This window comes from Vigna unguiculata, chromosome 10, assembly GCF_037176805.1.
Source record: "Vigna unguiculata cultivar grain cowpea cultivar isolate G323 ecotype 2 chromosome 10, ASM3717680v1, whole genome shotgun sequence".
Lineage (NCBI taxonomy): Eukaryota > Viridiplantae > Streptophyta > Magnoliopsida > Fabales > Fabaceae > Vigna > Vigna unguiculata.
In genome coordinates this window covers 13,674,086-13,746,174 of record NC_140801.1, presented here as the reverse complement: position 1 = coordinate 13,746,174, position 72,089 = coordinate 13,674,086, and the positions used below count along the sequence as shown (strand labels likewise).

The 72,089-nt window shown below is 33.7% G+C and overlaps 1 protein-coding gene and 1 pseudogene across 2 annotated transcripts; both read right to left on the bottom strand.

Moving 5' to 3' along the window:
* Nucleotides 1-28,154: 28,154 nt before the first annotated feature.
* On the bottom strand, nucleotides 28,155-38,382 carry LOC114166235 (uncharacterized; annotated as a pseudogene). Its single transcript, XR_014985108.1, has 7 exons — nucleotides 38,151-38,382; nucleotides 37,886-38,005; nucleotides 37,733-37,794; nucleotides 30,976-32,558; nucleotides 30,032-30,850; nucleotides 28,999-29,782; nucleotides 28,155-28,355 (listed from the first exon to the last, which is right to left on the bottom strand). The product of XR_014985108.1 is annotated as an uncharacterized LOC114166235 (transcript).
* Nucleotides 38,383-51,781: 13,399 nt separating this feature from the next.
* On the bottom strand, nucleotides 51,782-53,429 carry LOC146882180 (protein CYSTEINE-RICH TRANSMEMBRANE MODULE 9-like). The gene is made up of 3 exons (XM_085667930.1): nucleotides 53,246-53,429; nucleotides 52,841-52,979; nucleotides 51,782-52,057 (listed from the first exon to the last, which is right to left on the bottom strand). The coding sequence occupies exons 1-3, from the start codon at nucleotides 53,268-53,270 to the stop codon at nucleotides 52,012-52,014; spliced, it is 210 nt and encodes a 69-aa protein (XP_085524056.1). The 5' UTR covers nucleotides 53,271-53,429; the 3' UTR covers nucleotides 51,782-52,011.
* Between the last annotated feature and the right edge of the window lie 18,660 nt (nucleotides 53,430-72,089).

Sequence of the window (72,089 nt, the reverse complement as noted above, 5' to 3'; positions counted from 1 at the left end):
TTTCTTTCTTTTTTCGGTTTGTCTTTATTATTATTATTATTATTTTATTTTTATTTTAAAAAACAAAAAAAAAATGATACGTGTAAAAAAAAGAAAGAAGAAAAAAGAAAAAAATGTTAGAAGTATGCGAATAATATCAATATGGCACCCACTACTCTAAACGTAATGTCTACACCATGGTTGTTTTCAATGTGGGGAATAGATGTTATTGGAGCTATAGAGCCAAAAGCCTCAAACGGACATCGCTTCATACTGGTTGCAATTGATTATTTCATTAAAAGGGTGGAAGTTGCTTCTTACGCCAATGTGTCTAGAAAAATTGTGACTAAATTCATAAAAAGAGAGTTGATTTGTAGGTACAGACTGCCCAACAAGATAATCAATTATAATGCCACCAACCTGAACAATCAAATGATGGTTGAATTGTGTGAAGGATCTAAAATTCAACAACATAATCTTCTCCTTATCGTCTAAAGATGAATGGGGCAGTTGAGTCTACTAATAAGAACATCAAGAAAATTGTACATAAAATGGTGGTTACGTATAAAGATTGGCACAAGATGCTTACTTTTGCTTTGGATGGGTATCGTACTTCGATACGTACATCAATTGGGGCAACGCCTTGTTCTCTGGTATACGAAATGGAGGCAGTACTATCTTTCGAAGTATAAATCCCATCCTTACGAGTGTTAATGGAGACTTAATTGGAAGAGGCAAAATGAGTTCAAGCCTGGTTTGACCAGCTTAACCTCATTGAGGAGAAGAGGCTAACAACAGTGTGTCATGGACAATTATACCAAAGAAGGATGAAAAAAGCGTTCGACAAGAAAGTGTGCCCGAGAGTGTTCCATGAAGGCGAGCTAGTCTTGAAAAAGATCTTGCCTATACAAAAGGATCATAGGGGTAAGTGGACTCTAAATTATGAAGGCCCATACATGGTGAAGAAAGCATTTTCTAGTGGGGCACTAATTCTCACAAGGATGGATGGGGAGGAGTTACCCTTATCGGTCAATTATGAGGCGGTCAAAAAGTTTTATGCATGATCGTTCCTTGATAGGAGGTACTACTAAGGGATATTGACATTGCCTCCAAATTTTGTTGTATTATGCTTTTCTTCTTCTTTTTTTATTTAACAAACACCATTTTTTTTTCTCCATAAATTTGAAACAGTTGATGTCAGACCGAGCTCGTAAAGAGAATAATAAACAAACCAATGAAAAAGAAAAAAAAAGGAATAAAGGCATATGCATAGCAGTGAGGCATCATAGGTACATTCACTAAGAGCATACTCACTTCTGAAGGGTATCGTGGAAGTAAAAAAATAATAAATACAAATGAAAAAGATCAAAAAAATCACCTTTGGAATTTGTTCTTAATAAAGTTGTCAAGTGTGTGACATTTTTTTTTAAAAAAAAGGAAGAAAAAAAAAAGAATGAAAGTATAAAAATGTGGGGAAGGGAAAGTTTTTCCATGATTTGTTACTTTAAGGGTAACTTGTGCTCATCTGCTGTTGAAGCATCTGCATTCATATCACATGAACCCCCAATCCATTCATTTTCCTCTAAAAATAAAGGATTACTCAAGGAAATAAGCAAGAATGTTTGTTGGCACATTTTTTTGTCGTGTTGACCTTATCTAACAATAGGCTTAGACCACGAGTTGGGAAGAATAAATAAGGTTGTTCGTTAGATAAAAAAAACCTACAAAGGTGATATGAGAAAAGAAAAGAAAAGGTGAAGAAAAAGGAAATGAAAATAGAATGAGTCAAATGCTGTCGAATTTTGGCTTAGAGCTAAGCACCTGCGAAAATAAGGCGGACAAACTTTGAAATGATGTGTGGCCTTCTTTCCCTACCAAAGAAAAAGATCCTTTATCCATTTGCACCCTCTTTGAGCCATAATAAAAATTTCTTTCAGTATCCCTGGACAAGGATCATCAACATGTCAGAGTTACCTCAAATACGTAGGGGTGTTTAAATCGATTAATGAATAAGGAATTTAAGAATGCATGTCAAAAATTCACAAAGTGATCACAATACAAATGACATGAATAAAACAAAAAAAGGGGAAAGAATAATGAAAATAAATATGATAGGATACCCCAAAATTCCAAGTGAAAGGCGTACATGGTATCTTGTAGATGATTCTTGCTCAAAAATTAATACCCTTAAACTATCATTAAGACTTCATTTATCTATTTCGTTCATAACCATTTTTAACCCTTAGCCACGCTACAAGCCAAGAAAAGTCCATACTGATTGAAGAAAGCAGTCGATGACACAAGTAAAAAAAACAAAAACAAAAACAAAAACAAAAAAAAAAGAGGAAGAAGAAGAGAAGAAAAAAAATGAGAAGGAATGTAAATGGAAAAATAATAATAATGAAGGAAGATTTTCCCATCAGCCTACAAGTTAGACAAAAAGATTCAAACCGGGACAATCCTTTCCATTTCATCAAGTCACGCCTCTACCCTATCCAACGCACAAAACTGGGGCAGTTTTGTGAACACTGCACATTTTCTTTTGAGTATTAACATGACCACTGTTACATAGGATATGCAAATGGCAATGTTGCTCGCAAACAGTCCTCTAACCTCTCACAAAATTTGTTCACATTCCCATCCATTCATGGGTTCAAGCTAATATGATTTGCATGTTGTGACAAAAGGGGAAATTAAACTCATACTTTTGCAATGTGCGCCAAGATCGTTCACCATTCCCATTGTATTTTGAACATATAAGTGATAGTGAAAAGTGCGATTTAAACATGGCTTGGATTTGACGACAACGTTGACAACTAATTCCAAAGCAAAGGCATATTCTATAAAAAAGAAAAACAACAACGACAACAAACAAAAGAGGGCAAAAGCTTCATATGAATCTTGTCAACGCATCCATACGCATCCATGCATTCATGCGTCCTCACCACATTACTTCATGCATCAAGGAATCCAATCTCAGCAATGATAAACGTTCAAGCATTGTTTACTTGCACATCAAAATTGAACTTCGGGTTCTCCTTTCAGACAATGACCATTTTCTTGGGAAGGGTCAAGTCCAGGTTCTCCTTTTTACAATGACCCTCTCCTTGGGAATTGTCAAGTTCAGGTTCTCCTTTTTGCAATAACCCTCTCCTTAGAAATGGTCAAGTCCAAGTTCTCTTTTCACATCACGACCCTCTCCCTGGGAATGGTCAGGTCCAAGTTATGCTTTGTGACAAATCACCCTCTCCATAAGAATGGTTGTCGATTCTTGGGCCTTCTCCTTAGGATTGGCCTAATTGTATGTCAAATTGAAACTCTCGCCTTGTGAATGGTCAAAACCTTTATTTCAAAGAGAAAAGGTTTGTCAGATCGGGACCCTCTACATAGTATTGGTCACTGAATCCTCTCAGATAAAGACCCTCTCCTTAGGAATGGTCAAATTCGGTTTATTGCATCAAGACCCTCTACGTGGGAATGGTCGCCGATTTCATCACATATGGGCCCTCTCCTTAGGATTGGCCAAATCTTTCTTTTCTTATTGTAACCCCTTTCACAGAATTAGCCATAACACCCATTCAAATCGTTTTTCTCTTTCAAATCCGGACAAAATTAGTGTCTCTGTCTTTATCTATATTTTACTACAATGAAAGGTCAAATTTTCATATTATCCAGTAAAACTTAAGTAAAGAGGGGGAGTTGTCATCACCAAATTTTGTCCAGATAACAAAAATTGACTTAAAAATTAATTTTAAAAAAAAGTAATAATACAAGAATAGTGAACATTGAATTGACTACAAATATATACTTTTTTTAGTTTTACTTTTTATCTTATTTCAACTTTTTTTTTCTTTTTTTCTTTTCTCGTTTTATTTTTTTATTTTTTATTTTATTTTCTTATATATTTATTGTTTCTATTTTACTTTATTTTCACTTTATGTTTTCATTTTTTTATTTCGAATTTTCATCTTATCTTGGCTTCTTTTATTTTTCTTATTTTATTATTATTATTATTATTATTTTAATTTATATTTATTTTATTTTATTTTTATTCTATTATTATTCGTATTATTATTACTTTTTTTTCTTTCTTTTGTTGGTTTGTCTTTATTATTATTATTATTATTATTATTTATTTTATTTTTATTTAAAAAAAAAGAAAATGATACATGTAAAAAAAAGAAAAAGAAGAAAGAAGAAAAAAATTAATTAAATTTTTAAAAAATTATGATGAAAAAAAAGAGAGAAAGAAGTTCATTTGTTGTTCGGTCATCCCCATTAGTGAAAGTTAGCTCTTTCCTTTTTGCATACTTTTGGGTCTCTGAATGAAATGGGAAATCTTAAATATTTGTGTATCATTACGGCAACCAGCAACCTTGGCAGGCAATCATGGCAGTACAACTATTGTAGAGTGTCGGGAAGATGACCAACTGCATGCTTTCGGGGAAAAGGAAAGAGGAAAGAGGATTGACTGATTAAAAATACGGGAAATCAAGAGGTCTTGGGGGAGATTTGAAAATTCAATCGCAGGGGGCAGCCATAACAACAAAGGAAAGGGGGGCCAATGATAGAAAAAAGAGAAAAGAACAGAGTGGAGAGGGGAAGCCACCAACAGAATTGGTATGGGCTGCAAGAGGTAAGAACTCCATCTTGAATAATTGAATGTTTGAATGAATATGGTGTGTTCGTGTGCTGGGCTTGTTGTGTTGGTGTATTTCATCCTTAATGTAGGAGTACTTGTGTGAAATGATGTGCGTATGTTGTTGGGTTTGTCGAGTTTCATCTTGTGGATCATAATTAAAGTATATTGTGCTCACGTTGTTGTTTGAGTGCCATAAAGCGAAACATGCTTTGAGTATCAAACTTCATCTATCACAACACAACTTTAATCAAAAACCGACATCATCGTGCACTCATCACCGTTCTCAAACAATCATCATGGACATCACAATCTTCATTTTTCTTTCCTAGCTAACTTGCATAAAACAAAAATTGAATAGAAACACTTCAAGGACAAAGGTCGTGACACATCCTCACCATTCTCTATAACCAACGAAATACCCAAAGCTGTGAGCATTCCCAAAACCAATTTTCACCATTATCTCATCTTCATTCTTCTTTAACATCAAGACTCCATTTCAACATGCATTTAGAGATCCAGATACACACACATTACCATTATCCTCTCTGCTTCACCATCGTTCACAATCTACCAATACTTTCACCGTGAACCAATAGTGCATACTCGCACACAGAACCAACTTCATACTTATCATCACCTTCCACTTGTAAGAAACTGCCAAACACACATAACACCTTAAACAATTATGTTTTACAGAACACATCTTCACTGGTACCTTCATCTTCGCTTACTCGCTCACCATCATCTTAGTCTCACACCTGCGTAGAAACCAAAATCACAACCATTCTTCATCATCAATATAAACCACCCATTATTTCTATTACAACCCCATCTTTGCAACTCAACACCACACCGGACCATAATCCATAATAGCATAGCATCAAAGACTCTCGTTTTATCTTCCCCAATCACACACATTCAATCAAAACAAAGAAGAAAGAGAATCGCCGACGAGTCAAACTTCGAATGTGCTGAGTGATGGCAGCTCCGATCACGGTTGGGGGCACTGTAGTGGGGCTTGGTGATGCCGATTACAAACCTTGGTGACTCACACGAGAAGAAGAATGAGAGGCTTGGAGCGTAGCGGAGGTCGGTTGCGCTTTTGGCAGCGATTGACGCCATCGTCGGTGGCTCTAGCGGATCAGAAAGCTTGCGAGGTCGTGACCTTGGGGTTGCAGAAAGTGACTCATGTTTGGAGGACAAGATGCGATTGAAGAACCATTCACATGCACAAAAGATTAAAGGAAAAATGACAATGATGTCGACACCCATTTTTGTCCGGTGAATAGATTTATTTTCAAAAAATAAAAATAAAAGTAAAAAATAAGGTGAAACAAATTTTTCTTTAAATATTTTCAAACTTTAATTTTAGGAAAAAAAAAGAAAAAAAGAAAAAAAAAGAGAAAAAAAAAGAAAAAAAAGGAGGAAGAACCCAATTTGTTATTAATTTTCATAAGCCCAATAACTCAAATATTTTCTACCTTTGTTCCTGATAGAGAAATTAATTATATAATAATAATTAGAAGCAATATCTCTTCAAATGGTAAGAATCAATTTTAATTAAGATTAATTTTGTGCTCTAATTTGTTATTGATGATGATTGATTTTGTGCTCTGATTTGCTGCGATTTGATACTCATAATTTGCTATTATCATGACCAATTCCTTCCTTATGTTGTTCGTTACAATTAAGGCTGAGATTGCATTGACATTGCAAGTTGTGAATATAAATACGCACTCTGTCATACCAAAAAAAGGAGGATTTTCTACACTACTCTAATTCTTTCCCATCACCACTTCCACATACACACCTCTTTTTTATCTCTCTTTCAAACAAAAAAAAAACATATTGAAGGAGGTAGAAACAAAAAAGAAGAAAACATTCTCTACACTCTCTTTCTCTTATTACCACCCACATAGACACCTTTCATCTTTATCTCTATTAGGAAAACAAACACAAAAATATTAGAAAAGGAAGCAAAAAAAAAAGGAAAAGAGAGAAGGTGATGAGATATTGAATATTTTTTAAGGTACGTCACTCCCAATTCTTTCATCTTTAGATTTAATTTTTTTCAATTTTCATTCTTTTATTTTAATCATAAAAAACATTTTTTCCCCTTTCTTCATTGTTTGCCCGACCATTCGCGTCGCATGACATCCAATTTAGACTTTTGTTTTTTCTAAAAATATATGCAGATGATCTAAAAATAAAAAATAACTTTCTTTGTTTACTCTTTTATATCTATTTGATTGCTCACGTCGCAATGACATCCATAACTACTTTAAGATAACTTTAAAAAAATATTAAAAATTTCTAAATGATTAAAAAAATAAAAATAAAAAGATTAGAAAAAAAGAATTTATTTCAAGTGTCTATCCGGCCCCTCGCGTCGCGTGACACCAATTTTAAAATAATACTAAAATTTAAATTAAAAGGTTTTCAAAATTATAAAACAAATTAAATCATTTTCCAAATAGTTTTTTCATAAAGAACTACGTAACCCTGATTCTCCATTCACATGGAGATACATAGGAGGGAGGATTAATCCTCGTCGGGCCCAAAAAATAAAAAAAAAATAGTTTTGTTGTTTTTTGTACTTTCTTTTATTAATATTTTTTGGGAAAAATAAATATTTTGAAAAACGACACAACACTTGCACATTTAATTAAATGTACCGTCTTAGAACGGGCGTTATGGGATGCTAATACCTTCCCCAGCAACTCCAAAACCTCTTTTTACAAATTTTATTTTTTGGTTCGTCGTCCCGTCGTGATTTCGGTTGCGACAGATGGCGACTCCACTGGGGAAGCTAGAGAGTCAGACCATTTATTTGGATGTGCAAAATTGATGTTGTTTTTCTTCATATTTTTTCTTTCTCATTTTTTTTTGGTATGTGTTTTTTTATTTTTCTTTTATATTTAGAATAGTTGTATGTGTATATTCTTCTTTATTTTTGTATTTGGAATAATTGTCAGGTGTGGGTTTAGGTATACATTGTGTTCTCCCTTTACACACACATTTTATTCATTACATGAGTGAGGCCCTATACCCGGGTCTGGGTTGCTTAGAATTAGAGGGGATTGTGTAGTAGTGTCACAATGGATGTACTTCCCAAGTGGTTATTGTGAGAACTTCAGCTAGAGTTTGTTTGCTTCATTAGTACTCGCACTTCTTGTTGTTTACCAACTGTCGTGGGAAATGCCATGAAGTGGGCCATAACTCTAGTGACCTTGATATTTAGGTATTAGGAAACTATCCTTGTGAGCACATATACTTTCCTTAGAACTTTAAACATCAAAACCATGTTAAATAAAGGCACTAAAGGGAGACTATTGGCGTCCTTTACCCTCACCTTTCCTTGTATATAATAATAAATGCATCACAATCACACCATTATTAGCCATAAACATACATACATTTCATTAGCATATCATGTGAATAAGTGCTCTGTGAGGCACAACAAACATGCATTGCATGCAATATTATGGTCATTCATGATATGTTATCCAACAATTCAAACACATAGCATGCATCAGCATAAATTTTGAAAAATAAAGAAAAAAAATTGTACTAGAATAAATTCATATTGTTTCCCATTTTGCTTGTCAATTTCTTGGAATATTTCTTATAAAAAATTAGTAAATAATAAAACATTCTTTGGTCAAATCAGTGGATTTAATAAAGAAATAAAATTTTTGTTTGTTATCATTTCTTTTGAAATACCCATCTAATCTTGCATGCATGAAATTGCTCAAATCTATTTTCCTTTCCATCTCTCTTCCACCATAAACCTTGTTTTCATTTCCATGGAGGATCATCATAAAGGGGACACATACCTTAAAATGATTTCAAGAAACTCTCTGAACAAAAAAAAAAGAAGAAAAGAAGAAAAGTTCGCTAGACTAACAACTTTAAAGGATAGTCTACGCAAAAAATAAGGCAAAAAAAAAGTGATAAAAAAGAACAAAATAATGGACATCCTGTTACATGAACTAAATTATTTTCCTCTGAATTAAAGTTTTTGTTGAGAAAAACAACCATGATTTGAAATGATGTGTGGCCATGTTTCTTTATCCAAAAAAAAAAATAAAAGTAATTATCCTTTGCTACCCAATTTGAGCCTTCCAAAATAATTTCTTTAAAATTACCTTAAACAAGGATCACCCTTCCACTGAGGGTTGACATAATGTTTGCATTTGTTTCATTCGACTAGTAGTTCACCAATACAAAAATATTAAAAGAAAAAGAAAAAAGAAAAAGAAAGAAATGATATGGTTATATAGAAAAAAAAAACAAAAAGTTTGAAGAATGAGAATAAAAGGTCAAAATATAGAGAGAAAAAAAGGTGAACAAGAAGAAGTCAAACAAATTCTGAATGAAACATTATTCAAAGATCCTTGTTGAAACAATCCTCACATCACTTGTTTGGGCCTTTACTATCATTTACTTCCATACCACTAGCCTTGGCCATAATACAAGCCTAATAAAGTCCACACAGATCAAAGATTGGTTGTTATCTTTCGAAGGTTTTAATTTAGAGAAAAATTTTGATTTCCTAATAGGTTTGTTTTAAAAAAAAGATAAAAAAAAAGATTGAAAAAGTGTGTTCAGAGATTTGCTTTTAAACACTGGGGCAGATTATTTTTGGGTTACATATTTTCAAAGCTTCAGTAAGACAATTAAGCTAAATTTGGATTGTCCTCTTTCAATTCATTCTTCATGAAACTCCATCTTTGCTCCTATAGTATCCTCCGCTCTAAACCTAAACCTTGACCAACCTTAACATAATCTATCTTTATCAATCCCAAACCCAGACTGCGGCAGTCACTTTGTTAGTATTTCATATATTCCCATCATTCATTTTAAATTGGGGCATTTATTTACATTGAAGAGTGTGATCACATCAGGGGCAACTTGTGAAGACCCCGTCTTTTTTTAATCTCCTCATTAGGGAAAATTCAAACACGCTTTTGCACCCAAAGACCATCCTTGGCTCTCACACCAGGGGAAATTTTTTTTAAATCCCCATCATTTTCTTCATATCATCAATAACTGGGGAAAGCCCAAACATATTTTATGCCCTGAGACCAATTCAAATTGGGGCAACTCTCTAGTTAATCTTCATCACCTCATCCAAACTTTTTCAAGCCCTTGGCAATTTCATGTATGTCATTCAAGTAGTGTTTCAAAGAAATGATTAAAAAAGTGTTTGTTAGTAAATTGATTAGACCAAAGAAATAATTTTAAAAAAAAGTAAAAAAAAATCAAAGTAGAATGATTCCATGAATTCAAAATAACAATGAAATGAGAATCAATTCAAATTTGTTTTCAAAAAACTGCAAAAGAAAAATTCATACATCATACCAAGTCATGCATACATGAGTAATTCATCTTTTTGAATAAAGCAAATTTCACCCATGCATCCACGCATCCATGCATGCATCATCGTCTAAGTTTAAAAAGAAAATCATAGCATGTCATACATCATCAATGATTCATAACGTGTGCATATGCATAACTCCTCGAACATTTCTTAGATTTATGAAAAAATGAAAAAATGAAAAAAAGAGCAAATTCCACTCATGCATTCATGCATCCATGCAAGCATATCATATAGTTCAAAAAGAAAATCATAACATTTCATGCATCATCAAATCATTCATTAAACTCCACAAAATCATTGAAAATCATTTTAAAAAAAGAAAAAAGTGAGAAACGATATTTTTTGTTTAAGTCTCAAAAACGTTAGGCATTCACTTGGTGTTTGTCGACACTTCAAAAGAAAAATTCAGGTTTTTCTTTTTTACATCAAGACCCTCTGCGAAGCAATGGTCATTGATTCCTTATGTCACATCGAGGCCCTCTGCGAGGCAATGGTCATCGATCTCTTTACATCAAGACCCTCTACAAAGCAATGGTAATTGATTTCTTATGTTACATCGAGGCCCTCTGCGAGGCAATGGTCATCGATCTTTTTACATCAAGACCCTCTGCAAAGCAATGGTCATTGATTTTTTATGTCACATCGAGGCCCTCTGCGAGGCAATGGTCGTCAATCTTTTTACATCAAGACCCTCTGCAAAGTAATGGTCATTGATTTCTTATGTCACATCGAGGCCCTTTGCGAGGCAATGGTCATCGATCCCTTTACATCAAGACCCTCTGCGAGGCAATGGTCATTGATTTCTTTGTTAGATCGTGACCCTCTACGCGGTAATGGTCACTAAATTTTTTGGATATAGACCCTCTCCTCGAGATTGGTCTAATCTTTTCTCAAAAAGTCAAAAACAAAGAAAAATTTTTGATCGGAACCCTCTACATGGTAATGGTCGTCGAATCCTTTGGATCTAGACCCTCTTCTCGGGATTGGTCTAATTTGGTTTTTTCAATAAATAAAAGAAACAACAAAAAGAATTACTGTGTCAAATCGAGACCCTCTACTTGGTATGGTCGAGTTTGTCTTCAAATTTATCTTCTTTTGAAACCCAAACGAAATTAGTGTTTTAATCTTTACTTATCTTTTATTACGATAAAATGAAAAAGTCAAATTTTCATATTATCAATAAAATCTAAGTAAAGAGGGGCAGCTGTCAACACCCAATTTCGTCTAGGTGAATAGATTTATTTTCAAAAAATAAAAATAAAAGTAAAAAATAAGGTGAAACAAAATTTTCTTTAAATATTTTCAAACTTTATTTTTAGAAAAAAAAGAAAAAAAGAGAGAAAAAAAAGAAAAAAAAAGGAGGAAGAGCCGAATTTGTTATTAATTTTCATGATCCCAATAACTCAAATATTTTCTACCTTTGTTCCTGATAGAGAAATTAATTATATACTAATAATTAGAAGCAATATCTCTTCAAATGGTAAGAATCAATTTTAATTAAGATTAATTTTGTGCTCTAATTTGTTATTGATGATGATTGATTTTGTGCTCTGATTTATTGCGATTTGATACTCATAATTTGCTATTATCATGACCAATTCCTTCCTTATATTGTTCGTTACAATTAAGGCTGAGATTGCATTGACATTGCAAGTTGTGAATATAAATATGCACTATGTCATACCGAAAAAAAAGGAGGATTTTCTACACTACTCTAATTCTTTCCCATCACCACTCCAACATACACACCTCTTTTTTATCTCTCTTTCAAACAAAAAAAAAAAACATATTGAAGGAGGTAGAAACAAAAAAGAAGAAAACATTCTCTACACTCTCTTTCGCTCATTACCACCCACATAGACCACCTTTCATCTTTATCTCTATTAGAAAAACAAACACAAAAATATTAGAAAAGGAAGCAAAAAAAAAAGGAAAAGAGAGAAGGTGAGGAGATATTGAATATTTTTTAAGGTACGTCACTCCCAATTCTTTCATCTTTAGATTTAATTTTTTTCAATTTTCATTCTTTTATTTTAATCATAAAAAAACATATTTCCCCTTTCTTCATTGTTTGCCCGACCATTCGCGTCGCATGACATCCAATTTAGACTTTTGTTTTTTCTAAAAATAAATGCAGATGATCTAAAAATAAAAAATAACTTTCTTTGTTTACTCTTTTATATCTATTTGATTGCTCACGTCGCAATAACATCCACAACTACTTTAAGATAACTTTAAAAAAATATTTAAAATTTATAAATGATTAAAAAAATAAAAATAAAAAGATTAGAAAAAAAGAATTTATTTCAAGTGTCTATCCGGCCGCTTGCGTCGCGTGACACCAATTTTAAAATAATACTAAAATTTAAATTAAAAGGTTTTCAAAATTATAAAACAAATTAAATCATTTTCCAAATAGTTTTTTTCATAAAGAACTACGTAACCCTGATTCTCCATTCACATGGAGATACGTAGGAGCGAGGATTAATCATCGTCGGGCCCGAAAAATCAAAAAATAATTTTGTTGTTTTTTGTACATTCTTTTATTAATATTTTTGGGAAAAATTAAATATTTTGAAAAAACCACATAACTTTTGCACATTTAATTAAAGGTACCGTCTTAGCATGGACGTTGTGGGGTGCTAATACCTTCCCCACGCGTAACCGACTCCCGGACCCAAAATCTGGTTTTTCGCAGACCTTGCTATTTTTTATGGTTTTCCATAGTTTCCTATAATAACTATGGTGGCGACTCCAAAACCTCTGTTTTACAAATTTTATTTTTTTGGTTCGTCGTCCCGTCGCGATTTCGGTTGCGACAAATGAGAACGGCAACGACCTTCAACGGTGGTCGGCGTCATCGACCCAAGTAATGGCCTACCATGTCATGGAGGTGGTGTTCGGGTGGGCAGCAACGAGTGAGAGGGTTTGAGTGGTTGGGGGAGCTGTTTTGCTAATCAAGAGTGATTAGGGTTAGGTTAATTAGATTCTCATTTACTTGGGCCGACATCAAGTCTCGGATCCACTTTTTCCCCGTGCACCCCCCATTTTCAGTCTTTGCACCTCTATTATTTGTGTTGGACTATCTTTGTTTTTTTTCTATGCACCCTTGATATTTGATAATCCCGCACTTCTGCACACACCTCACATTACTTAGTTTTGTTTGTTTGATTTGGGCTTCCTTTTTGTTTTTCTTGTTGATGCACCCCTTACATTCCCATGTACACCACATATCTTATTTGTGGGTTGGGCCATGTATGTATTTCCTGCACCACGTTTTTACATGTTGCACCCTATATTTTGATTTTCCATTTTTACCCCTACTTCTAATTGCATTCATTTTTCACACATTCAGTCCCTTTTATAAAAAATAGAAAAAATCTAAAAACAAAAAATGTTCTCTTTCACTTTATTGCTTCTGTTTGTTCGCCCGCACTGTGTGACACTCATTTTCAAAAATACCAAAAATAGTTTTCTTTCTCTTTTAGTGCTTATCTGACCGCTCACGTCGTGTGACATATATTTTCAAGTAATTCAAAAACACCAAAAAAAATACAAAATTTTCAAAATATAAAAATATCAATATTTTCAAGAAAAAAGTCTTTTAAAGAACTACGTAACCATGATTTCTCATTTTGAATGAGAATACATAGAACAAATGTCAATCCTTATCGGGCCCAAAAAATTTAAAAAAATATTTTTGTTTCTTTTTAGCATTTTTGTCTTGTTATTTTTGGGGAAAATTAACATTTTGAAAATCACATTGACTTTGTATTTTTAATTAAAGGTACCGCCCTCGGGCGGTCGCTATAGGTGTTAACACCTTCCGTACGCATAACCGACTCCCGAATCCAAAATCTAGTTTTTCGTAGATTTGTTTTATTTTAATGGTTTTCCATAGATTTCCATAATAAATATGGTGGCGAGTCCAAATCTCTTTTAAAAACCCGTTTTCTTGTCAGTTCGTCATCCCGTCACGATTCCGATCCATTTTTGCATGTTCCTCATCATCTTCCATGGATCCATTTGTTCATCTGAAGCCTCCTTCACAATAACATTAATCATCATGTTCCTTGTGGTCAACATGTTAATCTAGAAGTTCTCGTTCTGCCCCACAATGGGCACCAAATGTTTTGATATGTAGGGTTGATCTATCATTTTCGAATGTATGGTCGTCCAAAACGCTGATTCCAAGTTGTTTCCTATTCGTCTACACCGATTGAAGGGTACCTGCCAAAGATCTTGTGATGCTAAAGTTATTTTGGGTTTGAATGTAGTGGTAATAAATGTGTAGCTAATGTTTAACCTACCACCTTACCTGGACCCTTATTTATATACTTTTTCCTAATGGGCTTTTGATTAGATTCGGCCTACTTGCGGCTGAAATCCCTCTAAACCTAATTACTAGCTTAATCAGGATTACTTGTTTGCCTTAAGCAATACGTATAGCCATTCTATTTCTTTGATTAAGAAAACAAGTTGGGTTTGGCTGACTAATTGTCTGGTCAACCAGCCTACTCTTTGATCAGACGGTGCATAGTCTACAAAACTAATTGTAGTTTGAAGTTCAAATAATAAAATTTAGTAGAGTTAAATATCATTAACTCTTAATATTTTTATATTAATTTAAATTAACTTGGTACTTGAGTCGCTCATTCATTGACACCCCACACCTAATTTTATTTTCCCTTTCTTGTACTACTTAGGTGTCCCTACACCCTTATATTCTTCCTTTTTGCCTCCTATAGATTTTTTTGAAAGTTTGTAAAGAAGAAAGAACTATAGTCTCCCATCTTCGTCGACAATCATCATAATATATCACCTATTACCCAAAATTTTAGCCTTCTTCATTATATGTTGTTTTAATTTCCTATTTCTACTTAATATGAGATTGAGACTCATACTTAAATTCTTAATAATCACCTCCTCAAGTGTGAGTTCTTTATACATTGGTACACTCTTCCTCAAGGAGGAGCATTTCAACCTATAAGTATGCCAACTTTTATAATTACTTATTTCTCATACTTGTTAGAACCCTTTATGTGCCTTTCTGTCATGCATTTTATGTCCATTTCATGAAAAATTTAGATTTAAGTGTTTTATTTTTGGAAATAAAAGTGATTAGCCTTTTGGTTGAATTTTTGTAAAAAAATGGAAGTTTGAGGAAGATTGAAGGAAGCTTTCCATGACTCTCTTGCTCATCTAAAAGTTCCCTCGCTTAGCAATAATCACCTCTAGCTCACTTAGCGAGTCTCTCGAGAAGACTATTCATTTAGGGAATAGAGACACTTTATTCTAACACAAAAAAAAAAAACCTCTCGACAAGCAAGAGGTTAGGCTCGCCCAGCGAGAAGCTACCTTTTAGAAATGGTTTAAAAGTCAAGGTGGGAATGAAAAGGGGGGGGGGGGGGGTTTAAAGAGGAAAATAGTCCAAATACCTAGAGAAAGGCATATGCGTGTGGAAAGCTCAAGAATTCATTCCAGTTTTTTGCTCAGCTTTTATGCTACTCACATGTAGGAGTAGCTAAACTCCCCTACTAATTGATGTTAGATAGTGTATCTAAACTTGATGTAGTTTTCTCTTATGCAATATAGATTGCTTTCATTACTCTTTTGTTCTTTCCATATGCTTCATGTGCATGATTGATTATCTATGCTATTTTGAGTATCTAAACATTGGAAAATGCTTTGAAACATAGACAAGGGTAAAACAACTTAGAGTTTTGATTCTGGACATTCTAAAAACAATGCAAATTTTATATTAAAATAACCAAGAAATTAGTATTTTTCACATGGAAGTTTAGAACTTGTTTTTAAGGAATTAGAACTTGTAAGTTTGTGGTGTGAATGTTTGAGTTAAGTTATATTGTGTAGAATATTACATTGCATTGAGTTCATGAAATCCAACTGTAGTGAATCTTTGTCTTGATTAAGTATCATAACTTTGATTTAGTACATTTGTATGCTTTGAATTTATAATCATAACAATTGCAAAATTTTAATAGCAGTGTTTATATTATTAGTTTGAATTAGTAAAAATTCATAGTCAGCTTAAATAGATAAATCCTTTGGAAAATGATACTCAAACTTTCCAAATTAGTACTTGCACTATTTGGTACACTTTTCAAATTGTTAACACTTGACTTTTCACCACGTACTTATCTAAGCTAAGAGCCTCCCTCAATTCTAACATTTACTTCTATCGTCATTCATCTTAACTACATGTTTTCCTAAAATAGATGAAAAAAAGACTTTCAATATAAGGAATCAACAAATTTACGATTCTTCACTAACTCTCTGAGTCGACCATTAAGATGAGCCATCGATCTGATATCATTATTGAGTCTTTCACGATGGGACTTATTAAAGAGTCTCGGTAGTAATGAGTCATAAAGGAAATTTTAAGTTTCTCTTTAAAGAAATAATATGTCTGACAATATGCAAAGTCCACAAGGTCCCTTAGAGGTTTTAATGTGAATAGCAGATCTTCCCACAATATTAAGAGATTGTCCATCTACAAGGTAAATCTTTGCAAACTTTCCTAAACTATTGTTAAATAGTAGTACTTATAAGGAATGTGTAGAGTGGAATGACACACTTGAGCCCATAATCCATGAGTCACCAGGTCTATCTAAAGTACAAATTAATGCATTTGTATTTTCATTAGTTATTGCATTTGTTGATTCACCATGAACTCTTTTTTCTTTCTTGTAGCCTTACAATGATTTGTAAAAGAATAACCCTTTTCTTTTTACATTTCCAACATGTATTATCATGATGGACTTTTATTTGTTTCTCCTTCTAGATTTTGATTTGTCTCTACTTCGATTCTAGTCATTTTGGCTACTTCTTCCTCCATTTTCTATACTCAACGCTAACTAGAATTAGAATTGGAAGATTTTCCTAAACATCTCTTTTGAACATATTCGCTTAATATCAAGTCACGAATGTCATCACGCTTCAACTTGTTATTATTTGTAGAGCAACTGCAACAACAATTGAACCACAACTATCTGGAAGAGATGGTAATAATAGAATTAACACTTTCACCTCATCATCAAAATTGATGTAAACTAATGTCAACTAGGTAAGAATGTTAAATTTTTAATATGATTAGTAACCAAATTACTTTTAACCATTTTGAGATTACATGGCCTACATATCAAATATATTTTGTTGTTATATTTGACTTCTCGTACATATTTGACAATATGTTTGCATCAAATCAACGATTGTCTTTTCATTCATAAAATATTTGGCCAATGTCAACTGAATCACTCAAAGTGTCTACCAATCTAGCAACTTCCAAATTGAATGCTTCATGGCATGTGACTTTTGCCTTGTAAGGGCTGATACAACTTTTGATACAAATGGTCCTCCATTTACATCTTCCAAAATTGAAAGTCTTTATTATTAAACTTCTCAATCTTCACCTTCCCTTCTTTTGATGCCATTGTCCTTACTACTTTCGAAGAATGTCCCGCTACTAATCTAAATAGAGCATTTCGTGAAGAATCTTGCCAAAGAATAAGGGAATAAGCAAGATGATTCTTCATATATTTAGCGATTGTCAAAGTGTTATACATCTTGCTAAAAATTCAATCATTTAGATGCAAACATATTGAATTGAAGTATCTGATAAGTGATGATCGTTGTTGAAGATCTTAAGATTAGATCACCACACTACAAAAATTATGTATTTTAGCGATCAGTAGCGACTAATAATATGTAGTTGCAAAAATCCTAGTCGTAAAGCATTTAGAGACCAACTTTCATTTAGTCAATGTTCAACAACTGAAATGAAAATCATTAATTAGTTACTAAGAATTTGGTCTCAATCAAGTATAAGAGACTAATTTAATGATTGAAGAACGTTGGTAATTATGGTTGATAATTCGGTCACAAAATTGGAAATGTTTACTATAATGGGTTCAATAACATAAAAGTTTTTTATTGCACGTGATTTCAAAATTTATCACTGGCTAATTTTTTGTACAAGATTTTTACGTGCTTATAAATAATATTTTCACATATTTGTAAATAATTTTCTAACATTCTTATTAATGCTAAAATTTTAATCATGCTAAATATATTTAGTCAATTTAAATATACAATATATAATATAATAATAGTCAACTCATTAAGTTAATGATGCTTATAAATGTTAATCAACTGATAGTTGACGAAGAACATTACAATAAATAAGTTAAGACTTTGTATTTCCTCAAATAGCCTTCCACAATGATGAAGACACTACATTAGGTTAGGTGATGATGTAAAACAATCTTTAAATATTAGAGAATTTTTGGATTGTTAGTTGTTTTGGGTGTAGGAGCCTAATGTCTACTTGAACAATTTTGTCTAATCTTCAAATCTTCGCTCCTGTTGTCCATTCGGTTTAGTTGTTGTTCATTCGATTCTCCTGCCTACAGTTACTAGAAAATTCTAAAACATTTTATGGTGTTCTTATGCTAAATAAAGATTTCATCTTTTATATTTGAAAATTGGTTAAAATTTTGCAAGGAACGCATTGAGCTTGGAGTTCTAAATTTAATACATTTTATATCATTTATTAACATTTTTTTTTTATTCTTTTACAATTCTTTACTTCTTTTTTTACATTTTTGCCTTTTAGTTGACCTATTAATACTTGTTAAAAAATTCTGAAACATTTTGTAATGTGTTCTTATGGTAAATAATGATATTTGAAATGTTTACATTCTAAATTTTTCATATTTAATATATGAAAATTACTCAAAATTTTGCAACAAATATGTTTCTCAGTTGAGATTATAAAATTTCAAAACTTCCATCGTTTATTAACATTTTTTTTTCACTTTTTCTACATTTTTGTCTTTTTTGTTGACATACCTAAACTTGTTAGAAAATTCTGAAACATTTTTCATAAAGTGTTCTTATGCTAAATAAGGATTTATAAAACATTTATATTTTAAATATTTCATATTTTGTATTTAAAAATTGTTCAAATTTTTGTAAGGAATTAATATATATATATATATATATATATATATATATATATATATATATATATATATATATATATATATATATATATACTATAAAAAATAAAAAATTTTAGCGTAATTATTCTGTTGGTGTAGTAAAACCAGCATATTAATGTTTTTTTTTTTAGAGGTTTAAATAACAACAATAAAGTTATTGTTATAAAATAAATCTAATAATAAAGAGAATGAAGAGCAATTTTTCCGTGTCTTATTATAGATAGGAAGAGTCATATTTATACATACAAAATGTAACCTATAAAGAATACAAATCAAATAGTTGATACAAATATTTAAACCTTATAAAAAGTAATTAATCATATAAGTAATTGTAGGAAATCATATCAATCGTATGAGTTATTGTATCAAATGAATGGATATGAGTTATTGTATCAAATCAATGGACGACCATTAATTCATAACACTTCCCCTTGGGTGTCCATTGATAAGAGAATGTGCCTTGTTAAAACTTTACTAGGAGAAACCCTTTGGGATAAAAACCTAGTGAAGGAAAAAGAGTACAAAAATTTATATTTTTTAATACAATATTGTTTATCAAGTATTATATTTTGCCCCTCGTGTAAACTTACATCATTAAGATGGCAAAGTTCAATCTTGTGAACCAATTGTTCAAAAGTTCTACTTTGGTGAAGACTTTCTAAATAGATTTGTCAAATTTTCACATGAACGGAATATTTTGGATCTCTATATCACCCTTTCGATTGAACAATGCACTATTGTCTTCTTATATGGTTTTTTGTTCCAGTTTTCCCGAGGATAGACCACAAGTTTGTCGCACATATTGAATTATAAACATTAACCAAACACATTCACGACTTATCTTAGGTAATACTAAAATTCTGCATGATTTGATGATGTTGTTGTTATGGTTTGTTTCATAGGCTGTCGTTAAATCATTGTTCTACCACATGTGAACAAATATATTATTTGTGATCAACCATTATTGTTAGTTTGAAATGGTGATTTAAGCCAATAAGGTGAGGGGGGGTTAATTGACTGTTTAAAACTTTTTCAAAAGCTTAAAACCCCTTTTGATTGAATCAAATAGACTATGAAATTCGAATGCAACAACTGTAGAAGAGTACACTTTCAATCGGTCAAAAAATAAAACAGCAGACTAATTTGTTCTTGAGCCTATGAAACAGATGATTAAAATTTCAAATCAATCGGCTAACAACCTGGGAATTTATGCAAAATGCAGAATTCGCAGATTTAACTCAAACAACAAACTTTTACACACAAGACTTGTTCCCATCAATATTTCTAACATGTATGCAACATTAGATTACATGGAAACGCATTAAACCTCAACTATGAATGAATTACTTGGTTTTAAAGTGATTTATAAGATAAGTCCATATTCATAGCACCCTTAAAGTAAGGAAGTATATGTTTTACTCTAATCCAATATCTTTTTGTAGGTGAAGAACTATATATTGCTTAACAAATTTATAGCACATGCAATATCAGGGCAAATATAATTAGCAAGATACATTAGTGCTCCTATAACACTAAGATATGGTATTTCTAGACCAAGAAGTTCTTCAACATTTTCTTGAGGTCTAAAATAACCTTTATCAATATCTAACGTCCTCACAACGATTGGAGTGCATAATGGATGTGACTTATCCATTTAGAACATTTTAAGCACCTTCATTATATGCTTTAGATGTACAAAAACCACTTTAAATACTCAATTTCTAATCTCAATAAAAAAATTATGTCTTTTTAAGATCTTTCATCTCAAATTCTTTCTTTAAGCAATCAATTGTCTTTCTAAGCTCATTAGAAGTTCCAAAGATGTTTATGTCATCTACATAAACAATAATTATGGAAAAGTCATTTTCTAATAATTTCATATAAATACAAGAACCAATAGGATCATTTTTATACCCTTCTTTTAACAAGTGTTCATTAATACGGTTATACCACATACATCCTGATTGCTTTAATAATAATAGAACTTGCTTAATTTTATTGAATAAATCTCTTTAGAATTTGCCTTGTTGGCCAAATTAAATCTTTTAGGAATTTTCATATAAATATCATTATAAAGGGAATCGTTCAAATAGGTTGTAACATCATTCATTAGATGTAAATGAAACCTTCTTGTGCAACTAGTATAGGCAAATATCGAAATGTTGTTGCACCCAATATTAGTGAATATGTCTCTTCACAAATCAATACCAAGTTTTCGCGAAAAAACTTAAGCAACTAATCTTGCTTTGTATCTAAAAATTTCACCATTCTTATTTTGTTTTTGTTAAAAATTTCATTTGTACCCAACGGGTTTACACCTTCAAGTGTGTGAACTACAAGTTCAAAAACCTTTCGTTTAGCAAACAAATCTAATTATGCTTATATTGTATCTTTTCATTTTGGCCAATCATTTCTTTGTCGACAATCTTCAATGATTGGTTCTTGATCCTCATTGTCTCACTCATAACATTCATCGTTATATTATATGCCAGATCTTGTCAATGTTGACTTCATTTTAGTTCCATATTATATGATTCTTTACATAATTTATTGAGATCTCATCATTTTCAACAATTTCAGGTACCTAAGATTCTTTTGGAATCGACTCATTAATTATGTCAATGAATCCTATTTATAGATACAAAATGTAACCTATAAAGGATACAAATCAAATAATTGATACAAATATTTAAACCTCATAAAGAGTAATTAATCATAAAAGTAATTGTAGCAAATTAATCAATTATATCGATCATATGAGTTATTGTATCAAATTAATGGATGACCATTATTTCATAACATTACCCCTTGGATGTCCATTAATAAGAGAATGTGCCTCTTTAAAACCTTACTAGGAGCAATCCTTTGGGATAAAAACCTAATGAAGGAAAAAAATTACAACATTTTGTATTCCTTAATACAATATTGTTTATCAAGTATTCTATTTCGCCCCTCATGTAAACTTACATCATTAAGATGACGAAATCCAATTTTGTGAACCAATTACAAATCAATCAATCATATCAATAATATAAGTAACTGTATCAAATCAATAGACGACAATTAATTCATAATAGTTATTAATATTTTACTATTTATTAAATATTAAAATTTTAAACCACGTATTTTAAACTACATATCTTTTGTCTCCCTATTTCACTATATCTCACATTCATTGTATTTTATAGAAGAACCATAAAGCACGAGGGTTTCATCGATGGTCATTTCCTCCTCAATTTCAAGTCTAGGAATGGTTATGTGATCGTGTAACCTTACTTCATTGTGTAGTAGGTTGGGTAGTAGTTCTTCTTCGCGTCTTCCATTGTCAAGTTATATATCCTTATTGTCTTCCTCTGTCATCGACTATTTCAGTGTTGTTATCATTGTATTTTTTTTTCCGATTTTATGCATTGTGTTGCCATTACATATCATTGTTTTGGCGTAACTTACTTTTGTGTGAATTGTGTTTCTGGATGAAGATGCTCAATATCTATTGGCAAAAATATGATTACCATGATTGTAGGAACAATTTATAGAATGCATTAGTTTAGGCACGTGATTTGTTTATGATTATTCCATATTCCTTTTTATCCATTACATTCACTTTGTATAGTTGTCAAGATATTTTTCTTAGGGTTGTATTCTTGTATATATTATGGGCTCGAGTCCTTGGAATAAGACACGAAACTTAAGAAAAGCAAAGACGCAAATCTTGAGTTCTTGAGGCAAGATCACCATGTCAGGTGACAAAAAGAAGGACAGTAAGGGGTTGGTGTAACATCCCTAAGGAATATTACTAATTTTTAATAAATAAAATAGGAAATGAAAATAAAACCTCATTTAATATAATACCATTTCCCAAAACACGGGAAATTAAAAACTTTACTATAACATAATTCATATGCTTGCAATTACAGTATTACAAAATCCATCAAAATTCAACATAATAAATTTTTACATCAAAAGTCTAAATATAAAAATCCTTTCAAAACCTAGGTAGCCCTTGCACTCCGCCTCTAAGCATCTCCTGGCCCACCTGTGAAATCATCTGCCAACAAGTTATCCGATCATCACCACACACACAGAGAAAGGGTGAGCTATGCACAATATATAAAAATATACATGAAATAGATATGCCACCCATCCCAAAATTAACATGACTAAGCATTTCATTGTTTTCAAATTACCCATCCATGACCTCATAGTCCTTCAGGAGTCCTATACATGAACTAGGTCTTGGGACTTCACTGTGCTTCCACGAAACTAACCCATTCGTGGTCCAACCCTATGAGCCTATCCCGCTCATAGTCCTACCCTACAGACTTCTCGTCTATAGTAAATCATCCAAGCCTTCTTAACTTAGACCCTGGCACGTACGCAATCACCATACTATGGACTCCTCGCCCAATAGTAGCCGACGGGAACATAACAGTTCCTTGCCCATCGTGCGTCTGACGCGTGTAATCACCATAATAAGGACTCCTCGCCCATTAGCAGCCGATGGGAAATCAACCAGTTCCATGCCTATCATGCGTCCAACTATCAAGCACATCCCAGACCCCTATTGGACTTAGTCCTTCAAGCACAAACACCACAAACACAAGCATATAATTCCTATCCTTTAGGAAATAACAAGCAACAGTCCAAACAGTGCACAAACGCATGGCTCCGCGCCATTCACACTTAAGCCATGTCTATTCGCCCAAGCTAGAACCTCGGTCTCGCTTAGGCTAGCCCACCTCACCTGAGCGAGCGTGTAACAGTGGTTGTACCTCGCTATCTCGCTTAGGCGAGCTCTCCTCGCCTGAGCAAAACCTCTAGTCGCTCGAAACACACAAAGCTCCTCGCCTGGACGAGGATTCACTAAACCAAACACCAAATCTCATCGCGACCTCGCTTAGGCGAGCCATTCTCGCCTAAGCGAGCATTCCTGTCGCTTAGAACCCCAAAACCTCTCGCATAGGCGAGAAGTCGCACTCAAAACATCTAGGTTTCCTCGCGACCTCGCTTGGGCGAGTGTCTCTCGCCTAAGCGAGAGACCAAGTCGCTCAACCCCGTCCATGGTCACCTAGGCAAGAAACGCAAACCAGAACCAAAAACGAGACTCTACAACTCTCGCTTAGGCGAGATAGACTAGCTTGGGCGAGACTTGCAAGGTTTCGCCACTACTCGTGCACCAAAGACACCAAACCAATGCAATTTACCATACAATCATGTTCATTCAATCTATATCATCAATCAAACTCTAAAACACATTGTAAACATGTTTGAATCCTCAAAACGTAAAAATTAACCATGAATCAAATAATAGTACCCGAAACCCTCATCATATTCTTGTTTCATACCCAAAAGACTTGACACTCCACATTCTCTTCCCAAATTCTCAATTGCAGTGTACATTAAACTAGAAACCACAACTCATAAAATTCCAATTTGGTAACAAATCGCAGGAACACAAACTATATAAAAATACACATAATTTTAGCACTCCTAACCTGGAATTCTGGGCTAAAATTGGGAAGAAACTTGGTGTTCCTTTGTTCACCACAGTGTCTTAATAGGACTTAAGTGGTTTAATACACCACTATGCCAATTCACATTCAATGATACACTCCAATCAATATAAGATTACATTACCAATTCCATGCTCCTACATAATATTAAAATTAATAATAAAACCACAACACATAATTGGCATACATAGGACTCAAACCCAAGTCCTCTCACACAATCAAAGTACTCTCAACCACTTGAGCTAGACTTTTCCACGTCACATCAAACAATAATTAATGCCATAAAGGCTCTTTCTACCCGCATTTATTAATTAATTAATTATTTAATTAATTAATTTCCACGGGTCTTACATTTCCCCCATCTTTAAAAGTTTTCATCCTCGAAAATAAGACTTATCGGCAAAAAGGTGAGGACAAGACTTCCTCATGAGATCCTGCATCTCCCAAGTCATCTCTTGGGTTGCCTTATCCCAGAGAACCTTCACAGTCCTAATCTCCTTTCCTCTGAGTTGTTTGACTTGTGAATCTAGAATTCTCACCGGTCCAACTCCCAAAGTCAGATTCTCACGCACCTGGACATCGTCCTGCTCCAGCACATGTGTAGGATCCGCCACGTACTTCCTCAGCTGTGATACATGGAAGACATTCTGCAGGTTTGCCAAGTGAGGTGGCAATGCAATCTCGTATGCCACTGGTCCAATTCGACTTGTAATCTGATACGGACCGATGAATCGAGGAGTCACCTTCCTTGACTTCAATGCTCTCCCAATACCTGCTGTAGGTGTAACCCTGAGGAACATGTGGTCACCAGCCTCAAACTCAAGTGGCCTCTTCCTCTTATTTGCGTAGGATTTCTGCCGACTCTGAGTTGCACGCATTCGATCCTGTATTACCCTTACTTTCTTAGTAGTCTGTTGTAAGAATTCTAGACCAATTACCACAGACTTTCCATCCTGCTGCCAACACAAAGGTGTCTGACATCTCCTGTCATACAAGACCTCGTAAGGTGTCATCCCAATGTTGGAATGGTAGTTATTATTATAAGTGAACTCCACCAGCGGTAGCACATCACTCCACGTCCCGAGGTGATCCAAGACACATGCTCTCAGTAAATCCTCCAAAGATTGTATGGTTCTCTCAGACTGGCCATCAATTTGAGGATGATATGCCGAGCTCATTCTCAGTTGAGTGCCCAAGGTGTTCTGCAGTGACTGCCAGAACCTCGATGTGAACCTCGAATCTCTATCTAAGATAATACTAGTAGGCACACCATGTAACCTGACTATCTCCCGGACATACAACTCTGCCAGTTTATCCAAAGACATCTTCTGATTGATTGGCAAGAAGTGAGCGCACTTTGTCAATCTATCCACTATTACCCAAATAGAATCATGCCCCCTCACCGACCTTGGTAGGTGTGTAACAAAGTTCATGGAAATGTTGTCCCATTTCCACTATGGTATGTCAAGAGGCTCGATCTTCGCTTTTTGGCACACTAAGCAGGATGCTACATAATCTGCCATATCGATTTTCATGTTAGTCCACCAAAAGGTCGCCTTCAAGTCTTTGTACATCTTAGTCATACCTGGATGTATGCTAAGACGACTCTTATGCCCTTCATCCAAGAGCATCTTCCTCAATACCCGATTGTTGGGTACACACACCCTCTCTCTGAATCGCAGGATACCATCTCTGCCCATCCTGAAGTCCTTTCTCTTCTCTGTGCCCAACTCACTAATAATCTGCTGCAGTTCCCGATCCTTACCTTATTCCACCCGAACCTCATCCAGAAACTCATTAGTGATCCTCAACATGCTGCACCGTATATGACCTGCCTCCATATCCAATCCCATATTCATATCTTGTAGCTTCTCAATCAGCTCCAACTCCTTAATCATCATGGTCGACACATGAGCTCTCTTCCGGCTTATAGCGTCTGCTACGACATTAGCCTTACTAGGGTGGTATAACAGCTCAAAGTTGTAATCCTTCAGGTATTCCATCTAGTGCCTCTGCCTCATATTCAACTAATTTTGATCAAACAAGTACTTTAAACTCTTGTGATCGCTGAATACCTGAAATTGTGCCCAATACAAATAGTGCCTCCATGTTTTGAGAGCAAAAACTACGACAGCCAATTCCAAGTCATATGTAGGATAGTTCTTCTCGTGTACCTTCAGCTGGCAAGATGCCTAAGCAATAGGTCGTTTCTCCTGCATCAACACACAACCTAGGCCCTGGTATGAAGCATCACAATACACCTCAAACATCTTGGTTGTGTCAAGAATAGCTAGTATAGGTGCAGTGGTCAATCTCCTCTTCATGTCCTCAAAACAGACTTCAAACTCGTCTGTCCAAGAAAAAGGCTGGTCCTTCCTGGTGAGTTGAGTCAATGGACTCACCATCTTGGAGAACCCTTCTACAAAACGTTTGTAATAACCTGCCAGACCCAAGAAACTTCTCACCTTGGTTACTGTCTATGGTCTCTCCCACTTCACCATTATCTCAATCTTCGCTGGGTCTACCGCTATTCCTTGGGCTGAGATTACATGGCCCAAGAACTCTACCTCATCCAGCCAAAACTCACACTTCGACAACTTCCCATACACTTTATGTTCTCTGAGAATTCCCAGCACCACTCTCAGATGCTCTGCGTGTTCATCCCGACTCTCAGAGTATATCAGTATGTCATCAATAAACACGACAATAAACTGATCCAAGTACTGTCGGAATATCCTGTTCATGTAGTCCATGAAAATAGCAAAAGCATTTGTCACCCCAAACGGCATCACTACATATTCGTAATGCCCGTAGCATGACCTGAACGTTGTCTTCTGCACATCCTCCGTTTTGACTAAGATCTGATGATATCCAGACCTCAAGTCAATCTTAGAGAACATTGCGGCTCCCCTCAGCTGATCCAGTAGATCGTCTATCCTCGGCAGTGGATACTTATTCTTTATAGTCAGCTTATTCAACTGGCGGTAATCAACACACAACCTTGAATTGTCGTCCTTTTTCTTTACTAAGAGTATCGGTGCTCCCCAAGGTGACACTACAAAAAAAATGCTAAATTGCGGAGGTTTTATTTTCGTTTAGCGGGGGTTTTTACCCTCCACAAAATAATTTGCAGGGGTTTTTCAAACCTCCACATATAGGTTCCCCACAAGTTATTTGTGGAGGTTTTCTACAACCCCTGGTACCAGGTTTATATTGTGGAAGTTTTTTAATGGAGGGTTATAACCTCTCCTATTCATGACTATTATTTTGTGGAGGTTTAAAACCTCTTTATTTCCACAAACCTATTTGATTCCAAAACTCCTGTTTTTCATTTTTTTTTGTGGGGGTTAATACCCTCCTCAATTTGAGGATTATACTGTAAAAGTTTTAACCTGTCTCATTTGTATTATTTAATTTGTGGATTTATTACTGTATTTTTCTTGCGTTATTCAAATCTCATAAAAAACAATATTTTGTTTGTAATTAGAATTTCCTATTATACTTGACAATATATGTCACCATTTGAGGTACTTATATTTTTATATCAACAATATTTTTTTGTAAACTTCAATCAAATACTTCAACCAAAGTGCTCAAATATATATCATTAGAACTTTTGATTCTCAAAATTGACATATTAACATAAAAGCAATTTAAATTGAAACAATTACAACTTAATCTATACTTACTCAAAGTTCATAATACACTAAAATAGTTTCATCCTAAAAAACATCATCAACACCCTAAATGTTGCTACCACCAGATGATCCTCTTGTACCCATAGAAGACTCGGGCTCATTTGCATCACCGATTTGCTAAAATTATAAAAGACAAATATTAGCTGCAAGAAGGACGTCAACCTCAAATCATGAAATCAACATGCATATACTAAAATAGTTTATTACTAGATCATTGACCTGCACAAAAATCATGATTATTTGGTATCGATGATTAACTCACATGATACAGTATAATTCTTGTATCAAAAATCACATCACAAATAAGTATCAAGATAATTAGTTTCCAAAGGTTGAGGATTTCCAAATGCATATTTCCAAAGGTTGGGCATAAATAAACCTTTTTTATTATTCAATTCCTTCTTTGAGTCCCCTAATTCCCTGTAACTTGAATATTTTTAAAAGAACTATGATTAGAGATGGAACAATGTAAATCTGTTAATGAGTGCAGTAAGTGAAATACCAACTTTGAGAAGTATAAGAGATTCATAACCTTTAAACTAGATTTAGTAAGGCATGAGAAAAATTGACTAACAAAATTTTGAAAGTCTGAACTAGTCTTAAAATTCTAGTTCTGACTAGTGTCCATGCTTTATCATCCTTTTATGTCTTACCTTTCCTTTCAATCTTTAAGAATAAACTTGTAATGTTATCATTTATTTTAAGATCCAAGCTTTACAAAGATGGACACTTATAAATGTAAGAAGGAAAATAAACTCACTAAGATTCCATGTCTTCTTTGTTGGCGTGCTTGATAAAAAGAAGAAAACATGTTTTCAAGGGTACCTACCATAAGCGATTTCCTGAACCAAATTATTTACAAAAATGACGTGATTAGTGATGACCAACACTTATTGGGGAAAATATATATTTTGATTTAGCATTTCATATTTCTTTATTTATGTCAGATGAAAAAACAGAGAAAAGATATTCGATGATGAATGCTTTCACACTAAGTCAATAGCAATTGATCATCATATGCTAATTCCATTTCCAAGAGGAATGGGTAATGATATAATGTACTTACTTACAAGTCAAAGGAATTTGTCTACGAACTAACTCACGATGCCTTCTCCTCAAACTGTTGCATGATAAGAGGTTTTTTTATCACCTTTATAAGGGAATCCATCTATTACCACCCTGAATCTCGGAGGAACTTTATCACGAGGACGGAAAATTTTGGTACTGAGGCATTGGTTAACCATCACTTCTCTCAAGGATGAGAAATTCAAAGTGGAATTCCCCGTGTAAAAGCTTTCAAATTTGTCTAATGAGATAAGAGTCAAATACTCAAGCTTCATGAATATCATCTCATTTTCATCTTCATCTTCCTCTTTGGCCACTATTTCTTTCAGTGATTCACATTCTTCCACAATGATCTCTTCTAGGTTCACTAACTTTTTGACGACTGAAGATGTAAATAAATATTGCAATTGGGGACATCGGCAAAGTTCGTTGAAGTTCTGATGTTCGGCAAAGCTCATCTCCATGCCTTCAAAAAAATTCTGTAAAATATATAGTGTAAGTTCAATGTATAATGACATATTCCACCCAGACAACCACTTTTCAAAATTTACCGTTTTTAGGTTTTAGATCTGTAAAAAGATAACTGAAGCCAAAAACATAATTATTTTTCTCATTACCCTCAAATCCTCACATCTTTTTTAAGTAATTTCATTGTTTGAAGTGAACTTTTTAAAATAACAAAATTAGAAAAGAAAATTTTAGTCAAGAAAACATACATAATTACATACCTTTTCCTTGAATATTTTTTGTATCGTAGCATTTATATCTCCTTCCCAACAGAATCGTTTGTTGTCTTTTCCATGTACAACATGTACATTTTGTAAAATTGGTGAGCTGGTGACTGTTTCAGAAAATTTAGCCATATTATAGCATGCACTCACTACTAATTTCTCCAATGATGGAAATTCAAAGTCACAATTAGAGACACAAAAACTCTTGAGTTTGTTCAGTGAAACAAGCTCTAGTGATTTCAATTGTTGAAAAATAACTCTGTCAGATTTTTCTCCATCATTTCTTACTATTTCCATCAGGGATTGACATTTCACTACTTCATGGTGTTAAGTTGAACCAAACTTTTTGCAGTAGATGCTGACATTAGACTTTGCAATCCATCACAATTGACCACTTCTAGATTTGTCAAGCGAGTAAAAGATGCAGAGGAAGGTATTATGATAATCATACGAGGACAGTTCTTTAAAATCAATAACTCTTAACCTTTCAAGAATTATGTCTTGTTCAAATCCTATCTCTTCGAGATTCAGCGAGTCTATCAACATCAAGCTTTTCAGATTTGGTATTACTCCAAAGTTTTCAATTTCAGTATCTTCCTTTGGAGGCACTATCTTTTCAAAGAAACAATTATTCAATGATAGACTTTTCAAATTAGGATTTCTATATAGGAAAGAATATAAAATCTCACTATCTATTAATCTAGACAAGGAAAGTTCTTCTAAGTTGTCCCTTTGATGGTTCCTTTTATCCATAGAACTGCTTGATGACTTTGCACACCGAGAATCAATTTGCATGGACTTCAAGTTATTGATTACCTATAATTGATAAACATGTAAAGAAAAGGGTGAGTGTATTTATATAAATGTACATATATTTAAATAAAAGTGGAAGATTATGTTTCCAATGTTGTTTGAAGAGTTGAGTGGCTTAGTACTAGTACCTCTTCAGGAAAGAAGAATACACGTACATGATTTCCTTGTCCATGCTGGGTTCCTTCGTTGAATGGTTCCAGATTGTTACAAAGTTCAATAGACAGCTCTTTCAATGGACATGATAAGTCATAAGTTATTGGATAGAAGCTCGTTAGTTTTGGCAGTTCTGAAAATTTGATGGTGCTTAGTTTAGGAAAGTTAAATCTGGCTATGTCCATGTTGGTGGCTTCCCTTTCGACAACAATTTTATTCAATCCATAGCAACCACAAACCACAAGAGATTCAAGATTATCAAGACTATTGGCTACATAAAATGGAAATATATATTCTAAGCTGTCACAATCTTTAGCCAATATCCTCTTCAGATTGTTAAACTTAGGAATCCCTACCTGGTCTTTATTATTCATTTTCCATACATGCTTCAGTTTGGGGAGTGTTTCTAAATGAACATCTTGCAAGTTATTAGCTACATCCCCAACTTTCTCACATATATTAAATATTGCTTCCATGGACCTGCAATTTTTAACTCTCAAGTTGCATAGACTCCCAAATATTCTCTCCATTGCATTTACAAGTTTGTGACACTCTTCAATGATTAGAGTGTCTAGTTCGCTAAAGGAAGTTTCGGATTCCATATCTTACTTAGACTCTTCATACTCTGAAGTTTCATATTCTTCAATTTTGGAAAGATGCTGCCCTGTTTTGGTACACAATATTCATAAGTTAATCGAAATTATATGTCAAACAGAGTAACCAAATCAATTAGTAGAAAAAGAAAAAAAAGAAAGTGCACTTGTTATATAAACAATAAAACTCTGAAAATTTAAAAGGGACTAATATAAGATCTATAGATCTACAAACAAGCAACAACAATTATTGTACTATCTGAAAATATGATTTTGGGTTAGAATTTCAAATCATATAATTTATCCTGTTATAGTACTTTCAAATAATGAACACTACAGGAAAAATGACTTTAGGCAATGGACCAAAAACCATGGCCTAAAGTAAAAAAACCGTGGCTTCAAGATTAGGCAACGAATTGGCAACGGATTTGCGGTCGTTACATAGGTGGTCGTGGCCTATACTATACACAACAGTTTTTTTCCGTTTAGGCCAGGAAATTCGAAAACCGTTGCTTATTATGCAACCATTAAAAAATGTTGCCTAAAATATTTCAATAGGCAACAATTTTTCGGCCAATATAATGCAACGGTTTTTTTCGTGTTGCTTATTTCTATAGGCCACATTTATGAAAGTGTGGAACAAAATAGATTTGTTTAAATAAAGCTTATAAAAATTGAATCATGTAAAATAATTTAAAATATATTTATTCTATTAAAATAGTAGAAATAAAATAGATTAAATAAGACACTTCTAACATATAATATAAAATTGAAAATTTTCATATATTGCAAAATTATATTGTAATATTGTATACAATTTCATAAGTAACAATGTTTACAATAATTAAAAAGTATTATGTTCTCAAAAAAAGAAAAAGTAAAATTTATCTTGCACTTTCATTCCTCTTCATCTTCACATTTGGAATTTTTTTATCATTCTTCATCCTCTTGATCTTCACCAACACCTTGAAACAAAAAAAAAAGTTCAATTTATCTCTTATTCAAATCCTAACTAATAAAACAAAAATAATGCAAGTCTTAATTGATAAAACAGTAATATATAATGTAGAGGAATTCAACTCGTCAAGAGTGTTTCACCACGTATAAACAACAAAAACTTAGGTCCATTGGTGACCCCTCCAACATGCAGATTACAGATGCCATTTATGCTCTTTCAACCAAGTATCTCTATAATTTTCTAGTCACATATGATCATAATCAATTTTGTTACACACTTCTTATGATGAGCATACAAACCTACATAATTTAGGATTGCATATAAATCAGTTTTGAGTAGATCATAATCAGTTTTGATGCTCTTAGCTATTTGAAACTTGAAACTCGTGCATTATATGGATATATAAGGTATCAAAATTATCATGGGTAGTTATACCACGTAACTGCAACATGGGGCTTGCTTGTTTCAATTTGTAAGAAACCCCATATATATTGTGCACGTAAGAGGATCTTGAAATTGAACTCAAATCATGCTAAAACATGAACCCCACACTAACACAAAAAAGCCTTTTAACGTCCGATATTTTCGACCTTTCACGTCTGCCCAAACACCGACGTCGTATCGGATGACGTCAAAATAACGTCGGAAAAATAGCAGACGTCACTTGACGTCGGTCTTTTAGGAATCCGACGTTATCCAACGTCGGGGCTTGTAACACCGACGTCAATTCTCGCGCTGAAATGAGGGAAAAACCTGAGCAGTTTAACGTCTGTCAGAGCCCGTCAGACGTTAAATAACGTCGGCCCTGGTACGGTCAGACGTTAAATAACGTCTGTCAGGGCACACCAGACGTCAAACTGCTCCATTTTTTTAAAAAAAATTTGACTGTTTTTACAACATCCATACACCTGAAAATCAGAAAATTCCCAGAACAATTTCATAATACTTTCAGCACAATTCTGGAGTTACAGTTATATATAATAGAACTTAAGTTTCAACATATATTCTAAACTAATATAAATAACAACAAACTAAAAATTTCAACATGAAATTCTTGTACAATAAAGTTTTTGAAAGGAGTTCTAATTCATGTGGTATCAACTCCAACTCTCCAATAGATATGCCGCCCATTCCTGTCTTAGTGTGTGGATAATGTCATCTGGCAGAGGTGATGGATTCTTGAATCGCTGAAAAAGTAATACAATTTCATTATGTATGAATATCATTCTTTAAAGTTTGATATGATTTATAATATGTGAAAGATATATATAATTACCTCTATCCATTCATCTTTAACTGCAGCTCGAATGATTGTTCTTATCCAAGACATGACATAATATCCACATTCCCATGAATCTTCTTGCTTGTTACACTGAACATTACAAATAAAATAAACACATCAAAGTCATAAGTTGACATACAGAAATTAATAACTTTAAAATGAATGAGTTCTAACCTTTGGATATATGACTTTAAGTTGTTGGCCTCTAGGCTTACCCACAATTCTAATGAAATTTTGAAAACATAAAACATATGTAAGTTTTTATAACTAAGTAGATACATAAGTTAGGATTGAAAAAAAAAATACTTACTCTTGTAACATGTTTTTAAAAGCTGGTGGAATCTTCCTATGGCATGAACAAAACCATACAACTAGGCATTGTCTTGGAATGATGAGACAAAGTTGCCAATGATACCTACCATCAATCACAAGTACTTAGCCAAAATAATTAATAATACTTCACAAAATATTATTAGCAAAAACACTTACGAATCAATGTATGGTGCAAAGTAGATCTCTCTATTTGACTCAACCATCCATGTTTGCAAATAAAGTTTGATTTGGTTAGGTGAGTTTCCCGAAGGTTGAATTGTTTGAGGTTCAATGAATCCATAGACGGAAGATCGACCTTGGTCCACAATGACTTTGTCCATGTACCTACAAGAAGACAGTTAGGTATAATATTAAAAGGTACCAATTCCTTGCTTTAAATATGAAATACAATAAAAATATCTTACATGCACCATAGTTGTATGACTGAAATATTTAACATCTTGTCTCCTGTAATGATTTCTAGTGCATCATTCAGGTTTATGTACAATGGGACATGACAATGGAGGCCAAATACTCTTAACTCCCACTCTAGCTCTACCGGTCCTCTTTTCAACTTGTGTAATTTCAGAAGCAGCTTTCCTAGAGGATCATCTTCTGCTTCTGCCATTTCATCATCTTCACGTATAACACGTGGACGTCGGACCGACTGTTTTTCAGGACGAGTGGACTGAAATAAAGATTTAGAAAGGTTTGACGTTAAAAGTTCTATAAATTGTAAGATTGAACTACTAAAAACATGATGTCATAATACCTTTGGTGGGCTAAAGTATGGTATGATCAATGCTTTAGGCCAAGCAATAAATGTGCCTAAAGCTTCCCCAACAAATTGGGCATGCATGTATCTTTTGATATTCCAAACCCATTGGACATAAAACTTTCTTCGCTTCGTAATTACGGATAGGTAACGTGTTATTTTCTGGAAGCATCTCCTTTAACAACTCCAACAATTCTGTGAAACTTATATTCGTCCATCCATGCCTTGCTTTTAAACTGAATAATTTCAAAGTTGCTGACAGTCGTGTAAAGTTAGTGCATCCTGGGTACAATTGTTCCTCTGAATCGGACTTAAGAGAATCATATAAATGAACTTTTCCAAAATTCTCCTCCCCAACATCACGTACCATATCTTCTAAATGATCATTCATCCAGTCGTCTACATAATATGTTCCTCGTGACGTTGTAGGCTTGTCTAATACTTCTCCATGCCAAGTCCAAAGTGTATAACTTCTCATTATACCAAAGATGAATAGATGATCACGCATTGTTCCTAAGTCATGACGTATTTGATTAAGACAACGAACACAAGGACAAAAATATGTCCTGTTACTTGAGTGAGCGTGTTCTTGAACATATTGCAAAAACTCAGAAACCCCCTTTTCATACTTTTCACTTATGCGACGCTCATTCATCCAGCTTCGATCCATACTATGTTCGTAAAAAACTCAATCAATCTCAAACTTTTAACTCTCACAAGGTGAGGCCCTACCCATTCGAAAAAATTATTTTTCATAATTTGCTAACACATGTACAAATAAGTCAAACATCATAAATTTCACAAAATTTCGACAGCATTTCGCATTGGTCTCTGAAGTACACGAAATGAAAGTGATTAATCATGATCACAATCAAGTATGCATCCAGAGAACAACACAAATTAGCCTCAATCGAAATTTTATGAAATTTATGCGTAAACCTTAATGTACACATTGTAGCAAATTATGAAAAATAATTTTTTCAAACTGTCCAATCGGACAATTCAAGATTTAATACAAACGATTAAAAATCTAATCATTTGTATTAAATCTCAAACGGGAACTAAGTTTCGCTCACTGTATACTATAAGTATAATAAATCTACATATATAAAATAACACTGCAACAATAATATTCAAAAATAAAATGCAATGAGAATTATTAAAAATGCATATATCTAATAATAAATATAATTTTATTTACTAATTTTACAAATATTATTATAAAATTTTAAATAAAATAAAAAAATAGGCCAAAAAAATTAACAAAAAAATAGTCTAAGACTAAAACTATAATGACATTTATAAATTAATACAAGTAATTTTATACATACAATGAACAAATATATACATACAATGAAAAACTAACCTCCTCTAATTGAAAGACGAACTTTGAGAGGAAGTCTAGGGTCTCTGCACACTGCTGGCCAAATGGGAACGAAGAGCAAGTGGGACGAATCTCAAAACACTGCAAATGGGGATGAAAACGGAAAATAATCGGTTCAAAACGCGTAAAATCAACCCATAATTAAACCCCAACAAGTTTGATGGCGAAAACCTTTCGAAACTCACCTGGAGGGGGTCGGAAATGGCGTCGCCGGCAGGAACTCTCGCGGAAATGATGAACAGCGCGAGGGTTTCTGCGTTTCGCGCAGAGATAAGCTGAAACTTAACGTCGGGGGTGTTATGTCCGACGTTAAGTGACGTCGGGGGTGGGAGGGGCCGACGTCCTTTTTTGAGTGACGTCGGGGTATTTTTTAACAGACGTTAAGTAACGTCTGCCCGCTCCACATCAGACGTTAAAAATGTCTCATTATTTACAAAAATGCCACCGCTCATTTTTAACGTTGGGCTTTTTTTAGGCAGACGTTATTGGGGTGACGTTAAAGGCCTTTTTTGTGTTAGTGCCACATGCATTTAGAATTATATTATGTAAAAAAAGAAGCGGGACAATCATGAAGAAAAGCGAGACCCACCTACATTACTCAATTATTATGCATGAAAAAACTTTAACATTGAAATAGGGAGCCATATGGCCATATATAATACATTCCAAATACATTAAGAAAAGGCTTGTATGAAAGCTAAACTCCTGTATAAAAGCTTGAGGCAATAAATGCCTTTGACAGGTAAATGTATTAACATTTATATGAACACATTCACACCTAACATTTTTAGTCAGAAACAGAGTTTTAATTATTTATAGAAAATATCAAACATGACTCAAATGCACTTATAATACTGTGAAACTCACAGTATTTCAGATTAGACCATCTTCTTTGTTATTGATTGAATCTGAATCAGCAGAATTGGAGCTAGTTGCATCTCTTTTGTTCTTCAGGTAATTTAGGAAATTGAATTACGTTTTAAAACTTCTTACCTAAATTTGCCTAATTCTAAACCACTATGTATCAATCATCCCAATAAAAAAACATAAAAATCTTTTTACACTATTATTTCTTTCTCTCTTTTTTTTTCTGGTAAACTAATAACTCTGCATTTTCTTTATTAACTACAGAACAAAAAGAATTCAGATTCAAACAAAATTTGTCTGTACAGCTGCATTTTTACTATTAACTACAGAACAAAAAGAATTCAGATTCAAACAAAATACTAACAGTTATCCTAAATCACAACTTTCAATCAAACATAATAGTAATATCCTCCTGGTTCAAAATCACAACTTTCAATCAAACATGATAATGCAAATTCCATAATCAGGAACTACATGTGAATCACAGACAAAGTTGTAATATGGATAATGGATCACATAAACTATAATTTAATGGATCACAATGATCAAGAGATTTATTACCTTTGCAAGAGATGCTCTAACTCTCTTTCCTTAAGTTTTATGATTCTACTGATATGAAATATCTGCAGCTATAGTTAAAATGGCTATCACAATTTACAGACAGGCAAGAATGATATAATGGTGTAGGTAGTCACTGAAATGGGAAATTATTACCGCGCTCAACTCTGCTTCTATGACAGCTGCCTCAAACTTAGCCTTCACCATCTCTTCCTAAACAAGAGTATTAGGTGAAAATCAAAAGACTTCAGTCAAAAATATCATCAAGCATCCTGCCTGCACAACATAGACAAGAAAATCAAGCCAAGCATAATCTAAAAGCACGCACAAAAAAAATGAATAGTAAGGTGATGCTTCCTGTTGAGCTGTATGACCTACAAAAGCCTTATTATTCAGTTTCTAAGACCTACAGAAGCCTTACTATTCAATCACTATAGCTCGAAGATGACGACAACTCACATGAGGGCGCGACGACGAAGGTGAATGCGCGACGACGAGGCTGAATCGTGCAACGAAGAGGTGAATCGCGCGACGACCACGAGAACTGATGACGGCACGACGACCACGGTGGTAAGTCGTTGGCCGATTAACGATAGACGATGTGAAGGGTTTCGCAGGTGGTGATGGAGTCGAGAAAAGACGAAGCAGAGGTTGCGCAGTGTTGGAAGGGGGAGCCTTTCATCCATAAATGAAGAACAGTTTTGATGATGTCTACTGATCTAGGATAAAACATAGCTTGGTCCAGTTAGGATATGCATTAGGCAATTAGCTTATCTTTATCAAATGTATTTCAGGCCTGCTGTGTAATTCTGCATATGATTAGTTTTTTAACTAGTGGATTAGTTGTGAGTATGGTACAAAGTCTTCATCTGAGATAGAGCCATCTGAGAGACACAAAGTTTCAGAAGATTCTGCAAGATAACTCAAGTACAGATCCAAGAAAAATTGATGGTTGATTCTACCATGATGGATCTTGCTTGATTCAAGGAGCATCAAGCCAAATCTGCACAGCTTAGGTGTATTCGTTTCTTGTTTTGTTTTCTGTATTTCTGATTACAGTTGCTTCAGTGTTTGAAGTGTGGACCTAGGTGCAATTGTGTGGATGCATTGCTCCTAGGGGGAGTTCTTGATTGTTGAATCAAGTTCTTGGGTTTTGAGGGTTAGAATTACATAGGTGTGCTTGTAATTCTTGGAACCTTTCTGTTTAGTGGAATTCTCCTAAGTGTGTTACTTAGGAGAAGACTGGATGTAGGTTCGCCTTGAATAGAACCAGTATAAATTGTGTGTCTTGCTTCTTTCTCTTCTCTCACAACTTTTCTTAATTGAGTTAAAACAGTCCATTAACCCAGAACTGCGAAATTGATTAATTGAGCTTTAAAACCTAAAGATTTCTTCAAGATTCATCTTAAACCATATAAAAGCTTGTTAATCAATTCAGATCCCTTTGTGGTTAAGATAATTAGACAGATCTGTTTTTAACACGCAGGTGGTGATGGAGTCGAGAAGGCGGAATGGGTTTCGCAGGTGGTGATGGAGTCAAGAAGACGGAGCGGGTTTCACAGGTGGTGATGGAGTCGCGAAGACAGAGCGGGTTCACAGGTGGTGATGGAGTGGAGACGGAGCAGGTTTCGCAGGTGGTGATGGAGTCGAGATGGAGTGGGTTTCGCAGGTGGTGATGGAGTCGAGAAGACGGAGCGGGTTTCGTAGGTGGTGACGGAGTCGAGAAGAGGGAGCCTTACAAAAATAGGTTTTAATTTGGACACTAAGTGAGTGAGTGGGAACCAAGAATTAGCAAAATGGAGGGAAGAATTACAGGCTTTTCATTTTTTTGCTAGATACCAATTTCACTGACACACTGATACTTAGGCACTAAAATTTATATTTTCAAAATTATTAAATTTATTTTTTAAAATTTATTACAGACAACGGTTTTATGGTATAGCCCACACATTTTAAAGCCAACAAAGAAATAAATGTGGCATAAAGTATCCACATTTTGTAAAGCGTTGCCATTGGAATACTTTAAGCCATGCATGTAAAATTGTTGTCTATACTGTGATTAGGCAACGCTTTTATATTCGTGGACAAATTTAGTGTTGCCTAAAGTCATTTTTGCTGTAGTGGAATCTTTATACAGACACATCAAAATTCCAATAGTGGAAGATACAAGAAAAGGCAAAGCAAATGTTACAATAGTGGTCAGGGGGACTTCATCTGCCATCGTGCATTAAAAAATTGTTCTCGAGATCGAAGCCTCTTATTCAGGGAATGACATTCCAACACGTCTTAACAACACTCAACATATGTACCAAAAACAAACACAAACACAAACAATTTGCTTGCATTGCAGTAACTAGATGTACCTTGACTCTACAAAAGCCACTAGATCACAACCACATGTGATGGAGGGCCAGAGTGACGGAGAGGGCGTAACGAAGCTGAATCACGGAGACGACAGAGGCTACCACAGAGGCTAAGGCAGAGACGGGAAACGAAGATAGCGCGACCGAGATGAAGCGGCGAAGACAACGCCGATGGAGATGGCGCGATGAAGACTGTGCGACGAAGACAGCGCGACGGAGCTGGAGCGACGGAGCTGGCGCGATGAAGCTGGAGCGGCACGATGAAGCTGGAGCTGGCGCGACGGAGCTGGCGTGACGAAGACGGCGCGACGGAGCTGGTGCGACGAAGATGGCACGACGAAGATCGGTGCAACGGAGGCTACGACATGGCTTAATCACGGAGCGGAATCGATTGACACTCTGAACTTAGGTTTTCGAGTGAAAGGGAAAAATTCATTAACTTTTCTGATTTGGGAGGGAAGACGTGAAATTTGCGGAAGTCATTAACTCTGAACATGTGTTGCAATCTGCGGAGGTCATAAACCTCCTAAAAAAAATAAAAAAACCTCCTTTATTATCAGCTTTTATAAAATTTATCATAATCAGTCCATATGATTTTTATTTATGGAGATCTTTTTAACCTCCATAAAATGACCTATGCTATATATCTTTTTTGTTTGTAGTGTGATGCGCTCGGTCGGATGAACTTCTTCTCAAGCAAGTCTTCTATTTGCTTCTTCAACTCAGCCAACTCTGCTGGTGCCATTCTATAGGGTGCCATGAATACTGGGCCAGCTCCAAGGATAAGATCAATGGTGAAATCTACATCCCTGCTCAGTGGTAACTCTGGTATTTCATTTCGAAACACATCCACATATTCCTCCACAACTGGAATTACACTAATCTTCTTGGCGGTACTATTCTTCTCTGTATGAGCCACTATCATAAAACAGGTGGCTCCAGCTTCCACTTCATTTATCGCTCTCTAGGCTGAGATTAACTCCAATCCCTCATGTTCTGGGAATACCAAACTGTGCCGTCCACAATCAATTATAATGTGATTGTTAGAACCCCAGTCCATCCCCAAGATTACATCCAGTCCCTCCAAAGGCAAGCACACCAAGTTCACCTTGAATCTACGACCTGCCACATCCATTGAACACCCAACGCAGACTGAACTGTTAGCTACTTGACCTGAGGAGGGAGTTGAAACAAGCAACTCACACCCCAAATCGCGTTTCACCAAATTCAATCTCCCCACACACGCATTGGCCCAAGTCATCGGCTCTTCCCTAGTCCCCATCTGTTGTTGCATGCCTGCCCACCAATATTCAGCATCCTCATTCAGCAGATAGGTAGCAAACAACAACTTCTGCTCATCTTCGCAGTTCATCACCTTGAAGATCTTCTCACATTTACGGAGAAAGGGTGAGCTATGCACAATATATAAAAGAGAGATGGACTCGCTTGGGCGAGACTTGCATGGTTTCGCCACTGCTCGTGCACCAAAGACACCAAACCAATGCCAATTTAAAATACAATCATGTTCTTTCAATCTATATCATCAATCAAGTTCTAAAACACATTGTAAACATGTTTGAATCCTCAAAACGCAGAAATTGACCATGAATCAAATAACAGTACCCGAAACCCTCATCACATTCTTGTTTCATACCCAAAAGACTTGACACTCCACATTCTCTTCCCAAATTCTCAATTGCAGTGTCCATTATACTAGAAACCATAACACATAAAATTCCAATTTGAGAACAAAACGCAGGAACACAAACCATATAAAAATACACATAATTTCAGCACCCCTAACCTGGAATTGTAGGCTAAAATTGGGAAGAAACTTGGTTTTCCTTTGTTCACCACGGTTTTGCTTCAGCCCTCCTCCCAATCAGTCTCTCAAACACCCAAATTCCCCTCTCACTCTCTAAAATTTCGTCCTCCTCTCAAACTACATTTCCATTTAAGGGTAATCATTATAAGATTACATTACCAATTCCATGCTCCTACATAATATTAAAATTAATAATAAAACTACAACACATAATTGGCATACATAGGACTCGAACCCAAATACTCTCATACAATTAAAGTACTCTGAACCACTTAAGCTAGTACTTTTCCACGTCACATCAAACAATAATTAATGCCATAAAGGTTCTTTCTACCCGCATTTATTAATTAATTAATTATTTAATTAATTAATTTCCACGGGTCTTACAGTTGGAAAAGATACAACGATTGTATCTCTTTATTATATGCATTCATCAGACAATCCAAGGATGTTGATTACACCCATACAACTAAAAGGAGACAACTCTGAAGAATGGGCAAGGGTGATATGAAATGCGTTGTGAGCAAAGAAGAAATTAGCATTTGTGGATGAGACTATAACCAAGCCAAAGGATGAATCAACTGATATTAAAGATTGGTAGATAGTGAACTCCATGCTGGTGGCGTGGATTTCCAACACCATAGAACCAAGCCTATGTTCAACCATAACTTATATGGAGAGTGTCAGAAATTTGTGGGTGGATCTTCAGCAAAGGTTATCCATTGGAAATAGGGCACATATCTATCAACTCAAGGCAGATTTGGTTGGGTGCAAGCAAATGGGACAAATCGTTATTGCGTACTATGGAAAGGTGAAAGTTATGTGGGATGAATTGGTAAGTTATGAACCAACTCCAACATGTAAGTTTTGCGGTTGCCAATGTGATATTATGAAAGAATTAGAAAAGAAGAAAGGGGAAGAGAAGGTCCATAAGTTTTTTATGGGACTAGATGACACAATATATGGAACCGTACATTCCAATATTTTGAGTATGCAGCCTCTACCAAAACTGAACCGAGCATATGCAATAATTGTACAAGAGAAGCGTCACAAAAATATAGCCAAAAGCAAAAGAGAACGAGTTGATGTCGTGGGCTTTGTCATGCAAGTGGGCACTGAAGTAAAGGCGGCTGTTGTTCAAACTAAAGAAAATGGAGCAACATGTAACCATTACGGGAAGATTGGACATGATGCCAATGACTGTTTTCAAGTCATTGACTATTTAGATTGGTGGGGCGATAGACCCCGCTCAACAAGATAGAGTGCATGACGCGGATGGGGAAATTCATATGTTGGAGGAGGAAAAGGTCATAATGCTTGAACAAATGTGTCATAAACTAAAGGGATGGAAAGGCAGCAAGCAACAACAAAGGAAGACCCAGAACGAGGAGGAGTACCAAGATTGAGTGGAGAACAATTGACAACACTAATAAACCTACTGAAGACACACAAAGCAGGAGGAATTGAAAAATTATCTACTAAGAATGGTGAATGGTTGATTGACTATGAGGTTTCACACACATGATAAGTGCCATTGAATTATTGACTGAATTACGATGTATTGTCCTATTTCCAATAGGATTTCCTAATGGAAAACAAACTCATGTTGTAAAGGAAGGAATACTATATTTAGGAAAAAATATTTACTTGTGAAACGTGTTATATGTTCCTAATATGAATTGTACTCTCATACTTGTCGCTAAACTTGCACGAGATTTGAATTGCACTATTACTTTCACTAACAAGTTATATGTGATGCAGGACCAAGCTTCGAGGCTTTGATTGGACTAGGTGAAGAGTGTGATGGGTTTTTTCTGTTTAGGACAATAATACCAGTGCAAGCAAATAAAGCAAAAGCAATAAATGTTGGCAACCTATGGCATGAGAGATTAGGACATCCTTCCAAATGAATTCTTACCTACCTCCCTGAAGCAAATGGTGGTGATCCTATTGATTTTTATGATATTTGTTATAAGGCTAAGCAAACTCGTGATGTGTTTCAAGAAAGTCAAAATAAAGCTTATGGATATTTTTCCTTGATACATTGTGACTTGTGAGGACCCTATAAGGTGCCCACATCTTGGTGCAAGTTATGTTTTGACAATTGTTGACGATTTTTCTCGCGCTGTGTGGGTTTACTTGTTGGTTGAGAAGCACAAGGTAGCAGAAACTATTAAAAAATTTTGTACGATGATTGAGCGTCAATTTGAAAAACAAGTTAAAGTTCTTCAAAGTGATAACGGGATATAATTCACATGGTTAAAATCATACTTTGAACAACATGGTATATTGCATCAAACGTCATTTGTAAGGACACCTCAGCAGAACGAGAGAGTTGAGAGGAAGCATAGGCACATTCTAAACATAGCTAGAGCTTTAAGATTTCAAGCCAGTTTGCCTATACGATTTTGGGGTGAATGCATTTTGACTACAAGCTATCTTATAAACCAAACCCCTTCATTTCTTCTTCAACCAAAAAGTCCGTATGAAGTATTGTTTGAAAGGGTACCTACATATGATCAATTGAGAGTATTTGGGTGCCTCTGTTACGTGCACCAAAATGGAAAAGAAAGAGACAAGTTTTGTGAAAGAAGTAGAAAGTGTGTGTTCTTGGGATATCCATATGGAAAGAAAGGATGGCATGTGTATAATGTCGAAAAAGAAGAATACTTGGTCTCTAGGGATGTGATGTTTCATGAGAATGCTTTTCCATTTGCCATTGGTCAGGATTCCACAAACAATAAAGAACCAGAATCAAACATAATAGACTGTGTATTCTTTGATGACCCCAATGAAAGTCAAGGGAACAAAGGGAGTGAGGAGCGAGTTACAACTATAACAAAGAGGTGGAGATTGGGCAGTTATGAGCATGAAAGAGAAGAACAAGGATGTGGAAGTGAAATGATCATAAGTGAGGGAAATAACAATGACAATGGACAAGAAGAGGGTGTAGCTGAGCAAGAGGAACGGCTTGGTAGAGGATAACGCCTACATAAGCCCTCAGTCCTATTACAAGACTTTGTGACTTACAATGTACGGTGTCTGAAAGACCCCACTCACACTCACACCCTATCCGAGTCAAAGTCCTCAGGTAAGAGTCCTTATCCCATAGCCAATTATGTAACATGTGCTAAATTTTCTCCAAAATATCATGCATTCTTAGCTACAATAACCATTGGACATGAGCCCATAGGTTTTTCAGTTGCTATGAATGATGAAAAATGGAGAGAAGCCATGAAGAAGGAATTAGATGCCCTTGAAAGTAGTGGAACATGGACTTTGGCGCCCTTGCCCCCTAGGAAAAAGGCAATTAGATGAAAATGAGTATATAAAATTAAATACCACTCTGATGGAACTGTAGAATGCTATAAAGAACGATTGATAATCCTTGGCAACCAACAAGAAGAAGGATTGGATTAAACCGAGACCTTTGCTCCCGTCGCAAAAATGGCAACAATGCAGACTCTTCTAGCAGTGGCAACAGCCAAACAATGGGAGTTGCATCAAATGGATGTTCATAATGCATTCTTACATGGTAACTTGGATGAAGAGGTGTTCATACAACTCCCACCAGGATTTTCAACCACAGATAGTCTAAATTATGAAAGTTGAACAATTCTCTTTATGGGCTCCCACAGGCCCCTCGGTGTTGGTTCTCTAATCCTCTACAGAAGCTAAATACCACTCTATGACAGCCATTACTTGCAAATTAAAATGGCTAAAGGGCCTTCTTGAATCCTTAAGCGTGCACACCCATGAACATATACTATGATAGTCAAGCTGCTCTTCACATAGCAACAAATCTCGTTTTTCATGAGAGAACTAAACAAACCGAGGTAGACTGCCACTTTGTACGGGATAATGTTCAATGTGGTACCATCATGACCTCTCATGTTCGCATTACCAACCAGTTTGCTGACATTTTAACCAAGGCCCTTGGGCGTCGACAATTTGATCATCTTATTGGCAAGTTGGGTATTAAAGATCTTCATGCTCCAACTTGAGGAGAGTATTGATGGAAATATGATTATGGTGATTGTAGCAGCAATATTATATAATGCAAGTTTAGGAACGTTACTATAGGCACCTGATTTGTTTATGTTAGCAGAGAGAGATGGAGAGAAGAGTATAATGCATACAATGATAGAGAGCAGAGAAATTAGAATGTATTTCTCATATATCTGAAAGTGGAGGATACAAAGTATTTATACAAAACAAAAACATAATAGGAACTAATAACTGCCAAACTCAATGCATTTATTACAATTATGATATTTTGAATTACAACAATAACACACCCCTCTTAGTCCAAAATATTAATCAATTTCAAACCCAGCAGCTCTCTTAACTTTTCAAATCTGCTTTGTCTTAGAGCTTTTGTAAACACATCAGCTACTTGATCCTCTGTAGGACAGTACACCAGCTCCAATCTGCCTTGGCATACTTGATCTCTTAGGAAGTGGAACTTTGTTTCTATATGTTTACTTCTTCCATGGCATACATGATTTTTTGACAAACTGATGGCAGATTTGTTATCCACTAAAAGCTGAATTGGTTCTTTGCACTCAAGTTTCAGCTCTTTAATAAGTGTTGAAAGCTATAGACATTGACAAGTTGTTTCAGCAGAAGCAATATATTCTGCTTCACAAGAGGACAAGGCTACAACATTCTATTTCTTGGAGCACCACGAAATAGGTGCATGCATGTATTTGAAGAAATACCCAAATGTACTCCTTCGATCCATTATATCCCCACACTAGTCTGAGTCAATCCAGACCTCCATATTTCCTTCATCCTGACCTGTTCTTCTTGGAAAGAAAAGTCCAAGTTCTGTTGTTCCCTTTAAGTATCTGAGTATATGTTTTCCTGCAGCTAAATGTGATGTCCTTGGGTTGTTCATGAAATGACTAACCAAACCAACCCCATAGCTAATATATGGTCTGCTATTACAAACATATCTTAGAGACCCTACAACCTGTTTATAAAGGGTAGCATCAACCAGCCTTTCATCTGTTGCTTCACCAAGTTTCAGATTAGCAATAACTGGTATAGGAATCGAATTGTAATCTGCCATGTGGAATTTACTCAAAACTCCACTGATATACCTTCTCTGATGTAGCAAAATTCCCTTGGAAGTGTGTTTGAATTCCAGACCCAGAAAATAATTCAATCTCCCAAGATCAGTCATTTCAAATTCTGAATTCATCTTCTGTTTGAATAGCTCAATCTCAGCTTGTGAATCTCCTATTACTAGCAAATCATCAACATACAAGCATATCAGCAGCAAATTATTGGGTGAGAAAACTTTCACATATACTCCATATTCAACTGTACATTTATTGAATCCAATCTACAGCAGAAATGCATCAATGCATTTGTTCCAGGCACGTGGGGCCTATTTTAAGCCATATAAAGCTTTATGCAGTCTGAACACCTTATGTTCTTCTCCCTTCCTTTCGAATCCTGGTGGTTGCCTCACATAAACCTCCTCCTCTAGAGGTCCATTTAAGAAAGCTGATTTGACATCAAGCTGACTTATTTCCCAACCTTTCCAACTTGCAACAGCTATCACAAGCTTTACTGTTTCAAGCCTTGCAACTGGTGCAAAGACATTCGTGAAATCAATTCCTGGTTTCTGTAGAAAACCTTTTGCCACCAGCCGAGCCTTATGTTTTGCTATGCTTCCATATAGTTTAAACTTGGTTTTGAACACCCACTTAACATCAATTAGATGTTTATGGTGAGGCAAGTCTACTAATTCCCAAGTCTTGTTCTTCTTTATGGACTTTAGTTCTTCAAGCATGGCCTCCTTCCATTCTCTTATGTCAACAGCTTGCTCCCACATTAGTGGTTCTGAATCAGCCAGGAATGCCAGATGCACGAGTTCTCCATCATCTCTAATTTCACAATCAGCCATAACTTCATGATCTGTTAGTCTAGTGGAAGGAAATCTCACCCTCTGTGAACTTCTGTTGATGTTATTTCCACTGCTGGTGCTGGTTGTGGCAGCAGCTTTGTCTTCAAGCAGACACGAGATGTGGCTTTTCTCAGCAGTTACTGCCACAAGCTCCCAATTTCACTTTGCAGCCTCATCAACAACTACATCTCTACTTATCACAATTTGCTTCTTCTTTGGATTATACAGTTTGTAGGCACCAATTGAGTGGTATCCAACCAGTATAAGGGCCTCATTTCTATCTTCAAGCTTCTTACGTTTCTCGGTTGGTATGTGCATATGACAAACTGATCCAAAAATTCTGAGGTGGTGAACAACAAGTTTTTCTCCTGTCCAAACTTCTTTAGGGGTACAATCTGTCAAGGCTCTTGTACGACACCTATTTAGTACATAGGCAGTTGTAGAGACTGCCTCTCCCTAGAAATAGTGTGGTAGCCCCTTTCTTTTTATCATACATCTACACATGTCAAGTAGCATCCTGTTTCTCCTCTCAGCAACCCCATTGTGTTGGGGGGTGTAAGGTGTTATCACTTCATGATGTATCCCCTTTGATTCATAAAATTCCATGACTTCTTTTGAATTAAACTCACCTCCTCCATCAGTTCTGAACACTTTTAATTTCAGACCAGATTGTCTTTCTACTGATGCACAAAACTTCACAAAATTTGCAAACACCTTTTTCTTTTCTTTCAACAAATAGAGCCACATTTTCCTTGTCCATTCATCCACAAAGATAAGAAAATACCTATTACCTCCAAGTGAGAGTGTATCAAAAGAACCACACACATCTAAGTACACAATGTCAAGTGGCTGTTTTGATCTCTTTGGTGCACACTTTTTAAACTCCTTTCGCGTTTGTTTGCCAACGATGCAACCTTCACAAGTTTTATCAGGAACATGAATCAGTGTAGTCCACTTACTAACTTCTTGCTGCTTAATTGACCCAAACTCTTGAAGTTTAGGTGCCTGAATCTGTAGTGCCAAAGCCATCCTTTCTCTTCAACATTCACTAATGTTAGACACTGGATAGCTGTTGCATTGAGGTTGATCTTAAAAGTTCTGTTTCGTGACAGTGGTGCTCTAAGAATCAACCTTTGTTGTCCATCATACACCTCTATGTGATTTTGCTGCATTGACATAGTATAACCCTTCTCCAGTAATTGTCCCAAACTTAACAAATTATTTTTCATGTTGGGAACATACAACACATCACTCATGTAAGCAGTTTTACCATCTTTTCGAGTGATCATTACTTTGCCAACTCCTTCTGCTGTTATTGTGCTGTTGTCCGCGAATCTGACATTGCTTCTCACGCTTGGATCAAGATCTATCAGCCACTCTCTCCTCCCTGTCATGTGGTCAGAACACCTCGTGTCCAAATACCAGCAGGACTCATCTTCTCCACTGTTTGTTGTGACCATTAACAGCACATGATCAGATTCACTATCACTCTCGTCTTGGGCAAGATGTGCTTCATCACCTTTCTTGTTCTTCTTGCTTGAACTGTTGTGCCAACATTCATAGGAATAATGGCCAAACTTATCACACGTATAGCATTGTACCTTCCTTTTATCATATGGTTTCTTGCCTCTATCTCTGCCATGTCTTCCTCCTCCTTTGGTACCATCATTTTGGCTAGTACCAGATTCATCCACTGACTGCTCAGAATACTCTCCAGATCTGCCTCCACTTCTGCCACCCCGTGATCTCCCTCTTCCTCTTCTGCCACCACGTCCTCGGAAACGTTGATTATCAACCCTAGTACTGAAGGCTTGATCAGTACTTTTCTCATTGTTCTTTCTTTCAATCAGTCGTTGCTCATGCGCTTCCAAAGAATTTTGCAATTCTTCAAGACTCATCTTCTCAAGATCCTTGCATTCTTCAATGGCGACAACGATGTGATCATACTGGGGTTTAAGTGTTCGAAGGATTTTAACGACAACCTTGTTGTTCTTCACAGGTTCATCACAGGCTCTCATGGAATTGACCAAAACTTGCAACCTTCCAAGATAGTCTGCAACTGATTCTTGATCTTTCATGCACAGTAATTCATACTGTCGCTACAGGGACTGTAGTTTAACTGCCTTAATTTTTCCAGCATTACCATATGTTTCTTGCAAGATGTCCCATATCTCCTTTGATGTTGTAGCTTTCGAGATTTTATGGAAAACAGTGGTAGATACACACTGGTGCAGTAACATCCGAGCTTTACAATCCAGCCTTCGACTCTCTTTGTATGCATTCTTTGTTTCATCTGTAGCATTCTTGGCTGGTTCTTGCAGTCCTTTCTTTACGATATCATCACCTCCTGAAAACCAAGAATGGCTTCCATCTTGACACACCAATCACCATAGCTTGTGCCATCGAACACAGGCAAGTTGCCAGAAATCACGCCTCCAACAGCCATGAAGCTAATACACGCAGCAAGCTTCTATCACACTATTCCACACCCTCAGATCCTCCTGGGTCGGAAGGGCTCTTGATACCACGGTTAGCAGAGAGAGATGGAGAGAAGAGTATAATGCATACAATGATAGAGAGCAAGAGAAATTAGAATGTATTTCTCATATATCTAAAAGTGGAGGATACAAAGTATTTATACAAAACAGAAACGTAACATGAACTAATAACTGCCAAACTCAATGCAGTTATTACAATTATGATATTTTGAATTACAACAAGATCAGATTCACTATCACTCTCGTCTTGGGCAAGATGTGCTTCATCAGCTTATGATTTGTTCCAGATTCCTCTTTATTCTCTGCATTAACTTTGTAGCTGTCAAGATCTTTTTCTTAAGATTGTATTCTTGTATATATTATGGGCTTGGGTCTTTGGTATAAGACATAGAAAACGGTTTTCCATCTTCTCTTTTTACAATATCAATTGGTTTCAGAAACAGCCCAACCATAAAACATTGTTTAGTGTTGCATGTTTTTTCTGTTGTGTGCGACTTATCTTATTCTTTATTTTTGTTGTGTGCTATTCATCTAATAAGTTTGAACCCTGTTTCTTGTTAGAGCAAAATCAGTTTTTAATTTGTCAATATTTGTGTCTGCATTCTTATTGTTTCTGCATCCTTGGTGTTTCCGCAAGTTTTATGGTTGGGACTAAAGCTTAATGTTTAGGATTAAAATGTGTGCAATAGGAGATTTTTCCAACCTTTTGACGCCAACGATTACTATGGAGTAAAGCAATTTATATACTTAGGCTGGTTTCACTCTTTTTTTTTAATTAATTGCCGGCCTTTGACTTTTCTAAATTTTCTTGTGATGGCTATTGCTTTCCTTTTATTTTATTATTGTTTTGCATCGGATTCTCAAAATACTTATTTAAATTTATTGTTTTAATTATCAAATAAATTTTTAAAATAAAAAAATTGCATAGAAATCTATGTCCATTAATTAATAGAGAAAACATTAAATTAGTATATTTAGAGACGTGTCTTGGAACATCACTTCCTTTCATTAATAAAAAAAGAAGTAAATAAGTTTTGGAGGGGTCCACTGTCACCTTTGTCATGTTTCAATAAAATGCAGTATTATCCGAAACTTGGCTGAAAAGTCAACGAGTAGTTATCGATGAACTACTCCATATTTCTATTATCTCATTTATAATAAAAAACCCTTTTATATTTTGTTAATAATGTATTTTCTAAAATATCTTTTAAGACTAAATTTTGACATTCATACCATCAATATATATTCTTATTTTATAAGAGTATTTCAATATTAATATTAAAAAGTTAACAAAATTTAATACATTTCAATTATTTTTTACTATACGTGAAGTTAATTCTCCTGATGGAAAAAGATGGAAATATATATTTCCTGTTATTAATTTTTATGAACTAACTCACATTCAACCATTAATAATTTATCATCACTGAATTTGCAATTTGGAAAGTACAAACAACAACCTTGGAATGAGATTCATCATTCATCTTATTAATTAACTTACTTTCTAAAGTATAACAACAACATCAATATCAACATACAAATTTCATTCACTAAAATAAAATTTTGCTATCCCATAACACAAATATCCTTATTACACAAATATAAAATTAATGTCTAAAGAAAATAACAAAACACAAAGAGAGCACGATCTCAAATCCATGAAGAGCAGTGACATTCAATCAGAGACAACAATCCAAAGCACAGCAACAGCACAATCCAGCACAACTGCACGAAAAAGAAGGCACATGCTTTGAGAAATAAAAAAACATATTCACATAGGAAGTGCTCTCATTTATTAGTCAAGAAATTATGATATTTTCTAACCGCATTTTTATTTTTCAATTCTTTTATAACCATCATAACAAACCAGTGTAATTTAATACAGTTGCTTATTAAAGACTCAACAATTAAATTGCTGAGATCAACTGCACTAGATAAGTTATGCATTAGATCAACTGCAATAGATAAGTTATGCATTGACAACAATTTTTTAAGTATAATTTATAGAGTTAGATATATTTTAATTCTTTAATTTTTACCGAAAATTATAATTAATTTCTTTTAAAATTTTGGACTAATTTAATTTTTTCTGTTTAAAAATATGAAAATTTGGTCTTCTTAACTAATATTTTTAAAATTTATTTGACAAATATATTTTTTATTAATATTGAAAAAAAATATGTTAAATATATAAACAAATCAAATATTTTCATAAAATACATTTGAAACATCAAACAAATTTAATAAAATTTAGTAAAAAAAATAAATTCATGCATCTATATTAAAAAACTAGATTTGATCACAGTTTAAAAAATAAAACCAATTTCAATTTTTATTTAAAATTAATGAATATAAATATATTTAACCATAATTTCTAATATTAGAATCCTAATTAACCCAAACTTTTAATTTATAAATTATTTCCTTTATATCCTTGATATACTTACTGTGAGCAATACCCTAATAAAGTAGACAAAGTAGCATTTTAGGTATAAATTATTAACTCACCATCCTTTCCAGAAACCATCACCCCTGGTAGTGGTTTTGACTGGAACAGTTTGTTGAGCAGAATCACCATCTTTGGTAGGATAACCCACTGGTGGTGGTGGAGCTGTTAGGTTGCTCTGATCCACAGGGTATGCAGTCACTGACACGATCAAGAAAATATAATTAATCCCAGTTAGATATAATTTAACAAAAAAATAAATCTTTTATATATAAATAAATCATTTTTTATTTTGATATAAAGCATGGATTTTTAATCAGACACACATATATGATGATCAACCCATCCTTAATCCATTGATCATGTTTAAACCCCAAACAAATAAGAGGGATAAAGTTTTTTTTTGACTAATCTTATGAAACAATATTAAAAGTTACAAAAAAAAAAAAAACATATTAAAGACTTACCAGGAGTTTGTTGTTGGTTACTCATGGTTAGAATTCAGATGAAGTTGGTCTTAATTTTTTTCTTTTCTTGCAGTGAGAAAGAGAGAAGAGAGAATGCGTGATTTTGAGGAGGACTGAGAGATGATGTTGTTATAAATAGATTCTTCATTCATAAAGAAAAGCGCGTTTTAGGTGCCAGCGAAAGACAACGACAAAAAATCGAATTAAACATGCTTTCACACCTTAATAAATGTTATTCAATATGCTTTACACATACTTTGAGAAAAATATTAAATATACAACTTATTAAATAGTTTCAATTTTTTTAATAAATATACTTTTGCATGCATTATGAGGAGAGATATTAATTATCATTCTTTCTGTGCATAACAACTTCACACCAAATTTATATTAAATTTTCTTAATCACTTAATTTTTTTCTAAATATTCTTCTTATAAAACAAATATTACAGGTAATAAGGGTGCAAAATAGTTTTAAAAATATCATGAATGAATTAAAAATAGTTAAAATTTCTTACACCTTACACAAAATATGCTTTTTACTTGCAAATGGAAACAGTATATATAATATTTAGAACAATTGATAAAAATATTCATTTACTGAGAAAGTTGATTTATTTAACTTCAAATTTTCAATAAATAATATATTTAATATAACATCTATTATGCATAAAAAAACGTTAAATTATAAGGATTTTCAGAAAAATAAATAAAAAGCATAGATATTTTTTTATCAGTGATCATTGCCCCCACAATTAGGCAGACAGATTTTCTTGTTTAAATAATGAACTGAAAAATTAATTCTGATAAAATAATGATGTAAAATTTCAAAATTAATCAAGATTATATTTTATAATTTATTTTTTTTATACATCATAAACTTTTATTTGAATTTTGAATTTAAAATAAAAAATTGTACAAAACTGAATAAAATCACTTGTTATATGTTTAAAGTTAATGAGCAACTAATATATATATATATATATATATATATATATATATTTGTTATATAATTTAATTATATTTTATTATTATATTTATTTGCATATAATTGTAAGTGTGATAGTATAATAATAATATAAACAATATTATGTATTTAATCGACAAAAAGTAATAGATAGTATGTTTTTCAAATATTTTTTATTAAAATAAGAAAAACAATATAATACATGATGGTTTTTCAATTTTCAATTATAATAATACTTTTACTAAAATTATATTTAACATGCTTTTTGAAAATAAAATATAATACGGAAAGAACTTGTTGTGATATTAGTATACAAATAGAAAAGTTGCAGCATCCCCTTCAAACCAGGTCATATCTAGTATCTAGTTCTATCTTGAAACCAGGTCATATCTGGTTCTATAGGCACATCGTATTTTTGTCCTTCCGTTTGCTGCGTTCATTAAAGTTTCAATTATTTTTTCAAATTTCTTGACCTTTCTTTTGTTGTTGGTTCATGCTGTTTTATTAGTTTTTTTTTTTCACAAAAATAACTTTTTAGAACTTCAATTTTTACAAAAAATATTATCTTTTAATATTTTTAATTATTTTAAATATATTTTTATAAAAGTTGTTAGGTGATGAAAATTAACATCGGAGTGGTAACTAAAGATGATAACAAGGTGGGGAGGACAGGTCGTACTTATCTCCATACAAAAAATTTATGTATAGGTACGATAAGATGAAAAATATCTTAGTGATTTAAGAAAACTTTTCAAATATCAACATAGTCAATGATTGAAAAATAATGAGAATTATTTTAGCAAATCAAAAAATTCTTCAAATGAAACAAAAATTAATAATAATAAAGTAAAAAGATATAATTTTTTTATATTACATAAAGGAAAAGTTCATGCTATTAAACACTTGAATTAAGAGTTTTAAACATTTTCTTGTGAAAGGAAAATATATAATAAATAAAAATATTAAAAATAAATAAAAATATTCAAATGTGAGAATAAAAAAAATTAATTAACATACATCAATTGATCATAATTGAGTAAATGTTATGATAAAATGAAAAATTTATTGGAGATAAAAGTTCATGCTATTAAACACTTAAATTAAAAGTTTTAAACATTTTCTTGTGAAAGGAAAATATACAATAAATAAAAATATTCAAATGTGAGACATAAAAAAATTTAATTAACATACATCAATTGATCACAATTGAGTAAAGGTTATGATAAGATGAAAAATTTATTGGAGATGCGAATGAATTTCACGAAAAACAAACAATTAGAAGAATTAAAAAAAATGTACAGTAATATATATACATATATATATATATATATATATATATATATATATAAGGTTACTAAATTGACTATGAATATTTTAATAATTTAAACGGAAATGGGTATTATGGCGGGTATGGAGGCGAGGATAGGGAGAATATGTACATCCTCATACCCATCCTCATACTCAATTGAAAAAGTCAGAAATTCTCCATACCCATACTCGTAACTAGTCAATGTGGGGATTCCCATCAAAATGAAGACGAATTCGGGCAATACTCATAGGGACAGATTTATTTGTCATATCCCTAGTGGTAACTTCATCTTTGATTGTTAATAACTTATTTTTAATAAAGAATAATAAAGACTTATAATAGCAAAAGTGGATCTTGTACACGTTTTGATGAATCTATCATACCTAGCTATATATATTTATTTCAAATTGTTGTAAAATTTGTTTATTGCAAAATATGCAGTTGCAATTTGGCCACTATAACTAGAGCAATTTCGATTTGGTATTTACAACAACATGACTGTTGTTGAGCTATTACAAGATATTCATCATGAGCCATGAGATTTTAACCCATCATTATCCCTCATTCACACCTATAAATAGGTGGTCTTATGCTCTCCTAAAACATACCTTCTCAAATCTCTTGGCTCTCTTCTCTCTTCTTTATTTACTTCTGTTGTTTTGGGTTACTTCCTCTAAAAAGAGGAGTATTTTCTTGCTAGTTTTGAGATCCTCAAGATAATCTAGGAAGTTCTTGTTATATCATGGGGGACTTGCGCAACACACTACAGATAAATCCTTAAGGGTAGTGAATCTACATGCCTCGGGAAGTGCTATTTTTTTTTTGGTTCTTCGGTTTTCTAACAATCTTAAGGACTTATAGATTGACGATATGGACTTTGGAGAGAAGAAGAATTTTTTTTATCAGGTATACATGAGTTTGTATACTCCTTACCTACAATTAAGGACGAGCACAACCAATTATTTAATCATTTACCAATCTTAAATATTTATGAATGTGGGGTGCATGTAATTTTACTCAATTATTTGGAGAAAAAAAAAATTGAGTGAATTTAACCTCTATTTTCAAAGGAGAAGAAAATAATTATTTGTGATGGCTTTTCACCTAATGATATTTAATATTTATAGAGATGATGCCATTATATATGTGTATATGATATGCTAAAAAAATTGATATATACATTGAGATAGTCTCTATAACTAGTTTCTAGAATTTAATTTTGAATATTAGTTGATTATAGGTGAAGCCATCGTGATTTTAGAAGCTAAAATCATAAGGAAGGGAGATAGTATAAATTGTGATTTGATATCTCTTATGATACTAATTCTAAATTAAGAAAAAATAGAGGAAAATTATTTTTCTGAACCTTAGTATGCCTAGATAATTCGGAACTTACTGCTTTTGATGAGCCTTCCTATACCATATATTTCTTATGTAGTAGGTAGACTGAGAAGATACACTTAATATTCTAATTAGGAATATTGAGATGCACTTATGAGATACTTAAGAGATTAAATAGAATATGCCATTGAATATAGTGGATTTTCCGCTGTACTAGAAGGGTACAATGATGCTAACTGAATTTTTGATTCAGATGAGACAAAATCCACTAGTGGTTATTTATTCACACTTAGGAGTAGTGTGATTACATGAAGATCAGTCAGACAAACAATTATTGTTAGATCAACAATAGAACATGAGTATGTTGTTCTTAAAATGACTAATAGTAAAGTTGAGTAGTTGACGAATTTCTTAGCTAACATTCCATTAGGAATGAAAAGACATTGTGATTGTCAATTGCTAATAGCTATAACTAAAGAGTGGAACAATTTCCATTGATTGGGAGAAGTCATAATGAAATTTTATGAATCCTTTGACAAAACCCTTGAGAAGAAATATAAAAACATCGAGGGGAATGAGACTTAAGCCACTTGAAACAAACAAGTGATGGTAACCCAACCTTTGTGATTGGAGATCCTGTGAATAAGGTTCATATAAGTAAAAACAAGTCACTTATTAGTTTTGATAGCACTAAATTGATTTTAATCAATTATGTCCATTCCTATGGTGTGTTAAAAGTGCTAAGACTGCATTATTGAGAGGTGAAACTTTGTAATTAAAATTCTCTGAAGTGTAAGAATTTTAGCTTAAACAAAGTTTTAATGATTTTCATATCCCTTATGGGTGGTGTATGATTTGCAGTATACACTTGATGAAATCACCTATATGAGTGTCGAGTGGGGCTGTTTGTATGAGATCTTGGCATGATCTATAGAGCACTCATAAATACCGGGCACGCACATGGCCTAGTAGCGCAACACATCGATAACAACAAGGATTGTGGGGGTGTATTGTGATTGATAAACCGCTAACACACATCAAGTGTTTTTTGTTCATATAGCTTGCTATACCAACTACACTGTGTGTTAAGTTTCTTAATCTAAGACTGGTTCATATAGCTTGTTATACCAACTCTGATGTTTTACATCTTATAAGAGACACATGATTTTCTTCTTATCTTCTTTTCTTCTATTTCTCATATTTTGCATTTGTTGGGGATTGTTGTAAAATTTCTTTATTGCAAAATATGCAGTTGCAATTTGGCCATTATAGCTACAGTAGTTTCGATTTGGTATTTACAACAATATGACTGTTGCTGAGCTGTTACAAGATATTCATCATGAGCCATGTGATGTTAACCCATCACCATCCCTCATTCACACCTATAAATAGGTGGTCTTATGCTCTCCTAAAACACACCTTCTCATTTCTCTTGGCTCTCTTCTCTCTTCTTTATTTACTTTTGCTGTTATGGGTTACTTCCTCTATCAAGAGGAGTATTTTCTTACTAGTTCTGAGATCATCGGGACAATCCGGGAAGTTCCTGTTGTATCATGGGTTCTTGCGCAACACACTATAGATAAATCCTTAAGGGCAATGAATCTACATACTTCAAGTGCTATTTTGTTTTTAGTTCATCAATTTTCCAACACAAATAACAATATTAACATTTAAAATGAAAATAATTTAAAAAATAAATTTTTATTATATAATTATAAAAGTAAAATATTCAATAATTTAAATAATTAATATTTATAAATTAAATTTTAATTATTATTATTGTTATAACAATAAAATAATTTAATATTTGTAATACTTTAATTATTAATACTTTGACTATTAATATAACATATTCTTGAAAAGGGTCTTATAGATTATTTCTATTGCTATGGTTCTGAATACATGTTAATCCTATTTCTATGGTTAAGTTAATGTTGATTTCCTTTTTTTTAAACTCAATTAAGTCTTTTTGTTAGTACCTTACACTAAGTGTTAAAAACATGTCACTGTCACGGTCCATACCTATTTTGTTTATTTTTTAATTTAATTTATTTTTTTTGTTAAATATTTTTTTTCTCGTGTCAGATATCATGTTATAACATGTGGTCTTATTAGTGTAATGTGACAAGAACAATGCTATTGTAAGGTCCTGTTCTTTTTTCTGCCTTAACATAAAAGGCTGCCCCAAATCTGATGGGCCTAAGAGCTGGCCCAAAGGTTAAAGCTGAACCCAGGCTGTCATAATGCTCACACTTTCTTTCATTCTCAGATTAGCAACCGTCTTCCTCTCCACCGTACCACTAGAGCTTTGCTAGGGTTTGTTTCTCGCCTCGAACCAGTCCGCCCAAAAGCTCAAATAGTGATTTCTACTCCACGTAAGTGATTCTAAACCTACTGTATTTACTTCCTAAAGCTGTTCTTCGTATTTCACCGTTTAGAGTTCGAAATAATCATGTTTTTCCTACTATTTCGTTGTTTCGCCAGTTCTGCAAGTCCATCACTTGAGCTGTTGTGCTCCGAGATCCCATGTCGAAGTTTTGTTAGCCCTTTTCCAGGTACGAGAAGTTAGGGTTTCAAGTTTTAAGTTGTTTTGTCCTGTTCTTGAGTTGGTTGTTGATTGTATGGATTAATCATCCGTTTTGATGCGTGAGAATACCTTGTATGATTGGTTAGTTTGAAAAATATAGCTGCTGCAAGTGAAACAGTGGCGAGACCTGTTAATCTCGCCCAAGCGAGCCAGTCTCGCCTAGGCGAGACAAACAGGGATTCTCCCAAACTCGTTTGCGCGAAAGGTCGCCCAGGCGACCCGCTCAATTTTTGAGCGAGCGAACATTTCGCCTAGGCGAGAGGGGTCTCGCCTAAGCGAGATCTCGCGTTGGTTTCTGGATGCTCTTTCGAGCCCTCGCCTAGGCGAATGGGGCTCGCATGAGCGAGCACGTCTCGCCTGAGCGAGCACGTCTCGCCTGAGCGAGACCCTTCAGCTTGAGCGAGGGGCTGGGCGAGGCAGTACGTTGTTTGAGTGCTTGTTTATTCTTGGATGATTGGTATTGGTTTGGGTATGAATGTTATGATAAGAAACATCTATATAACGGAATATTATGTATGCTTGACATGAATCATGAATTGTAGATGATGGATTTGGTATGAAAATTGGCATGTGAACTAAATGAGATGGGTATTATTAAAGTGGCATGATAACGAGATGAGTTGGGTCCTATGTGCATGGATGGATTATGATGAGTTGGAATGAGTTGAACTTGGAACGTGAAAGGATTGGCTTTAAAGATTGACATACTGGTTATATCCTTGCATGGTGAATACTATTTGACTGTGTGATCATATTTTGTCTGTGTCAGTGCATAATTCCTTGGGGTCTCTAGGTGAGACTTTCAAGGTTGCGCTTCAGTGGTCGGGACGTAATTCCATGACCCTTGTTAGTGGGTGCCCATGCTGGTGCCCCATCTGTATAACTAGGTAAATATTCAAGGTAAGGATTGCATCCTGACACTCTAAGGGGTCAGTTAGTCTCACTTAGAGCGGATTGACTCCTGTGGTGAGAGTAGCAGGAGGCCTGAAATTCATTAAGGGCTAACCTTGTGGTGAGGGAAATTGATTCATTGAAACACTTGTAACATAAAGCTCGGGGGTGAGCAGAAGTATCCACCACAAGTGTAAGCGTCCGCTGAATCCGACCATGGTTATATGTATCCGGATGAGTCGAGTCGTGTCGTAGTGTATTGCCTGAACAGTCATAACATGCTTGGTTGATTTGAATGTATGGTATTGTGGAATTATATCTGGTTTAATGGATGAACTCTTTTGTGCTCTAGCTTACCCTACTTTCTTTGTTGTGTGATCTGTTGTGTGGTACTCTCTTTTGCGATGATCATCAACTTGTTGGTGTGAGCAGATGTGAGGAACACCCGTAGGCAACAGGGGGATGGAGATTCCACTGCATAGTCCGCGTGGACTAATTCATATTTCCGTATGAGTTTATCTAGAGCTGCGACCCACGTAATTGTTCGTCCATAGATTTATGTACCTTGGTTAACTTTTCATCTAGTTTTCTCGTGGGCATCGTGGTGTGCCATGGATTATATGGAGTTGAGTTTAAAACTCCCAGACTGCGCCTTTATGTTATCTTTCTTGTAACACTTCCTTTAATTTCGCATACTTAATTAAATGGGGTGCTACAACTATAGTATGATAGTTTTTATTCAATTCAATATTTATATGTATGTTTGATTCAATTTAGTTTCAAACTGTTTTAAAAATAAACAATGTTGTTTCTTTTCAATGACCAAAATTATTATTTATATAAATTTTATATTGATACTTATATTAAAATTAACTTTTTATTAAATATTACTAAAATCATTTTTAAACCAACTCTAACTATACTATTAGATTTTTTATATTAATTATTTTTAATCCTATAAAAAAATGTTTATTAATAATATAATAATTTTAAATACTTGCTGAAACTTAAATTTATATAATAAATTTAATAACATTTATACTATAAATAACAAATTATTGTCTTTACTTAAAATAAAATAAAATATAGAATAAAAATTTGCCTGACTTAAAAATATTAAAATTTAAAATAAAAATAGTTTAAAAAATAATTTTTATTATATTATTAGAAAAATGATAATATACAATAATTTAAGTAACTAATATCAATAAATTAAATTTTAATTATCATTATTATTGTTATAACAATAAAGTAGTTTAATATATAATTGTTTTATTTTAATATGTTAAAGTCAATTTTAATAAAAATATCAATATGACATTTATACAATTAATACATTTGTTCTCAATTTAAATTTAAAGAGAGATAACATTACTTCAATTAAAAAAATGGACAACATTGAATCTAACAAACATATATAGAAACTAAATTGAATACAAGATAATGACTCTTAACACTGACACTTACACATATAACATTGTTCTTTCACATAGCACTGACAGTATCACTTGTTATAGGACCTGATACATGAATAACAAAACTTTGTGAAAAAAATAATGTAAAAAAAATAAAAAAATTAAAAGAAATTACGAATTGACATATAATATATATTTAATATATTTAATGTTGTTTGTGAGATATTAACAAAAATGACTTGATTGAGTCTGTGAGGCCCATTTATTTTGTCCCTTTTATTTTAAGGGTTACCCCAATCTTATGGGCCTAAAGGCTGGCCCAAAGAGGAAGGACCAGACCTAATCTGCCAACCCTAATCTTTGTGCTCATTTTTCGTAACACAGAACTTTCACACCCTTAGAGCGGCTGCCATTTTCCTCTGCTAGGGTTTACTCCCAACCTAGAACCAGTGAGCTCAATTACGTTTCCTAGCCTCGTGTAAGTGCTCTACACCTCATGTCTTATTTTCTTTCCGCTCATATGTTTGTACTTCCAGTTGGGGCTTCGTCGTAGACATACGCCCATTCTTTCGCAGCTGTTCTTCCAGCTCGGTAATCTGCATCTGGAGCTTTCGCGTTCCACTGTTGGAGACGCACCCTTCTCTTAGTTCCATCCAAGTACGGGGAAGTTAGGGCTTACTGTTTTATTTCGTTTTCTTATATGCTTGGTCTGGTTTCGTGAACTAAATGTTGGGTTACCATTACAAACTGTTTGGGAGCTGTTAAAATCATGTTTTGATTTGTTTGGATGTATCTGCCTGCGTGATCAGTGTCGGGTTATGGTTATCTCGCCCAAGCAAGTACATCTCGCCTAGGCAAGATTGGCAGTAACTCGCCCAGGCTGCTTGAGCGAACGGTCGCCCAGGCGACGAGCGTCAGTTTTGAGCAAGAACCCATCTCACTCAGGTGGGGTGGTCTCGCCTAAGTGAGCGGGCGCGACAGTGCCACTTTTCCTAACTCAATCCCTCGCCTAGGCGGAGGGTGCTCGCCTGAGCGAGAGAGACCTCTCGCTTGAGCGAGGCTCTTCTGCCTGAGCGAAGGGCTGAGCGAGGAGTATGTATGTTGATGGATTTCTTTGTTCTTGGATGTTGAATACATGTATGAATTGTTTATACCTTTCTAAGTATGAATTGAGTGGCTTTGCATGAATAAGATGAATGATGAATTGTGATCCATGAGTTTTAACATGATATGAGTATGCTTTTGGTATGGGGTGATTCATGGAATTAAAATGACGTGTTGGTTTGGCATGAGACATGAGTGACGGTTGGTTAATGAATATGGCATGGTGTCGGTATGAAACACACTCCTACTTTCATGGTTTGGGATTGGTGAATGAAAGAGATTGACATGAGATACAATGGAGGATGGAATTGCCAAGGTTGGCATGGGATATTTACATATGCGTGTTGAATAATTACTTGTTTTGATGATGATTTGGTCTGTGGTCAGTGCGTAATTCCTTGAAATCCCTAAGTGGGGTTTTCAGGGTCGTGCTTTAGTGGTCGGGACGTAATTCCATGGCCCCAGTTAGTGGGTGTGTATGGTGGTGCCCCATCTGTATAACTTGGTAAGGATTCAAGGTAAGGTTGCATCCTGATACTCTAAGGAGTCAGTTAGTCTCACCTAGAGCGGACGGACTCCTGTGGTGAGAGTAGCAGGAGGCCTAAAATTTATTAAGGGCTAACCTTGTGGTGAGGGAAATTGATTCATTGTAACACTTATAACACATAGCTCGGGGGTGAGCAGAGGTATCCACCACAAGTGCAAGCATCCACTGAATCCGATTAGGTTATATGTATCCGGATAGTCGTGTCTCAGTGTAATGTCTGTGAAGTCATAACATGCTTGGTTGATATGTGTATATGGGATTGTGAAAATATATTTGATTGCATGGATAAAATCTATTGTGCTCTAGCTTACCCTACCAATTTGTTGTGTGTCCTGTTGTGTGGTAATCTCCTTTACGATGATCATTAACTTGTTGGTGTGAGCAGATGCGAGGAACAGTCGTGGACAACAGGGAGGTGATGGTTCCGCTGCATAGTCCGCATGGACTGGGCTTAAATTTCTTTATGGACTTTTCGTTAGGGCTATGACCCATGTACTTGTTTGTCCTTGTATTTATATACATTTTGTAGACTTTTTATCCAATTTTCTTTTGGGCATCGTGGTGTGCCTGGGGTTGTAAGGAGTTGAGTTTTAAACTCCAGGACTGCGCTAGTATGTTATCTTTATGTGACGCTTTCTTTAATTTCGCATATTAAATTAAATGGGGTGTTACGGAGTCAAATTTTAAAAATCAAGATTTGATTGAAACAAAAATAAAAATAAGGATTACTTGCAACTTTTCAACGAAAATGAAACAAAGGGATAAAACCTTTAATGTTTTTAATAAATTTAAATATTTTTAATTTTTTGTATTTTTTTCTTTTTGTTTATCAACTAAAATTTGTATATTTTAATTGTTTTATCATTTATTTATTTTCACTAACCGGATGATGTAACTTTTATTTTTCTCTGATCATCTTATTTCCTAAGAAACGTGATATTACGAATTAATATAAAATAAGTGATATTACAATTAGTGTAAACGAATGACTGATTTTATTGTATTCAATTGAAAACGTACATTAGATAACAAAAATAGTTTCACCATATATTTTTATTTGGATTTTGAATTTAAAATAAAAAATTGTACAAAACTGAATAAATTACTTATTTAAATATATTACTATATGTTTAAAGTTAATGAACAACTAATATATATATATATATATATATATATATATATATATATATATATATATATTTGTTATATAATTTAATTATATTTTTTTATTATATACTTATATTTATTAAAATAAGACTGCATTTGCATATAATTATAGGTGTGATAGAAGAATGATATAAATAATGTTATGTATTTAATCGATAAAAAGTAATAGATGGTATTTTTTTTTTCAAATATTGTTTATTAAAATAAGAAAAACAATATAATACATGATGGTTTTTCAATGCTTAACTTATTTCTCTATTACAATAAAACTTTTATTTAAATTATATTTAACATGCTTTCTAATACACTAAAAATATTTTACTAAATAAAATATACGGAAAAAAACTTTTTATGATATTTGTTTACAAATAGAAAAGTTGCAGCAGCCCCTCGAAACCCGGTCATATCTAGAAGCCCCTTGGAACCAGGTCATATCTGGTCCTATAGTATTTTTGTCCTTCCGTCTGCGTTCATCAAAGTTCCAAGTATGTCATCAAATTTCTTTACCTCTTTCTTGGTTCATGTTTTTTCAATGGGTAGTGGTAGTTTGATACCATAAATTTTTTACTTTCATTTAACACTTTAAAAACTATTATTTTATTATTATATTTTATTTATATTTATTTTTATAACATTAATATAATATTTTATTATTAAATGTAGTGTCAAATGGAAGTCAAAATGAGGAAGGGTGTCAAAAAAACTTTTTTCCTTTTTCAATAGTTTTTCCTTGTTTCATAAATATACTTTTTTTAAAACTTCAGTATTTACAAAAATTATTATTTTTTAATATTTTAAATTATTTTAAATGTATTTTTGTATAAAAGTAGTTAGGGTGATTAAATTAACATCTCCGTTGTAACTTCATCTTTGGTTTTTAATGACTTATTTTTAGTAAAGAATAACAAAGACTTATAGTAGCAAAAGTGGATCTTGTAAAAGTTTTGATGAATCTATCATATTTGGTTATAAATATAACATTCTAATTTCAACGGTTTAAAAGTAATAAAATAAAATATTTCATCATAGTGTACAAATATTAATATAGTCTTACAACAAAATATGACAATAAAAATATATCATTTATACAGCTAACTAAAACTAGCAAAGCTCTATACACAAAATAACAACTTACTACAGAAGACCTTCCACTAACCAAATCGATGGCTCATCATCCTCCAAAGATGCCTCTAAGCCTGCAATCATATATGCTCCAACTGAATAGGTGATCATTGCAAAAGATAGACAAACAACACAAGACAGAAACACAGAAAAAAGGTCAGTTAATGTGCAAAAAGATTTAATCAGTAAAGAATACAATCACTCAAGTCATACATAATCAATCATCCTATTTCATACAAAGACCAAAAGTTATGACTTAGTTATCTGGATACATGCATTGGTAATGGAACCAAGGTAAGCTATGCACTTGTAGTGGCATTCAATGCTCTGCAAAGTTATAGACAAAGAGTTCTACTCTACCACACACAATGTTAGTCCGTTAACGTCTTTGATCAAGGTAAAACCACTAGACTAGGACCTCCTACTCCTCTCACCACATACTCATTCTTCTCTACTTGAGAATTGAATGATTATTAGAGTGTCAGGGTAACTTCCAATTGAATCCCTACTTTAATGCATACACTACGGAAATTCACTACTAATCCTCCTTGAATTAACATCAATCAATCTCAACTCAACCACATATAAACAATCTCAATTACATCTCATATATCAATAATTTCCTAAGCAATAACCCATATTTATCACAACACATTAAAATTGAGCATAGAAAATGACTACTAGATTTCGATATATTCATTCAGCAAAATCATCCATTTGTCCAGCGAGTAGTGCCTAAAGCCCCACTCGCTCAGCAACCATAATGGCTCACTCAGCAAATAAATCACTAGAACTCACAAAGGTGCATTCCTCCAAAGCGAGTGTATTCTCGCTCAGTGACTACAAAGTCATTTTGCTCGTGAACTTTGGATTCACTCAATGAGTACAACCTCACTTAGTAGATACAAAGTCAGTAAGCTCTTTGAATGTGGATTCACTCAGCAAGTGTATTCTCACTCATCGAGCTTGCATAATTTTGCAAAACTTGATTTTGCATGATTATGTTATCCCAGTCTAGTTTAAGCATTCCAATAGCCATTACAGATGCCAAAACATACATATTTCAATTTCACAACATTCATCAATATAATTTATCACATTTGAATACTAATCATACAACATTTCAGAATCTCATATTACAACCCAAATCATGTAAATTTGAGGATTTAACCTCATTTCAATAGGTAAAACTCATCACACAACTCAATCATGCCCAAAAATCACAGTACAATCATGTAATTGTTGACATGTGAAGCCTAGGTGGTGTGTCTCATAAAGATTTGATGAAGCTTTTTGAACTACTTGGAGCCATTACCTTGGAATAATGCCTACATTGATGAAGATAAGGAGATTTGATGGGATTAATGTTGATCAAGTCTTGAACGTGTGCCCTTCACATGGATTAATCATTAGGAGAGAGTATTTGATGTTTGTAATTCACATGGTAGACCTTGTAGCATTAATTTGATGTAACTGGTCTTTGTTGTGTTTTTTAATCTATTGAAAGATTTTTCAACAGGTTAAAATGCGTCTTTTAATCTGTTGAATGATTTTTCAATAGGTTAAAAGGTTGGCTGCAGTAGTCTTAAACTATGACTTATTCAATCAGTTGATTTATTTTTTAATCGACTGATTTCACTTAAGTCAAATGAAATCAACTGATTGATTTGGAAATCAACTTGTTGAATTTTGTAACAATTTGACTATAAGTGCTGTGATTTTCGAAAGAGAGGAAACTTGATCATTTTTTAGCACGAAACTGTTATGGAAACCATGGAAATCTATTTCTTTCGTGATCATTCAGACTGCAAATGTTGAAGATTGATCTTGGATCAATTCTTGAAGCTTTTGGCTTATGTTTAAAGCTTAAAGAAGGTGGTTTGTGGTAGGTAGGATTGTGCTACCATTGAGGTTTAATCTTTCTCAAGCCTTGTGTGTGCCTAGTGGTTTTCTAGGTCTGCAAGAGGGTTCTTGTTGTGCTCTTGTGATTCTTGTGTAATTCAAGAGTCTTTGGTGTGTGTTTTGCTTATTTTGAAAGTGTAAGAGTGTAGACTTTGTAAATCTTTTGAAATAGTGCAAGGTCAGGCTCAGGTTGCCTTGACAAACTAGATGTAGCTCAGGTTTGAGTGAACCAGTATAAAAATCTTGTGCTTCAATCTTTTCTCTAACCCTTCTCTCTTGCATAATCATTTAAAGTTTAAATAACTTGAGTTTAAATCATCTTTTTCATATTCTTGAGTGTTTTGATGGCATCTGCAACATAGAATGTGTTTGCATAATCAATTAGAACTGTCATGATTGTTCTTTTGCATTATTTTTGCTTAAAATCTCAAATCTGCATTTCTGCATTTTTCCTAGTATTTCAGTCGATTGTTTTTCTGTTTCAATTGGTTGATTATACCAGTACAGAATCTGTTTAGTAAAATCAATCGATTAACTCTATTTTTGACCGATTGAAAGTATACTATCCAGTAATTTTTGCATCCTAACTTGGTGATCGAATTGATTCAATTAAAAGTGGTTTTTAGCTTTTAAAGATAGCCTAAATTTTTAACTAGCCAATTCAACCACCCCCTTCTTGGCATTTCAACCATTTCAAAACTAACAGTAATTAATAATTCAAACATGTCTATAACTTAAAAAGACTACAATTAGCTTCCCTTACCTACTATCCAGCTTAGATAACTCTATAAACACCAAACACCTATACCTATATAAGATGCTTTATCTACACATAGAAACATCTCTAGAACGATTAGGACCTACCAGTATGATCATTGATCAATAGAGACTCATACAAATGATATAAACGACACATGCAACCAAAAGAAAGACGACATGCAAGGGCACAAGAGATTGGACTGAGAAAAGAGGAAGAAAACTAACTTAGACAAACAGAGAAACTGATTGATCCAAATTGAAGAGTTCGCCGAGAGGATCAATCCTACTGTCTCAGTTCTTCAATTAGACGACCAAAGAGGAAGAACTCTTAGTTAGAGAACACTAGAAAAGTGATTTCTAGAGCGATGATATGTTTAATGAAAGCTAGTTGATAAAATTTAAAAATATTTTTAAAAATATATAAAAGTAAAACAAATATTCAAATTAAAATATATTTTAAATGTTTGTTTACTTCAATTTTTTAAATTCTAATGAATCTCTTTTTTATACACAAGTAAAAATTAGGTTTCATCATGCATTTGGTCCCTATTTTCGTAGTGAAATCTCAATTTGGTCCCTCTATTCTTTTTCATCTCAATTTGGTCCATATTTTGGAAATTTAATCTCAATGTAGTCCTTTTCGTTAGTGGTACAGTAACAACGTTAAATGGAGTGCCACGTGTTAGTTCCTTGATTTTTTGATTTTTTTTAAAAAAATAAAAAAAAATTGCCATGTGTCAAGCTGTCATCGTGCCACGGGGCAATGACAGAGTGATATGGCAGTGACAATGACAGGTGTCAGTATTGTGTCAGGTGTCATTTACTTAGTCTCAATTTGGTCCCTATATTCTAATTTTTGTCTCAATTTAGTCCCTATTTTTGTAAAAATAGTGCAATTTCGTCCCTCTCCAAATTGAAACAAAAATTAATTTTTATATAAATCTTATACAAATATTTTTCTTAAATTTGATATTTTTATTCAAATTGATATTTTTATTATATATTTTTAACATAGCTAACTTTATTTAATTTTGTGTTTCACATTCAACTCTACTTAAAATTGTTTTCTAATTTTAAATTTATATGTTGTGTATTGTTACATGAACTAGTTAATTTATGAATTTTTTTTCTATTAACATTATTTTCTATTAACAACTTTAAAACAATTTTAAATAAAGTTCAATGTAAAATATTAATTAAATGAACTTAATTTTGTTAAAAATATTTACTTGAAATATCAATTTTTGATAGAAATATTTGTGTGCATTTATATAAAGATTGGGACTGAATTGAGACAAAAATTAAAATAAAGAGACCAAATTAAGAAAGTGGAAATGACATAAGTGACACGTGTCATTGTCACTGCCACATTACTCTGTCACTGTCGCGTGACACGATGACAGTTTGACACGTGGCAAAATATTTTTTTTTTTTAAATTCAAAAAATCAAAAATAAAAGAAAAAAAAATCAAAAAATCGAGGAATTGACACGTCTCATTTAACGCTGTTATTGTACCATTAATGGAAAGGACTACATTGAGATTAAATTTCCAAAATAGGGACCAAATTGAGATGAAAAAAAAAATAGAAGGACCAAATTGAGATTTCGCTACCAAAATAGGAACCAAAGGCATGATTAAACCTAAAAATAATAATACATCACTTGATCAAAATGATGCAAAGAACAAATAATAAACATAATAATAAAATTTTGACATAGATCTTGTATCTTTTGAACTCCAATATATATTGGATGGTGATAAAAAAAATTCATGACAATTACATTAAATTTTTATATTGTAGTGAAAAAATTACAGTATGATTGATAATGAGTTAGAAAATAAAAAATAATTAGATAAAATATATCAAAATAGTATTCTACATAAACAACAAATAAAAATATTAAACAATTAACGAATGTGTGTCTTAGAAACAATTTGAGAGACTATTAAAAGAAATCGTACAAAGGAAACCAAATGTATAATTAAGGGTATACCTTAGAGATCTAAGAAAACTATTCAAATATCAACATATATACTCAATGGTTGAGAAATAACAAAAATTGTTTTAGCAAAACAAAAGAGTTCTTCAAATGAAACAAAAAATAATAATAATAACTAAGTATTTTTTTATATTACCTAGTAAATGAAAGATTTATGCTATTAAATACTTAAATTGAGAGTGTTAAACCTTCTCATGTGTATGAAAAATATACAATAAATAAAAATATTAAAAAATAATATAAATATTCAAATGTGAGACATAATTTTTTTTTAATTGACATACATCATTTTAACATAATTACATAAATGTTATGATAAGATGAAAAATTTATTGGAGATGCGAATGAATTTCATGACAAACCAAATAATTAGAAAAAATAAAAAATACAAAGTATATATATATATATATATATATATATATATATATATATATATATAGAGTTACTTAATTAATTTTTAATATTTAAACGAGGACGGAGATATGATGAGAATATATACATTCTCATACCCAATTGAAAAAGTTAGAGATTCTCCACACCTAGTCCACACCTAGTGAATGCGGGGTTGTGGTTGAGGTACCTTATGGTTCCTGCCACACTAGTTGGCGCTCTAGTCGTTGAGGTACCTTGTGGTTGCTCCCGCATCGACTGATTGTTGTGTTCGACCTTTACTTCGAGCCTCCCTCTCAATGCTTTTGCCTCTTTGCACTGTTGGTTTGCTTTGTAGGGTTTATTTAATTGATTGAGAGTTAGGGTTCCACTGAACCACTGAGTACACGATTGATTTGAGAGTTGAATTGGTTTTAAAGAAATTGATTTTTCGTATTGATCTTCGAGGGTTGAATTGGAGGGCTTTATTTTGGATACATAATTAGTTGGATGAAAGGATGTCAATGATAGGGAGATGTTTGTTGGAATTCAGGGAAGAAAGATGGGTCTGAATGAAACTTTCGTTGTTAGTATTCCCATGTCAAAGAATAAGAAGAAAACATTTTTTTCGAGGCTTAGAATCAGAATGCAAGATCTGGTTGGTTGAATTGATGAGAAATTCTAAAGAAGATGATATATTTTTTACTTCTTTTACTGTGTCGCATGTATTTAATTGATAGGTATTTATGATTTTTTTTTATAAATTCAATGGTTGCATAAACTGGTTGACAAGAAATATTGAATGCTTTAACATATAATCTTATCCAATTGGTGGGTGGTTTTTGTTTGGTACATATGGAGCACTTTACCTTTTTAACGTTTTAGGATTGTCTTATTTAAATGAAGTTAACCTGCAAAAAGTTGCAAGGTTATAAATCATAATAAATTTTTCAACGGAAATAGTAAAATTATATGTACACTTATCAAATGGCGTAATAATATAGTAAAAAGAAAACATTTTATATGATTTTAGATATAAACATGCAAACTAAAAACTGCAGAAGGCAACTATTCAACCTTAACACTTAAACCTATATATGCTAGAATTCTAAGTATTGTTATGTTATTTAACTTTTCTCTGATGCATGATTCAATAAGTAAATTGCGCCCTTTTCTGTAATGTTTATTGTTGGAGATGGTTCGTGTCCCTTCATTCAATGTGATATTCAATCACTACTAGAAAAAAAAAGTTATTTAGTCACCGAAATAATACATTCACAAATTATAACTCAAATAGTCATTGATTTCAATCGATCTCAATTAACCATCGAAAAAATGACTGAATTGTTTGTTAATAAAATT

Coding starts and splice junctions, on each gene's coding strand:
- LOC146882180 (XM_085667930.1), bottom strand. CDS start 53,270: ATGAGTAACCAACAACAAACTCCTG. Junction 52,980..53,245: donor TAACCAACAACAAACTCCTG/GTAAGTCTTTAA, acceptor TGATCGTGTCAG/TGACTGCATACCCTGTGGAT. Junction 52,058..52,840: donor GATGGTTTCTGGAAAGGATG/GTGAGTTAATAA, acceptor TTTTTCGTGCAG/TTGTGCTGGATTGTGCTGTT.